We start from the raw sequence: 72,089 nt of genomic DNA, 5'->3' as shown, positions 1-72,089 counted from the left end.
CCCTTGCATGGAAGATAAACGGAAGTTCTAGATAACAATAAAACATTATAAGGATATGAAGGATGGTGTCTCAAGTAGTGAAATAGATGGTATATGAACTGCTAGGGTTGAGTTTGTGAGAATGAGGGCGTGAGAGAGGTTTTTTTCTCTACCTCAAGCAAACTTTACATAACTGTATTTAGCAGTATGGTTAGCTTGCATAAAATCCGCTAATGTTGAAAAATATGTAGCTTATTTAACTTCATGAGCTAATGAGATACTTATAACATCACACACACTGTGCATGTATATATGTTTGAATATACATTGAAAACTAAGGAAATTTTGCATGTTGTATTTTGCATTCCATCTTTTCTGCTGTTGGTACTCAAATCTCAGGTTTTCTTTTTTCTTTGTTTTTTTCGTTTCTCTCTCTCTAGTTTTTTGACAGGCAGAGACTGTTTACAACCATCTTTAATCCAACCCGTCTTGCTAATGGAGAAGGTTCAACTTTGGGGACGCTTGTATTTGATATCGAGCTAGTCAGCCTGAGGCATAATTGAAGTCTTTCTTCCTTTCGGACAGTAATATGGTTCTCGTGCCAAAAGGTAGTGTAAATTGTTGTTGTCATTTGTCCTCCAACAAGGTCCATTCCACTGTTTATATGTCAAAATTTATGTACACCCCAGCAGTAATGTAAAAACTGTTGAAGATGCCCACGTTTTCAGATAAGAGATGGATTGATGTAGAATGTAAAGTTCTGCTCTAATGTGTTATTATTGAAAGGGAAATATGATCTTAGCATAAGCATATCGGTTTTAGCAAACTCAAACACTATAACTTGAATTATATAGCCTTGCCTTCCCTTGCGTTCCTTTTCCCTCATCTTTTCTCCTGTTGTGGGAACCTCCGTAGGTTGTTGAAATCTTATAAATTGTTGAAGAAAAAGCTATGGACTAAATTTCATGTATATATTGTACCATGTAATGCTGATAATTTACGAATGTTTGGAATTCATACTAGTCTTCAGTTGTAACTTATGCCTGTAAGGTTAATGCTATCTTTTTCTTTCCCTTTCCTCTCCACCCCTTGTTATATTTTGGTGATATGGGACATGTTTCGAGTTCAAGCCATATAAGGGTTAACCAAATCTGCAATTTCTGCAATTACTAATCCCAGATGGCCAGATCCTCATCAGAATCCCATGTTCTGAGTTAGTCGCATATTCTAACATTACTATATGCTATTTGTATAGTCGATTGAATGATCCCTTCTTTTTATGATTTGACACTCGTTTTTCTTCAATTCTAGTACCACATACAATAAATAATTAAATACTCCATCGTGTTCTTGGATCACTACATATCTTACTTTCTGGTGTCTGATTTCAAAGCACCCTTTTGGGGAGGGTCGACAGTGTTGCTTCAAATTCAAGTATGGTGAGCTCTACGTTTAGCTCAAGGTCCTTTGAAGCCGACCATAACCAGTATGGAAAAATACCTACTTACGAAAAGTTGACTAAATCTCTTTGCTCATGTGGAAGCAATATTCATATAAAGTGACTGGAGCTAATTTTAGGCTCAACTCCACCATTCCCCTCAGTGCCTCCCAACCCTTCTATATTGTATTTCCTGGATGCCAGCCCTGTATTGGGGAAACTGGTGACGAAAAGACGGAAAACTCCGAGAAACTCCTTCTCTACCAAAATGAAGCACCTCGTGTTCCTTGGACAGAGAGGTAAATTATGACTTGAGCTTTTCCCTAACACCACGTTCTTTAATCCTTGTAGCAGGGAAAGTACAAGTATAGTCTCAATTGCACGAAAATGACAACTGATGCTTTCCCTCTAAGAAAGCTTGTATTTTATTAGTATCACTCTTGCATTGGAAAACTTCATACATTGCAACCCTCAGCTTCAACAACACCGCTCTCCCAGGCTGCAAGAATCAAATCACAATGAAGGCTTCAAGGCCGGACCGGCAACGGTTCATCATTTCTTCCTTCTTCTTCATTTGTTTCCTCTGTGCCTTGGCTTCTCTCAACGAAGTACGGTTTGATGGTCTTCTCAAGTTTGGTCGCTGCGCTCTTGCGAAAATCAACTACTCTCCTTCCGAGATATATAATTCATCATCGACCACCATGGTCGCCACCCAGAATACTTCCTCCGACGATAAAATTCGTATACTCTTCGGCATTCTAACCCTTCCAGATCAATACCAACGCCGACACTTCCTGCGTTTAATCTATGGCACTCAGAATCCGGTTGGGGCAAAAGTGGACGTGAAGTTTGTGTTCTGCAACCTCACAAAGGAAGACCAGAAGGTACTCGTTGCATTAGAAATAATGAGATACGATGACATTATTATACTGAATTGCCAGGAGAATATGAACAAGGGTAAGACTTACACCTACTTTTCAAGCTTGCCGGAGATTTTCAACGATACAGATGGGGTATATCCACCTTACCATTATGTAATGAAAGCCGATGATGACGCCTACTTCCGGCTTCAAAGCTTAGTTGACTCTTTAAAGCCTTTGCCTAGAGAAGACTTGTACTATGGTTATGTCATTCCATGCCCAAGCATGGACCCTTTTGTGCATTACATGTCTGGAATGGGGTACTTGATTTCTTGGGATATAGTTGAGTGGATTAGAGACTCAGATATCCCCAAGAACCAGTTGGAAGGCCCCGAGGATAAAGTTTTTGGTGACTGGATTAGAAATGGGCATCGTGCTAAGAATAGATTCAACGCAAAGTGGAGTATGTACAATTTTCCGGAGCCACCAACAAGATGTACTCATGAGCTTTGGCCAGATACGACTGCAGTTCATTTGTTGAAGAATCAGGAAAAATGGATTCGGACATTGAAGTATTTCAATGTAACTGATAATCTCAAGCCATCCAAATTGTATCATATACCTTAGCTAGGTACTATACTGCCCATTTTTTCCCCAATTCTTTTAGCACTGCTGAATTTCATAATACAATATCATTTTGATAATCTATTCTTGCTCTTTCCTCTATATGTAACGACCCCTAAATTTCGAGCCTAAAAACTCAAAATTTTAAAGTCGTTAAACACAAATAATCTCAAATAAACCGAAATCATTTAAGTGTAACAGCGGATCAATTCTGAGTTCTCAATACAACTCAGACAACCAATTATTACAACCCAAATTATAATCCATACACAAAATGGAAATGTAATAATTCTCACAAATCACTCACAAATCTCACAATTGAAAATACACAAATCCTCACACACGAATCCATGCTAAAATCTCACCACAAGTAGGATCCGAACGACTTCGAGCCTCTGTAATCGTCACTCAACCTCCACTAATCAGCACCTGCAGAGTTATCCCCTACACCATCGAATTGGTGCACCGGGATTGTAAACACAAACCCGGTAAGCTTATAGCTCGTATGAGTAAAATCACAATACAGTTCGCATATCAATATATACGAAAGATCACAAAACAACAAATATAAATGCCCCCATGAGCCAATGGTCAGCCCATCTGGTTGACCCAAAGAAATATGAAATCAAAAGCTCATGAGGAAATTAAGTAACCCTTCTGGTTACCCAATGCATTTATAATATGGGTACCAAGAACGCTGGTACACATCTGTTACCCCTCTCGTAATACACCGTTGATATTGGATAGCCACCCGCTACCCAACATCCAAAATACACCGAGTACCCATGAGCAGATAACCACCCGTTACCTCGCATGCAGTACTAAGGCAGACAGACTAGAGCTCTAACTGTATCGTAACTTTCGCCCGGCCAAAGGCTAGGTTCCGACTTGCCAAACACGTACAATAATCTCACATCATATTGTACCAAAAATCAGGTCCGAAGACAATTCACATTTTAACAATCTCAATGTTAAAAGTCACGTACAATAATCACACATCATATTGTACCACACATCACGTCCGAAGACAAATCACAATTTTTTTTAACATTCTCCGTGATAAAATCATGTACAATAATCACTCATCATATTGTACGTTTTAAAACTTTCACGTTATCACCACAATAAAAATCATAACAGTATATTATATAGCAAACTATATATATTCGTATTTATTACCATTTATACAATATATACATAGTCCACTATATCCTATACATGTCATATTTCATAAACACCTGAAGAATTACGTACAATATTCTCACATCATATTGTACCATTCAAATCACATACTCATGCACAATTTTCCGTCACCGAAATGACTATTGTTAATGAATTAATAACAGTACGTAATTTAATGAACTATATATATATATGTACTTATTACCATTATACTGTATATATGTAGTCCACTAAATTATATACATGTTGTAATTCATTTGATAAACACACTTGCAAAAATGTTGAATCACCACGAGGGTAGATTCGTAATTCAGTGAGATTTTACTCACCTTATTGACTTAAGCGTGAATCCCTCAATTTCTGAAGATAATTTCCTTCCCTCGCTTTATAGATCACCTTGAAAAGATAAGAAAGGAATTTAGGATCGTTTCGTAAACCTTTAAATGCCGAAACAGTAATAATCGATTACTGTTCAGCAATTTTCGGTTTTACGAAGTTACTGTTCACTATTCACGTTTACTGTACAATACTCAATTAATACGTATTTCTGTACGTATAAGTACTATATACGTATTTCTGTACGTATAAGTACTATATACGTATTTCTGTGCGTATAAATAATATATATACGTATTTCTGTACGTATGATTATTATGTACGTATTTCTGTACGTATAAATATTAAATACGTATTTCTGTACGTATAAATAATAATACGTAATTCTGTACGTATAAATATTAATACGTATTTCTGTACGTATAAATATTAATACGTATTTCTGTACGTATAAATATTTAATACGTATTTCTGTACGTATAAATATTAATACGTATTTCTGTACGTATACGTACGATTTAAATGTAAATACAAATTTAGTAAATAAAATTTACTAAATTACCCTTTTACAAAATTACTTTTTACATTTACTGAAAGTAATTTATATTTACATTTACCGAAGGTAAAATTTAATTACATTTACCGTAGTAAATAAAAATTACATTTACATTTACCGTACACAGTAAATTACCAAAATACCCCTTCAGTCAAAACTAATTACACCGCCTCACACGGCGGCGCGTGTGGCACACGCGCCACCTCCGGCCGGCAGCGCGTGGGGCCCACGCGCCGAGCCCAAAACCGGCGCGTGTGATGTCACCACCACCCCAAAACCCTCCTCCTTTCTCCCCTCTTCCTCTCTCCGGTCCTAGGCAGCCCCTATGCCACCCAACACCTCCACACGCGCCGCCTAGGGCGGCGGTATCCCTATCTCTCCTCCTCCTCCGATCCTCCATCAATCCACCTCCGATTCAAATCAATTTCACAACAACAATCAACACAACCAAATAAAAACAAACCCTCACCTAATCGACGTCTTGAGAGTATCGGAGTCGATCGTGCTTGAGTCAAGACGAGGTGGGGTGCGGCGGTGACGCAGCGATGACCTCCGAGCTTGTCGATGCTCGTGGCAGTGAGGCACGGTGTGGGGGAACTCGGGGCTGCTTGCTGCGGAGCTCGCAAGGCCGTAGGAGCGGCGGTGCAAGCCACGAAGGGCAGGGGTGGAGATCGGAGAGGGAGATCGGCTTGGGAGAGGGAGGAACCGAGAGAGTGAGAGAGAGAGAGAGAGAGAGAGAGAGAGAGAGAGAGAGAGAGAACTGAGGGAGAGAGGTCTGAGGGGAGGCGGGTGAGTGAGGAGTGAAAGGGTTTCCAATTATGGGAACCCTAGCTCCAAACATTTCCTTTTATACCCCCTCCCAAAATCGGAAACTAACTTCCGTCGTTAATAACTTTTACGTACGTCGTCCGATTAGAACGCGTCACATACTCTCGAACTCGTATCGACGAGCTCTACAACTTTCGTGAAGAAAGTTTTCGCAACCGAGCGACGGAATAAAAGTCGATAATTCCGTTCGGAAACGTAACGTTTTTCTTAATAAACGTTCCGAAAACGTTTCCGTTTTTCGTTTCAAAACAACGCAAACAATAAGTTTCATTTTATTTGAAATTCCAAAACTTAATAGAATTCAAAACAATTCACATATTGTTTTAAAATCTAGGGTTATTACAATCTATCCCCCTTAAAGGAATTTCGCCCCGAAATTCAAGCTCACTCAACAAATAACTGTGGATATCTGGTCATCATGTCTGACTCTAGCTCCCAAGATGCGTCACCCTCATCATGGTGACTCCACAGCACCTTGACTAGCTCAACTTCTCTCCTCCGAAGCTTCTTTGTGGATCTATCCAGAATACGAACCAGTTCGACAACAAAAGTGGCATTTTCCTTCACTTCAATGGTGCTATGATCGATCACATGTGACTCATCTGGTACATACTTTCTTAATATGGAAATGTGGATGGAGTTGTGAATGTCCAACATGTTAGTAGGCAAGGCTAGTCGATATGCTAGTTCTCCTACCTTCTCGAGACTTTCAAGGGCCCAAGAGATAGGTGATCGACACTGTCTACCATAAAGAGTCCCATAAGGTGCCAAGCCGACGCTAGAATGGTAACGGTTGTTGTAAGCAACTCAATTGATCCTCAAATGATCTTCCCAGTTACCTATAATATCCAGCATATATGCTCTCAGCATGTCCTCCATTGCCTCAACTCTCTTCCAAACACCCAATCCGTCACGTGTTCTAACATTAACAGCCACATGTGATTCACCGAAACATAATGGTGCTTCCGGTAGAGATGTCAACATACCCCCTTTGTCTAATTCACCACTCCCTTGCGGTTATCAGACAATTCTCGCGTCATGAGCTTGCCCACCCACTATGCATGGTCAAGACTCTTAATATCTAACACGAGTCAAAATAAATATTTAACACATACCTACTACTTGCATCACACACATCGGTTTCCAAGGTAATCGTACTTATATCCATAACAGTACCGTTATGATTTCACCTCAACCCATCACTAGAACCAAGAATATACCATTCCTTCCAATCTACAAACAATCTTCGTTCATGATTATCTTTTATAATCATCAAAGGTTGTTGTGCATGTTACTCATCCAGCGCCTCATTTGTAATGGTAACTCGATAAGGGTCTTAGCTCACTGAGTCCACGACCACAACTGAGATAAACTTTACCCCCCTGATTCATACGTGCCTCAAATGCATGACATATGGTCCCACACAAATGCCCCAGTGCATCATCTATGATATTAGTTTCTCCCACCGTTGTAGTACTAATAAGTTTAGTAATTACTTCAACAGAGCCCGATATTAGGTCCGCCATCTCCTCGAAACTAACCCAAAATAATCGCTATACCGCCACTCTAAACAGTTGTTTCCTTACTTTCATTATGCATGGGTTTTCTATAATTTCTACGCTGAAACCTATCCCAATCCTTTGCTGATGAATGAGGTATGACCTAGGAAATCGCTCACATTACTGGTTGTACCGTACAGTCGAAATCATTTGGGGTTTCCGATCAACTGTCATTTCTCTACCATAATACTAAGTTGAGCTATTTTATAGGTCAGACGTGTGACACCGAAATGTCCTTACGGATATAACGATAAGGAAATCTTCTACCTTATGGTGGTAGATGAATATTGGAAAGCATTATGACATAGATATAGGTTATGTTGCATGTCCTTACCGCTATGCATTCACTCTGGGATCCGGTACATGCCTTGCTGGTTGAATCTCTAAGTTTCATGTGATTCACATTGACAAGCGTTTCTTTATCACAGATAGCCCTTTCTGTCTGGGACAATTGATTGAAGTTTTTCTCTGCATCTTGTATGGTTTGATTCAGAGCCACCTACAAGCATGGGGAAATTAAAGTTTGATCATGTCCTTGACATTTCTAATCTCTATGACCAGATTAATTTGAACAATCTATAAACTCATTACGTTTCCAAAAACATATTTCCAACAGGAGAAAATATTCGAATGAATAACCTGAGATGCATAGTCAAGATTCTGAAGCAAACTTCTTGTGGCTCCTGCAAAAAAAGGAAATGACAAGAGTAAAGTCTAACTGGGCATTTGAAATTAATAATGTAAACTAATGCATACGTTTAATTTATCGCCAATATAGTGAATTTGATTCAAAATAATTGTAATATCGATTCGGCTAGATAGAAATTATCATTCATGGAATATATGTTTACTGTACCCCATTCCGAATTCATCATGACCCTAGCAAACGAACAAATTAAGAAGTATACATAGTAACCTAAGTTAAGCAAAATGTAAATTAAAAACAACCAGAAGAAACTTGTTTATATCTTTGTTCTGGTGGTTTTGCAGCCAACAGAAGTTTATACACGATCACACATGCTAATCAATATTCCTGTATTCGCAAGTTTTCACAAAGTTTTATTTATTTGAACTAAAAATCAACCTCCATTAATCAGTTGCAGAAAATAGTCTACATATGGCATGAAAAGTTTACATATTACACCGGCAAAAAAATCCAGACATCCTACCGAAACTGAATAAACCAACTGGAAACCAGATGATCGGTAACTATGCGCAAGCGGCAAGCCTATACCAGAAAATCTAGCCCTCCATGGAAAAATATTCAACTAGTGTTAATTTGTGTGTGAATTACGCTATTGTGGTGCATCTCCAAACACAAGAATGGTCACTAAGAACTAATAAACTTTCTCTTTAACTGGAAAAAAAATTATAAAAGTTGAGAAGCCGTACATAGTGGAACACTGTAACTTGAATACCTGCCAAGACATTGCTCCAACCCGGAGAGCTGGAAGTATCAATGGTTTCAGCAATCCGGTTGAGATCAGTTTGGAGGGTCGCTGCTGAACCTAGTAAACCAACCTAAGAGAATATGAAGGATAAAATAATGGTCACTCCTCACAGTTTTATAAACTCGACAATTTACTCCTTCAAGTTTCAATTTCAACTGGTCACTCCTTATACTTTTAAAATTCGAGCAATCTGATCATTCCGTCATTTTTCCATCCAATTTGTGTGTTAAGTCCATCCAATTTCTATTTGGCCAAAAAACAACTTAACACTCAAATTGAATGGAAAAATGACAGAATAACCAGATTGCTCGAATTTGAAAAGTATAAAGAGTGATCAGTTGAAATTCAAACTTAAAAGAGTAAACTGTCGAGAGTTTGTAATAGTTTGAGAAGTGACTAGTATTTTGTTCGAATCATAATATATTATGAACTTTCCTCGTACAATATAAATAATCACTTTGATATAAATATAATAATAATTAAAAAAACAAAAAACATACAATCATCATAAACATTACTCAAGTACAAAATTTCATATATGTGCAATTATGCATGATGATCTAGTGTGCAAGTTTATCTAACAGTGAACCGTTCGTTTATAAGATCATCATTTATCAATGAAAGAAGTGCTAGATAAAGTTACTAAGTATGAGAGACATAAAAGAATCTCCATACCTGAAGCCTCAAAACACTAGTTGAAAAACTCGAAGATTTTTCTCTCTCTGTTTTTTTGCTAGAGCAAGCTGTTGCAGTATGCACTAGACCAAACATGATAGCTGCACCGATAAATCCGATGATTACCCATATAATTGAGAAGGACAACGAAGACGACTGCGAAGCATTGTTGGAATTGTAGTACAAAGACCCTGATGAAGACGAGGAAGAAGAAGAAGAAGAAGATGATGATGATGATGATGATGATGAGCCGGGGGACGAGAAGGAGCCTCCGCCGATTGCCCCGCCGGATAGGGCCAATGCCCAATTAGGGCCATGCGTCAATAACAAAAACCCTAACTGCACGAAAGCCATTGCCAAATTCCTGTGCAGATCCATCAGATCGATCAAACAACAGAGCTGATGCTGCTGAGCTAGTACAGTAGTTATTTAACTCTGATTGAATGCCCTGATTTAGACATCCAGTTGGACTCGAATTCTACCCTAACAATAACAATATATAGCAAGGTTTCTCTCCAAAAAAGCTTTCAAAATTTTGTTTTTTGTTTTTTAGCAAATAGGCTGCAACGAGTGTGCTTTACTAGATCATATGGTAATGTGCCAAAATTTTGGTTTTAACTACAATCTTTACTATCTTTCTAGCCTGCACGCGCCCTTGGTTTTAATCATAGAGATTTGCACACGGCTCTAAAAGTGTTTTTGTTCTTCTTATACTCTTTCATCCTTTATCTAAATAGATGTATTTGTATAAGTGATTTTATAAATTAAGGCAGTAACGTTAAATGGAGATCGATCGGCGGTTTCATAAAGCAAATTGACTTAATTAATGAAAGATCTAAAAATCACATAACTAGCGTCGATCATATACACCCGGATGATGCATGTGTTACACGTGAATTGAGGAATCACCAACTTCTTTCATTATATTATAGGTATTGATTTTTTATTAATAAGGAGTGATTTAGGATGTCCACATATTGGTGAAACTCTTTTCACTTAATACTAACATAAGGAATGTTATAAGGGAAAAACTTGCGTACAAACTAGTATGTACGCGTGCGTCCGAACTTTCATTTATTTGCACACTTTGGGAATATAAATACATGATTTCAACCGTTCAAAAGTTTAGTTTATTACTAAAGATCATTTCTATAAAAGATAAACATAAACAAAAATCGTTTGCTTTGTCGATTGCATCAAACAAATGAACGGTTATGGTGAAAGTTAGTAGTCTCATGATCAACCGTCAATTTGTTTGATGCAATCGACTATGAAGACGATTTTTGTTTATATCAATTTTTTGCAAACATGATCTTTAGTAATAAACTAAACTTTTGAACGGTTGAAATCATGTATTTATATTCTCAAAGTGTGCAAATAAATGAAAGTTCGGACGCACGCGTACATACTAGTTTGTACGCAAGTTTTTCCCATGTTATAATGTTATGAAATTATAAGACAATTTATATTTGTAACATAAGTTTATTAAAAGACTCATGAGATTTTATGGATACAAAGTTCCAACAGCCATTGGGGTGGGGCACTAGCATTACGATTCATACATAGAGGGTGATATCATCCATGAACTAGGCTCAACAATTGTAAGTGCAGATACAGGCACGATAAGGACCATCACCAGTACATACTCCATGAGCATCCCGAAATGGGTATCTCGCCTGGCAATTCGAATTACAACAGTTGACGTCGCATAGTTGGCTGCATGGACCTATTCCCCCTCTGCATGCGTTCGCTGTTGATTCCAACCTTGGTTCACCCATAACAGCCGAGACTGATTCGTCACCCTTGACCATGTCCAATCCTGCAACTAATATGCAACATTCGAAATGGATGTAATAAAGCTTCTTCTCTTACGAATTGTACGTTATTGATCTGCATGCTAGGAAGTAGATCATGCTAGGAAGATCGACAACAGAATTAGACTATGGTATAGAAGTGCATATATATATATATATATACCTAACATGAGTGCGAGCAGGAGAACAGAAGGAACTGCTGGAGAAATCTTGGACATCTTCGAAACAATACAAGTATTGTTTTTGCGTTACTGAAGTACAATAACTGATAGTCTTGAGTCAACTGACATACTCCTATTTATACAGGGTTGTTGAACCACGCATGAATAGAGAAACTGAGATGGTAAAGGAAATCGGGGAAGATCTCTACAATTAATTACAAAATCTATAGTTCGTATATGAAAATCCAACTTTTCTTAAATATATAGCATGAAAATCAATTGAACCCACCAACTTTGAGTTGAATTGCTTGAGTTTGAATTGATGTTCATATACATATTACAATGGTATATATAGGCTAATTATCCACCTACTCACTCCACTATCTCCACTATACCTACTACATTCCACTCACACTCACACCTACTACATTCCACTTACACTCCCCCTCAAGTTGGCGCATACACATCAACCATGCCCAACTTGCAAAGTGAGTCATAAAAAACATTCTTGGACACTCCTTTGGTGAGTATATCTGCAAGTTGTTCTTCTGTAGGAACAAACGGAAAGCAAATGATCTCAGCGTCTAGCTTCTCTTTTATAAAGTGACGATCAACCTCTACATGTTTTATACGATCATGTTGCACAGGATTCTGTGAAATATTAATAGCTACCTTGTTGTCACAGTACAGTTGTATAGCACTCTTAGGTTTAACACCCAAATCTTGTAGCAAATTCCTAATCCACAACAACTCGCACACTCCCTGAGCCATACCTCTGTATTCTGCTTCAGCACTAGATCGAGCTACCACATTTTGTTTCTTACTCCTCCACGTAACAAGGTTACCTCCAACAAAGGTAAAATACCCTGATGTTGACCTCCGATCTGTAATATTTCCAGCCCAATCTGCATCTGTGAAGCCACAAACATCAACGATATTGTTGTGATTAGAAAACATTACTCCTCTCCCTGGGGCTGACTTCAAGTACCTCAAGATCCTTACAACAGCATCCATGTGGTCCTCACTGGGGTTATGCATGAACTGACTTACTACACTTACTGCATACGCAACATCGGGTCTGGTATGTGATAGATAAATCAGGCGCCCGACTAGCCTCTGATAACGCGGTTTGTCAGTAGGGACTTGATCTGGATACTCTGCTAACCGGTGGTTCTGCTCAATAGGAGTATCAATGGGAGTGCAGTCCAACATACCTGTCTCTGTTAGTAGATCAAGGATGTACTTCCTTTGACACAGATAGATACCTTTGCTTCCCCGGGCTACTTCAATGCCTAAGAAGTACTTGAGTGTACCTAGGTCCTTCATCTCAAACTCTGTGGCAACCTGTTTCTGTAATCTATCCACCTCAACAGTATCATTCCCAGTAACTACCATATCATCAACATATATAATTAGGGCTGTTACCTTCCTTTGTTGATGTTTGAGAAATAACGTGTGGTCTGAATTACTTTGTCTGTAGCCAAGTTTCCTCATGAATTGTGAGAATCTTCCGAACCAAGCACGAGGTGACTGTTTAAGACCATACAAAGACTTTCTCAATCTGCATACGGAGTTACTTGGGGAGGTGGCCACATATCCAGGCGGAAGATCCATGTATACTTCCTCTGTTAGTTCTCCATGAAGGAATGCATTCTTGACATCAAACTGCCTATGTGCAAATGTCTCATCATAGTCTATGCCATATGTCTGGGTGTACCCCTTCGCTACTAGGCGTGCTTTATACCGGCTGACTGACCCATCTGGATTATGTTTTACTGTAAACACCCAACGACATCCTACAGTTTTCTTGCCATATGGTGGAGGTACAAGCTCCCAAGTATTGTTCTTTTGTAATGCTTCCATCTCTTCCTCCATTGCTTTCCTCCATTTTGGATCTCCCAATGCATCCTGCACTTTGTTAGGTACTGATACAGTAGATATTTGATTCACAAATGACTCATATGACTTAGATAATCTTTTGGTAGATATAAAATTTGCCACTGGATACTTGGCTTTAGTCTGAAGGGTAGGCTCATATTTTTTTGTTGGTTGTCCCCGAGTAGACCTATTTGGCAAAACATATTGTCTACTAGTATCCCTAATAGAATGACTAACCTCAGATGAGTGATCTTCTGTACCAGGAGAGCATTGGTCAGGGGTATAAACAGTGATACGGGAGACATGAGGGGCAGTTGTGTTGTCAGCTTCTGGTGTCTCAATCGATTGAGTGACAACCTCTGGTGGCGCCTGTGTGGCTGATACTTTGGTAATCTCAACGGGACCTGTTACCACATCGACTGGCTCACTTGTCTCCCCCTTTCCATGATATAACTCTTCAAAATATGAATTCTCCCCTTGAAGAGTAGTATCAGAAGAGGAAAAATAACTCATATCCTCAAAAAAGGTAACATCCATAGTGACATAGTACTTCCGAGTAGGGGGATGATAGCACCGGTATCCTTTCTGATGTCCTCCGTACCCAACAAACACACATTTAATTGCCCGGGCATCCAACTTAGAACGCTGATGTTGTGGAAGATGAACAAAAGCAACACAACCGAAAACACGGGCAGGAAGATTATGAAAAGAGGGTAAGGAGACGTGAGATGCAAGCACCTCATAGGGAACTTTCCCTTGAAGGACACGAGATGGAAGACGATTAATAAGGTGGCGGAAGTAATGACAGCATCACCCCAAAGGTATTTAGGCATGTGGGCACTAAAGAGAATACACCGAGCCATTTCAAGTAAATGACGATTTTTTCTTTCAGAAACCCCATTTTGCTCAGGTGTGTAAGGACACGTTGTTTGATGAACAATTCCATGTGTGTTAAAGAACTCCTGAAAGACATGATTCACATATTCCCCCCCCCCCCATTATCAGACCGAAGAATGCGAATGGTGGCATTATATTGTGTTTGGACAGAGGTATAGAAGGCACGAAAAGCTGGAAAAACCTCATTTTTATTTTTAAGAAGAACAATCCATGAGAGACGTGTGCAATCATCAATAAATGACACAAAATATCGCATTCCTGATACAGTTGACTCTTTCGAGGGTCCCCAAACATCAGAATGGATTAATTCAAAAGGAAGAAAACTTTTAGTAGAAGTACTAGGGGAATAAGTAGATCGATGACTCTTGCCCAAAACACATGTCTCACAACATAAACAAGACTCGTCCACATTAATAAATAAAGTAGGCATGGATTTTTTCATAACACTAAAGGATGGATGCCCTAAGCGACGATGCCATAACCAAACTTCACTTAGCTTGTCAGAAGTGGAGAGTAAAGCGGTCTGAGACGGTCCCCCTGGTTTTTCCCCTGCGTATGTCAGATCCAGATGAAACAACCGGCCTCTCAGATACCCCCGACCAATTACCCGTCTGGTGAGAAGATCCTGAAAGATCACATACATAGGAAAAAAGGTCACAGAGCACTGAGCGTCAGCGTTCAATTGGGGAACAGAGATCAAATGATGAGATAAAGCAGGAACATAGAGTACATTGTGAAGCTCTATGGTGGGAGTAATACGAACAGACCCTGTCCCTAATACGGGGAATGCCTCACCATTAGCATTAGTAACATAGGGTACGGGTGGAGGGGATAATACGGTAAAATAAGATTTGGCATAAGTCATATGATCAGATGCACCAGAATCAATAATCCAGGTATCAGAACTAACAGAGTGAGAAATATTGAAGGCCATACCAATTTGACCACGGCCAACGATGGATGCGGTAGGTGCTCCTCCAGCAGTATGATGATCCTGCCCAACCACACCATAGATATCGGGTTCCGGGACTAAGTGAAGAGCTGCTGTTGCTTTTGCCTGGGGACGATAATTAGGCCTTTTGGGCCTAAGATGTGGATATAATTTCCAACAGGTCGCACGAGCATGGTTGGTGTCATGGCAATAAGAGCAAGGAGGGCGGGGCTGATTCCCGAAACCTGGTGGTGGTCCTTGTCGATGAAGGGGAGCAGAAGTTGCTTGCGGAAGGGGTGGTGCCGGAGATCGAGCATGAACAGTAAGGCTGGAAATGACAGCCGGTGCCGGAAGAATACTCTCTTGTTGAGACTCATCCTTTCGGATATAGGTGAAAGCGGTGAGTAGGCTAGGTGGTTCGGTCATTCTGAGCAATTCGCCTTTCGCACTGGTATGCTTTGCATCAAGACCTTTCAGAAAATGGTGAACTCGTTCAAGCTCCTTCTCCTTTTGGTACCAAACGATATCCTCTTGATTTTGAATCATGCAAGGACGTTTCACATCAATCTCAGCCCAAATATTCTTTAGTTTGGTGAAATAGTGCGCCATCGGTTGCCCATCCTGGTGTATGGCCAAAGCTGTGCACATTAACTCATGAACCTGTATGAAATCAGAGTCATTAGTAAATAAGCTAGTTAGTGTCTCCCATATTGCCTGTGCGGTGGCACATGCCTCCACCAGATCAACTATCTCATCATTCATAGCTTTCCATAAGATGGACATGACAAGACCGTCGTCGTCGTCCCATTTGTTGTAGGCAACAATATCCTCAGGACTATGGGCCTTAGTGATGCCGGTTACATGTCTCATCTTGTGCATGCCTCGAAGATGAGCAGTCATGAGTCGTTTCCATTTACGGAAATTGGTTCTGTTGAGTTTGGTGCCCCCAAATGATCCACTATCAGAACTTTTGACAGATACTTCGAAGGTCAGGAGCTGAGAACCCTCAGTTTCGTGTCCAGAACCCATTGAAAAGAAACAAGGTATTAAGATAGCAAACAAAAACAAAAAATTGAGAACAATCTGTCGTCGGTGTATTTGCACTGACGGTGAGTATGCACTGAATAATCTGTCGTCGGTGTATTTGCACTGACGGTGAGTATGCACTGACAGAATCTGGCGAACCGGGTCGGATCGGTGGACCGGGTCGAATCTGTTGGCCGGGTCGTGGACCGGGTCGGATCTAGAGCGGGCCGGGTCGGCCGGGGCGGTTTTTGGGCAGGGCCGGGGCGAGCTCTAACCGGGTCGGTGTAGAGAGATCGATCGGGGAAATGCTTCGGCGAGCAGCGGCGACTGAGGACGGACGTCCGGCGGGGAGCGGCGAGGAGCGGCAAGGAGCGACGAGGAGCGGCGAGCAGCGGCGAGCAGCGGCGAAGAGCGGAGAGACTACTTCGGGTCGAGTGCGAACCGTAGGTCGTCGGGTACTGAAGATCACCGGAGATCGTCGGGTTTGCCCGGCGTCGGAGGAGCAGGGAGCCGGATGGGAAGAGCGTCGGAGGGCGCAGGGAAGGAAGCCGGAAAAACGGTGAGGCAGTAGGTGGAACCCGACCGGAAGATGGAGGCAGAACCCACAGAACCTGACCGGAAGAAAAAAAAAGGGGAAAAAATCCCACAAAAAAACAGAGCTCAAGGCTCTGATACCAAGTTGAATTGCTTGAGTTTGAATTGATGTTCATATACATATTACAATGGTATATATAGGCTAATTCATCCACCTACTCACTCCACTATCTCCACTATACCTACTACATTCCACTCACACTCACACCTACTACATTCCACTTACACTTTGAGGCTCTGTTATAGCTCTTCAAATTCGCCAAAGCAATCTACAGATTAGTCTAGACTAGATCAATCCAACTCAACTTTTCAATGATCACAAAAGCCTCGGTTTGTCATTTAAGTGACGAAAAATAGGGCAAGTTCTCGTAAAGGCATACTCTCCGAGAGCCTAACTTCAATTTGATTACGTGTCAATGAATGATTGGTGTATTTTGAAAAGGAATGAGATGGAGATAACTGTCTGGGAAATTCTATGGTGCAACGCTACATACCATACATACCTCTAATCCAACATTCATACACCCCACGGACCCTACGTGCATTTTAAAACACCCTCTATCTACCGTCTGATTCGGGATGTATGGTATGCAGCGCTGCACCATAGACGAATCCATAACTGCCCCGCCGTTAGAGTAAAAAGAAATACTAACCCAGTTTTTCGGTAATTTTCGGTCTGACTTGACCACTCACACGTGACAGGTTCGATGAAATCGCGATTCATCCCACTTTGGACGATGAGAAGCAGAAATTTTCCCAAATAGAGTAGATATGTAACTTCAACTCTGGTATCGATGAGTTAGTTTTAGGTAAACACAATTGGTAGAAAACAAGTGAAGTTTGACATCCCTGAAGCTCCATATCGATGACCTCCTCTTGTGGATTGTAGGAATTTAACTTATCGGTTATTTCAAGTTATCAAGGGTGATGCTTCATATACACTAATTCATTTGCCAACTGACCAATGCGATCATTGTGAAAGAATTAAACGGGGGTTATTTTTAGTGCACTTGTAGAGACTCTATTGTGTAAGTAGCACATATAAATAGGAAATACATCTTCACTCTTAAGACCAACATAACTGAATCAATAGCTTATAGCAATACTCAATTCGAGCTCATATGAAAGTTGTGTACTCACAATGGTATTCAACAAAGGAGTAAGGGAGTGCCCATAACCTGTTCGATCAAATGTCAAAGACAAACTCCACCGCATTAGCACCAAGCATGTTTCCTTTGCAATTGCAAACATTAACATCAATGTACTTTTGAAATTATGATGGAGATGAATATGAACAATGAGTTTTAATGATTGAAGTTCGAGCTTATATGAAAGTTGTGTACCCATAGTGGTATTCAATAGAGTAAAGGGGTGCCAATAACCTGCTTGATCAAATGTCAAAGACAAACTCCACCGCATTAGCACCAAGCATATTTCCTTTGAAAACATGACACAAACTGGTATAAACGATCACCAAGTAATATACTACAGACGACACAAAATGGACCGAACGACAACCAATGAGCAAAGGGGTTGCAGCCTGCAACCATGCCCGCATAGCACTACAGACAAGCAAGATGATTCAATATGTACCAACATAATTCTGATAAGACTTAATTAACAGCATATCTAGCTTGTTCAAGCAAGGAACAAGTAAAAACCAACCAATGAAGGGGTAGAAAAAAGGTTTTCAAGAATCGAACCATACACAGTTGACATTTTAAAATCTCATTGACCAGGGCTTTGCCAAATGTGTTTCGTCGATTTGACCGCACACGCTAGGTGAAAAAAATTAGGTGACTTCAAATAGGAAAACGGCTTTTGTTGTTTCCATTTATGTAATGTGGCCTCCCTTATGGCGTATTAGAGGAGTTCGGTTGATCGAGAATCCCGACGGTGAAACAAGGTCTGAATTGGATGAAATTTTGTCGGGTTCCCTAAATATATATGCCGATCGCATCAGATGGTGTCGATCGATCCCGAGAAATTTCCTTTATGTAGTCACTTTATAATGCGACACTTTTATTTTAAACATGCTATAAAAGGTTATGATACATTAATGGACACTTCGGTGGTCGACGATTCCAGTTCGAAATATGGGCAATCGACACCAGGTGATGAGATTGTTATATATATTTAGGGATCCCGTAAAAATTTCATCCAATTCAGACCTCGTTTCACCGTCGGGATTCCCGATCAACCGAAAAAGACACATTTTGACATTTTAAAACCCCATTGACCGGGGCTTTGTCAAATAGTTTCGTCGATTCGACCACGCATGCTACGTGACTACATATATGCAAACGGCTTTCAACGTTCCTATCTATATAATGGGGCATCCTTTAGGGCGTATTAGAGGAGTTTTCGGTTGACCGGGAATCCAAACGGTGAAACGAGATTCGAATTAGATGAAATACTGTTTGAGTCCCTAAATATATATATATATATACATATCGCATCAAACGGTGTCGATCAACCCCGATAAATTTTCTTCATGTAGTCGCTTCATAATGCGACAATTATTTTAAACATACTATAATAAAAGGTTATAATATATTAGTTGACACTGTTGCGGTCAACGACTCCAGTTCGAAATATGGACGATCGACACCAGCCGATGCGATCAGTATATATATTTCGAAACCCGTAAAAATCTCATATAATTCGGACCTCGTTTCACCGTCGAGATTCCCGGTCAACCGAAAAAGAGGCATTTTGACATTTTAAAACCTCATTGACCGGAGTTTTTCCAAATGGTTTTTGTCGATTTGACCATGCACGCTAAGTGACAAAAATTAGGTGACTTCAGATATGCAAAACGGCTTTTGACGTTCCCATCTATGTAATGCGGTCTCCCTTAGGGCGTATTAGAGGAGTTTTTTGGTTGACCGGGAATTCCGACGGTGAAACGAGGTTCGAATTTGATGAAATTTTATCAGGGTCCCTAAATATATATACTGATCACATCGGACAGTGTTGATCGACCCCGAGAAATGTCATTAATGTAGTCACTTCATAATGCGATTATTTTTATTGTAAACATGTTATAAAAATGTTATGATACAGTAGTATACACTTCAGCAGTCAATGACTGCAATTCAAAATATGGCCGATCGACACCAGCCGATATAATCGGTATATATATTTAGGTACCCCGTAAAAATTTCATTAAATTCGGACCTCGTTTCATCGTCGGAATTCCCGGTCAATCGAAAATGAGTCGTTTTGACATTTTAAAACCCCATTGACATGGGCTTTGCCAAATGGGTTTCGGCTATTTGAATGCGCACACTAGGTGACAAAAATTAGATGATTTCAAATATGCAAACGGTTTTCGACGTTCCTATCTATGTAATAGGGCCTCCCTTAAGGCGTATTAGAGGAGTTTTCGGTTGACCGGGAATTCCAACGGTGAAACGAGATCCGAATTGGATGAAATTTTATCGAGGTCCCTAAAAATATATATACCGATCGCATCAGCTGGTGTCGATCGACCCCGAGAAATTTCGTTCATGTAGTCACTTCATAATGTCAAACATAGAACACCTATAAGTGTTTGAACTTATCTGTGTTTATCTCAAAGTTGAAATAGCAATTTCTAACTTAACTAACATTAGCAATAAACTTCGGTACAAACAAAATTAAAATTAAATCACTGTGTACATCACAGTTTAGACGAAATCGTAGAAATAAAATCACAGCCCATAACATGTTCGACGAAATGTTTGCGAGTTCTAGTAGTTCTAACCCTAAAGTCTAACCCATTAACCCATTTATGTAATTTTAGTTTGAGGTTGTAATATAAATTTTCTAACTCACTGATGGTATTGAGAGCAAAATGAAATTTCCCATAACAGATGAAATGCCTAAGAAGACACTTTCCATCAAAATACCCATGACCATAACCTATTGGACGAAATGCCTAGGAGTTGTTTCTATTTTCATTAAGACCGTTCCCAGCAAAATAACCATGGCCGTAACTTGTATGACGAAATGCCTAATGCCATGCCTAAGAGTCCTTACATTTTAAGCAATACCATTGACATAAAAAAAATAACCATGCCCATCACCTATTCAACGATATGCCTAAGAGTCCTTCAATTTTAGTTTCATAATTTCAACAGTATGTTGCTGTTAATATTTACAATTTTAAAGGAAACATGCTTGGTGATAATACGGTGGAGTTTGTCTTTGACATTTAATCGAACAAGTTATGGGCACCCCTTTACTTATCTGTTGAATACCATTGTGGGTACACAACTTTCATATGAGCTTGAACTAAGTATTGTTGTAAGCTATTGAATAACAAGGGTGATAACTTGAAATAACTAATAAGTTAAATTTCTACAATCCACAAGAGAAGGTCATCGATATGGAGCTTCAGAGATGTCAAACTTCACTTGTTTTCTACCAATTGTGTTTACCTAAAACTAACTCATCGATATCAGAGTTGAAGTTACATAACAGTAGTAATTCAAAGTTTCATTTTCTACCAAATGTGATTACAACCCTAGCTAAAACTTTGAATAACAGAAACAAAGGCAACTCCGATCATTTTCACACAATGACCTGAAATAATCCCAAAATATATTTCAATTGTTTCAATTCTTATACAACCCTAGCTAAAACTTAAAATAACAAAAACAAAAGCATAAATAAGATTATGGGCAACTCAATAAGAAATCTAAAACACCTCAAGAACAACTCAAGAACAATCATTTGCCTGTTGTTGCCAGATCCCCCTCACTTTCATACGAGGTTTCAAGACGGTGTCTCATTTCTTCTTCACTTGGACGGAAAATATCATAATCTCATTTCTTCCTCCACATCTCTCTCCGCACTCCAGATCTGGGAAGGGTTGCGGCTGGGGACAAAGATAAATCAACAAATAGACTCGAATGGGTTGCAAACGATTTTTTGGGTATGCCTGCAGCAGAGTTTCCTTCACACGACGACTCCTACAGATTTCTATGCCTTCCTATCATAACCCCTCTTTCTAATTGGGAAGAAATTGGTTTTACATTTGGAGGCGCATCACAAAACGATTAGAGTTTGGATCCGGAGGACTTATTTCAGGCCGGCACGTGAGACTGATTTCAGAAAGAGATGGTAAATTTTTTAAACACAAAACACTGTTCACACACCCACGTAGACGATGTATGCGAACTAACAACGAGACGCTCGGAGAGTGGGCCTTTAACAAACGTTGCCGAAAAATAGTTCACTTCCAAGTTTTGTCATCATACATCGGCGTTGAATGAGTAGGAAATGTAAAAGTAGAATGACAAACCTGTTCCCAGAAAGTAGAATGCCGAATTTCCTCCATAACAGCCAACCTTGGAACATAACAGTTTCATATTCAGTTTCATGTTCAGTTCCAGGTATTCTGGCATCATATATTGGGCTAACGGAGGAAATTAGGCAAATATGGCATTCAGCAGGGATCTAACCATAGCCAATATCAGAGGAATCATCTCCAGGCAGTCGGATTAATCATGACAAAACCAAACACAGGAATACAGACATCACCTATCACAAAAAGACTAGACTGATGTCGGTGCAGTCTGGCTACGCTGAGATTCATATTTGGTCAATCAGTAGCACTCAACCTTTGAATAAAAGAAAGCATAAAAACAGTCGCCTTAACATGATAGTAAAGAGCAAAACCTTTCAAGCACATACAAGACCGAGTACTTGATATCAAAATTTTAAACTGTTTCCAACGAAATGAAGTTTTCAGAGAATTTAAGCAAAAAGGAAAGATAATTAACAGTCGCCTTATAACATCATAATACTTCTAAGCCTCAGTAATTGGATACTCAAACACAACATCTCGGCCAGACAGCTTCCGGTAAACTGCAGAGAAGCTTTCCAGCTTGTATTCTGTGTTGTTTCGCTCCTTGGGATCCAGAAACACCTGCCCAATATTACCATCAGACATAGTCAACACTTTATAGATGGAATATGTAACTCCAACATAATACAAAGGTTCAACTACAGTATCCACCTCACTAAGCATGCAGTATCTAACTCAACATACAACGTTCTAAGTTTCTGCATCCAAGTGTCCATCTTTTACCATTTTGTAATGATACTAGTAATTGAAGCTTCTTATATGTTTGAGTTACATATTCCTTTGTCATGGAACCTTCTACTAGATATCAGTACTTCTCCATTCACACTTAAAACTATAAAAACTAATATTCTCCTTTCCTAGTGTTCATAACTGAATGTTGGTCTACAACTCTACATAGATCACAAAATAAAGTACTTATTTCCCTTGATTGAGTCATGAAGGTATACCTTCATTATCTTTGATCCATCCAGACGATATCTGGTACGTTTTCCAACAATCTCAGCAGGAGAGACAACATCCTCCAACATAGCTTCGTGGACAGCAGTGAGGGTGCGAGTGCGGGGCCGTTGAGCAGCTGAACCTTTCTTTGGTGGCCTCACAATCCTTCGTGTGGCAATCAGGATCACATCCTGCCAGATAACAAACCAAAATGACACCATAAACATCACAGAGCACAATAATAAACAGATTAATATAAGTGTACAGATGAAAGATGAATCGCCTTAGTCAAAAACAATAAGCTAACGGAAAACAAAACACCTACAGTTAAACAACAAACAGGAAAAACGGAGCAAAGCCAGCAACTATAACAAAAATTAAATGTCCGCGGTCATAAAGGCGCAAACTTTTAACAATGGTACACTACTATCAGATGAAAGCCGCAGTACAAGTTTGCTCAATGAAGGAGAGAACCCAAAAAAACAAAACAAAAACATTAGTTAACAATCACCTTTCCACTGAACTTCTTCTCAAGCTCCCTCACGAGACGAACATGGATCTTGCGGAAAGCCTTCCTCAGTCTGTAGGGTACATGTACAACAACAGCCTTCCTGTTTCCAGCAACATCAACTTGACTGCAACAAAAAAACCATGATTACCACACATACAATACGCCACATATGTTACAAATTAGAAACAGTAAAACCATTCTTACACTGCTGAATTGATATATAAATCCTTTAGCTCACTCTTCATGTCCTGGTTAGTGTTCTCCAAATCGAAAATCGCCTGCACATATATCAACACGTCAGCAAAACAAAACATTACAACCATAGTACGACTCAAAAGCACAACAGAAACAGCGTACCTGCGCAACCACCTCTTCAAACTCGGTCGGCTCGGCGCCCTTATCTTTCGAAATCTTCTTCCTTGAAGTAAACATCTTGACAAGAACCTGACCATTTTAAACAAATGAAGTACAGTTCAGGCTCTAACTCTTTTCTAAACAACCCCACAAGAATCAAACCGTTACGGTTCTGTCGGGAACCAAAAATCACTAATGGCAAATAGAAGACAAAACTAGAAGAACCCTAGTTGGCTCAACAAAGCTTGAACTACTCGGAACCACAAACAGCTGTACAAATCGAAGACGCGTATATGAACTTCCCAATTAGTTTATCACAAATCAAAAGCTTCAATCATGGATATTGAAGTAGAGCTTGTGATGTTTTTATGGAACAGAAAACATAATTGAGATGAATATTCAGAATAGAGAGTGATGTGAAGTGAAGTGAATGGAATGTGAAGAAGATGAGAGGGATTGAGAATTGGAAATACCTGGAGAGGAGTTGAGAGCTGCAGAGAGCGAGAGATGTGGTTAGTCTCAAACGGCGGTGGAAATTTTGTTTCGGCGATAAGTAGGGTTTTTGCACAATAAAAACCTTTTGAGGTTCAAAGAGGACGCGTGGGTCTAATGGATATGGGCCTGGTGGTTCTACCCACTTACCCAGTTTCTGTTCGGGTCAACTGAAGTGAGGATTTAATTTTCTTTTTCTTTTTCCTATTGCACATTTGCACCCATCGCCGACCTAAATCAGCGCAACCTAGTTCCGGCGACGACCCAAATCGGCGAGATCGGCGACTGACTTTGCCGTCAGACTTATCGCGTCTCAACCCATCCACAACGTCACTTCTACTCCATACTGCTAACGAGGTTCAACGATCAATCGCCACTAGCCTTTGTTGCAGCAAATCTTGATCTGATTTCAAGACCAACGTCATCCTTGGAGATTTGTGTCGTCTCTTACTCCAACTCAATTCATTCTGGGCACCCATCGTCCCTTATTTGCCTTCTATCTCCATATCTACAGATTGATACCGACGAAGCACCTCACTGTCGATCGTACAAGGCAGAGCCGTTAGTCCTGACCAAGGCCCAGCGTCGTCGATGTCTTGCGTTAGTCCTGACGAAGCACCTCTGCTCCGATGGAGGACCAGCACTGCACCGAGTGCACTTGACTTGAAAGCTCTGGATCCGACCCGACCCACGAACAAAAAAAAGGCATTTTACCTCTTTCAGTAAAATTCAAAGGTAATTCTAAAACATTACCCTACACTAAATAATTATTACTGCTCACTATTCGCTATTTTACAAAAATTAAATAGCTAATGTAAATCTAATTTACTGGTTTTATAATAAGACTATTTACTATTTGTTACTGAAAAGTAAATTAAATTAGACTTGTATAGTTAAGAGTGACTAATCATTTACATATGGTTATTTTTTGCATGTAATTAATCAATTGTCATCATAATGGAATCGTGAGAGCAACCGTTTCACATGACGATAAAATTCGACGTTTGTAAGAACAATCGTATTATATGCAGTTTATTTTGGCAAACTTACAAAGTAAGATCTAAATTAGTGTTGCCGCTTTCATCAAATTTCATTCATATACATGAAATTATCCATGTTACGTGAGCAAAATAGTCACTGGATATTGTGACATGTTATATGCTATGCATATTTAAATTTTTAGACTTTGGTTGCTTAGCATGTAACTAAATCATAATGCTATGATTTACATTTCAAGCATTATATTTATATATGGTCTTTGGCATGCAATGTGAGTACGATAATTACCTTAGTTTTGTAAATTATTTAATCATATTAAATGTTATGCTCTACTTGTTATACATGTTATGCCTATGTATATTTTATTCAGCATGTTATATGAAATAAGCCTAACCATGATAATGAAATTTCATGAGTATTATATGAAAATTGACAAACATATTATTGTGATGAAGTATTTTTACGAAATATCGAAAAATATGACAATTTTCTTAAAACAAACTTTGCATAATAACGTAGTAATAACCCTAAAGCAAAAGACAATTATTATGAATATGTAATTTCATAAAAACCGATCAATGGTAGTTGATAACAATGTACCATGTGAAAAAAGCCTAGGGGATTTGACAAGAGCAATGTAGCGCTCTGTTACAACAAGAATATAGAATAATGAGAGTATGATGATTTAAAAAGCATGTTCAATATCGAACAACATGACTTAAAAATAATCTCAATAAAAAACAACGATAAAAAAACATTGTTAAACCATTATTAGTCATTCCTTGAGACAATGCATCTAAACCCCTTAAAACGCCATCGAAAAACACTGCCCAAAGTGGCGGCCGACCGCCTCTATTCCAACCATCACCAATGGCCACCAAAATTCACCACCACAACCTAAACTTTCTCAACTACATCAATATCCAATATTTATTCTAAACAGTTCAATCAACGAAAAACACAAAATCGGAACTATTTACAAACCCTAGAAATTGAAATGTTCAATTCGGGTACTTACACTACGAATTGGATTGAATCCTTTGGAACTTACCTTACTTATATAAACGTCATCCTCAAACAATAACTTTCTGTTTCGGGTTTTTCTCCAACAAGATTCCGCTGGCACAACTGCCGCCACTCTCAACACCGCCCAAAGTGGCGGTCGGCCGCCTCTACTCCAACCACCACCAATGGCCACCAAAATTCACCACCACAACCTAAACTTTCTCAACTACATCAACATCCAATAGGTACTCTAAACAGTTCAATCAACGAAGAACACAAAATTAGCACTATTCACAAACCCTAGAAAATTGAAATGTTTAATTCGGGTACTTACACTACGAATTGGATTGATTCCTTTAGAACTTATCTACTTATATAAACGTCCTCCTGAAACAATAACTTTCTGTTTCGGGTTTTTTTTCCAACAAGATTCTGTTACGACAATCAAACGCCAAAATTTAAAAATTTGAATTACTCTATAAGCCGTAACTAGGCTTAACAATATTAAATAACACGATAAAAAGATTTGGGTCGTATTAGATGATGTATTCGCTTATAATGTTATCTTATACAGTATCAATGACGAGCAGCTTGGCCGAAGTGGAAAGAGTTAATGCTGGTTGAGAACCTAGCTTAATTAATGGATTATTTTCAAAAACCATGTTAGTCATTTTCAAATAGACAAAATGTCAAATACATAATAGTTGATAGACAATGCATGGCAAAAAAAAAAACCATTGTCTGAAAGCATTGAGTGAAATACTAGCACGGACAATAGTTTTATAGGTATCATTGTCAAATTTCATGTAAGACGATGTTTTATATCTTGTGACAAAATACATTGTCCATGTTCCAGATAGAGACAACGATATTGTAACTGTATATTGTCTATATCCAAATAGAGGACAATGGTTTTTCTTCTTTTCCAAAACATTGTCTGAATTTCTTCAAACAATATTTGTTATGCAATGGTTGATTGAAAGGTTTAGATGCATTGTCTCAAGGAATGACTAACAATGATTTTTGAAAATAATTCAATTGTCTTAGAGTTAACGCATGTGTGTGTTGTAGATTGATCTCTCATATTGATGATGTATTTGCTTATGATGTTATTCTGTTATATATTATCAATGATGAGCAGCTTGGCCGAAGTGGTATCTCAATCATAAACAACAATAAGAACCTAGCTTAATTAATGAGCTTCTATACTTTGATTACAGTATGTCCTTAATTTTTCAAGATATTACTGTAATGATTGTTATGCCTAAAATTTAATTAGATTTTGGTATGGAAGTGTTTTTGGATTAGAAAAAACCTTGATGCAATCGTTGACATATAACCAAGATTGTGAGTTTTTCTCAATGAATTGAGATTATTCGAATATTAATCAAGATATACGTGGTATGATTTTCAATATTTGTTTTGGTTTCCCAGGAAATCCCTCGCCCTTTGGGAGAGGACTATACTTTTGAGCCGCGTCGGACATCCGGGTTTTGGCGGGGAAGCTCTCCCAACAATTATTGTTCCATTCGTAAGGCTCGAACTCGATACTTTGCTTAAGGGGAACAAGCTCATTTCCACTTGAACCACCAAGTGTTGTTGTTTTTTTTCAATATTTGGATTGTACAAAGTACCGCATAAAGTAAAACAATTTCAAAAAATATTCATACGACATGAATAACTGGATGCAAAGTGATTCCCACAGTAATAGTAATGAATAACAATAGTATTATATTTGTGGATGTAATGAATAATATTAATAAAGATTAGTCATTTCTAATCCTTCGAGATTCATAATGTTCATACCCTTATGGGATGAAAATATCATTTTGTGATTCTATTAAATTACTCTAAATAATTTGTATTTATATTCCATTTTTATGTCTTAACTATATATCTCATTAGCACTTTATGTAACAAGAGTCAACAAGAGACAATCGAACCTTCATACGTTTAAAATATTTATGTCATGATTTTTTCATGTGAATAGAATAAGTGAAATTACAATTAACTTCTTCTGCATTATCTCTAATGATTGTAGATGTAACCAAGCAATAAAGACGTTTTTATGTCTACCTAGTTGTTATATCTGCCTAATGAATCCAACAACGTCAAAAGAAAATGACTTTCAGAATTTAGACATATTTGGGCTTTGACACGATTCACTGAGATACTCAGGTCGTGATATGTGTTTTCATATATTAAATGAATTACACACGGACACTCATATTTTAGATAAATAAAAGCAATAACTAAATAAACAAAGGAATGTAAAAATCTATACAAAAATTATTTCATGGGGGAATTGAAGATGTGATTTCATCCCCATATTTCGTCGCTCCCCTTAGGCAGAACTGTGAAATGATTGATGTACAAGTATATGCATTAACTCTGTATTATGCTTCTTGTGTACATTATGATTACATGGTGTAAAACTAATCATTCAAAGCCTATCACGTAAAGAAATCAGGATTGAGATCATCTTATGCAAATGAAATGCCCTCATTATGTTCAATCATTCAATCCGACAAAAATTATGTAGACTGATTTAACCAACTTACGGACACCTTAAATATTTTATATTGTTGGTTGATGTGTTCACACACTGGTCACATATCATCACACAATTTACTACTAAACTTATGATTCTTATGCCAGTTACAAATCCACTTGGGTCTCACGGAAAACGACTTGTGATAATAGTCTTAATATTGGCAATGCACACTAATATTTTCACTTAGGGTAACGTAATTTTTGCATACACAACTCTTTATTCACTAGTGTATGGCCATCACCATCATCATTGTAAAAAGAATTACAATCTATGACATCTAAGGATTGACATATTTAAGGTCGCCATGATTCACCAAGATCTATAACCCTTGAGCTCAACTAGTTTATCATATGTGCCAAATTGCGTAGTAACAATACACAATGGTGAAACCATTTAATGTGAATGAGTATTTTTATTGGAGACGAGCATCCAACAATAGTTTGCTACATCACAATCTTGACAGACGATCTATTTTTCTACCAAATATGCAGAATGTCACTTAGATAAGACAATCTTCCCGTCATTAGGGGAGATAAGAACAAATAATGTTCAAGTGCAATGACAAGAATCATCGTGATTTGTCCTCACTGTCTCTCATTTTTATCCCCATTATCGCACAAAGTAATAAGATCACACATTTCATCTACAAACATGCTTGCAAGGTTTGATGTCCTAAGAAGATGATATGACGCCACCCAAGAGGAATTAGACAATACATTGCCACCACAAAAGGTGGCATGGTGATGTCATAAAATGGCTAAATGGTGTCACATGTCATGGCTCTCCAAGAAAGAGGGGAGACCACATTAAGTTCGATATATACTCGATCGAGGAAAAAAAGGAGTTTAGCACAAACGGATCCACTGATCTATAATATCAAATTTGTCTTATGAGAATTTCCTAGATTTTGGTTATCACTGGGAGATGAAATATTAGAATAAATCCTTAAAAATATAGAGATCTCTACAAATACAAATCATATGAAGATGTAGGATATTGAGTTTTGATATTGAACCATACTTCGTTGAGAAATACGAACGTAGTAATTTTGACCTAATGGAAAGAAGCGATCCAGCATGAACTAATGTTCACTAATAAAGAGATAGGTATTTGGGTAAGTGAAGCTGACACCACACATGTAAAGCCTATCATATGTTTTTGTTAGGATGCGTAATGAGAAAAAGAGTTTAGACTCAACTTATGACGCAAAGTCTCTCACTAACATACTAGAATCAACTATGAGAAAATATTCATGTGTAATGGACCACAAATAATTTTTTTGTAATGGATGTCATTGCACTCTACTACCTTATCAGTTTTATAGTTTCTGAAAACTTGACAATGACAGCTTATGAATGTGATAATAAGATATCTCTATTGGAATCGAAATTAAGAGATATACATGAAAGTCTTAGAACAAACTTCATCCACCCAAGAAGTGGCTCTAAACCACGACGCACTACAAAAGGAATTGAAACATTCATGAAGTAAATACTTGATTTGGAATAGGGATAAGATGAATTATCTCATGGCGTATTCAATATAAATTTACCCAAACTCTATGAACTGAAGAGTTGCCACTATGTATTGTAAATCCGAAGTTGAGAATAAAATAGATATTTGGAAAGACACAGTCTCGATATGATTGAGGACTATAATGTTAATGATTAAGCATCAATTGGCTTATACACTCTAATGGTTGAAAATGAGGTCTCTATAACTCCCATGATCAGTCGAAGTCTTTAAAGATAGACATGTTCCGTCTAAATGGAAGATGACAAATAAGTGTTGGGAAATGAGATTCCTTATATAAGTTCAAAGACACATTATTGCTATCACGACCCCGAATTTCGAATGATAAAAATTCGAATTCGAAATCATGAAAACTCAAAAACAATCTCAAATATATTGAAATCATCTTATCATAACAATGTATCGAAGCTGAGTCCACATCATGACTCAGTCAACTCGAATAATACACAACCAATGGAAAATGTAAAATTCACTCAATCCTCACCACAAACAGCATAATGAAATCTTCAACAATGTTCAGCGAAAACCCTCTAATTCTGCTAATCCACACCTGCAGAACTATCCCCTACACAATCGAATAGGTGCACCGGGATTGTAAAACACAAACCCGGTAAGCTTTACAGCTCATATGAGTAAATCAATAATACAACTCGTATATAAACACATAAGAAAGTACTGAAAATATTTAATTATAAATGTACTCATGAGTCATTGGACGTCCCATCTCGTTGTCCAATAATATATGAAAATATGCATGCTCATGAGAAATCGGGCAACCCCTATGTTTACCCAAATACATTTATAATACGTGTACTCACGAGCGCTAGTACTCATCTGTTACCACTCATGTAGTACGTCGTCAGACATTGGGCAACCACTTGCTACCCAATATCCAAAAATATGGGTACTCATAAGCTGGTAACCCATCTATTACCCACATAAGAAAATACTGAAAACATTTAATTATAAATGTACTCATGAGTCATTGGACGGCCCATCTGGTTGTCCAATAATATCTAAAAATATGCGTGCTCATGAGAAATCGGGCAACCCCTCTGTTTACCCAAATACATTTATAATATGGGTACTCATGAGTGCTGGTACACCTCTGTTACCCCTCATGTTAGTACGCCGCCCGACATTGGGCAATCACTTGCTATCCAATATCCAAAATATAGGTACTCATAAGCGCTGGTACACCTCTGTTACCCCTCATGTTAGTACCCCGACAGACAGACTAGAGCTCTAACTGTATCGTAACTGTCGCCCGGCCAAGGCTAGGTTCCGACATGTCAACACGTCCGAAGATTGATCCACATACCACAAAACGTTTTAACATAACTCAAGTTAAAACCACGTACAAAAAAAATCATCACATGATATTGTACAAATCAAAGTGACATGCTGAAATAAATAATTATCAACGCTATAATGAACTTATTCGCAAACGGAAATTATGATAGTATATAGTATAACAAACCATATATATGTATCTATTTTACCAATTATACACATACACAATCCACTATATCATATACATATCATGGTTCATTCTTTTTAATTAAGCGTAATTATGAATCTCCGCAAAGGTAGATTCGTCACTGTGAGATTTTACTCACCTTATTTCTTGCGTGCAACTTCCACGACACTGAAAGTAGTTTCCTAACTCGTTTCATCGGTCACCTAATAACATGATAAAATGCTTAGAAAATGATACGTAAAATATCAGGTGACGATTTTAGTACATCTAAATGTTGTTCATAAAACATTGTTCACAGAACACTGTTCATGTTTTACTATTTTACTAAATAATGTTCCAATGTACTATTTTACTAAAACCTTGTTCCAATGCACTGTTTTTACTAAAACAATGTTCACAGTTACTGTTTTACTAAACATTGTTCACAGAGTGATGTTCATTGTTACTGCTCACAATTTCTATTGATGCAGCGCCACTGTTCACCGACTGCCACCAATGACCACCAAATTTCACCACCACAATCTAAATGACATTCCTAACAACTTCGTAGTTCACCACAAAGTCTAATTTCGAGCCTAAATACTTCAATTTAACAAGAACCGAAAAACCCCAATTGAAAAACTTAAAATTTCTTTTCTTCGATTCTCCTAGCATACAACGATTGGGGTTAAATTTTTTGGATGGTTTGTAGTATGGAATGAGACCTTCAAAATAGGACAAGAATCGTACCGATTGGTTGCCGGAGGAGAGAGATCCGACGAGTTGAAGTTCGGTGAAATATGCTTTTTCGGGAGAACTTCCGGGCTTCACCGCTCCTAAACGGCGGCGAGATGGCGGGTGGCGCTACCACCAATCGACAGGGGATGCAGCAACCTTTCAAACCTCCTTATATGAGAATCCTTGTATGAATCTCATACCACATAGTTTATTTTATAAAAATTACAATTAATAGATGATATTATTTTATATTTTTGTTGAAAAAAATGTAATTTCATGTCATTTTCCATATCTAATCTAGTTCATTATATTTGTGTATATCTAAGACTCACATAGTGTGAATAACTTTGTGTCAAATAATGTGTCCAATAATCCAGTCCTCATTTTAGAATGAAAATGAATTTAGATGATGAGAATAGATTCTAAAAGCATGAACGTGTTATTGGAGAACCCTCAGGTTGAGATATATAGTATATCGGGTTTCTAATGTTTATTCGGAATTCTGCGTACGTTTGTTTATGTTAAGTTTTGCCTATTCTTTGTTTGGACTCCATCCTCTTTCTCTAGGTTTCAAAAATTTTGTTGTCTTCGTCTGACGGTGCGTCCATTGAGGCTACTGTCGGACGTAAGGTGTGGTGGGTCAGTTGGTGGCTGGCGCTGATAGTGGTGGATCGAGAGAGAGAGAGAGAGAGGCTGCTTCAAGTTTGGCCGACATTGTTGTGGTGTTCTATGGTTTTTTTAATTTTTTTGCAAAGGTCGCGACTTGGTGGTGATGCTATGATGTTAAATCTGGTTGCTAATATGGATGTCGACGACAGTTTGTGCTGGCCAGTGTGGTTGGGGTGCAGAGGCGTTGAGGCTTACTTGGGTCGGTTCCCCAAACCAGATCGGACCTTGATGTTTTGCTATGGTGCATCTTGATGGGCAACGAGTTGTTTCTTTGATGTGGACATGGGTTGTGGCTTCAAGATTGCGTCGATGTCTGCGTGACGGTTTGCGGTGAGAAGGCAACGACAATTTAATGGTTGATTTCTAGGTTGGTTGGGTCTGAGCTCTTTGGGGCTAGATTTTTTGCTTTCAATTTTTAGCTAGGCTCACTATTGGACTTACGACATTTCACTTGAGGTTTTAGTTTTGTTCCTATAACTAGGGTTTTTGTGCTCCTTGGGCAGCCTCCCCTTGCGTAGGGTGGTCCTGGTAGTGATAAATAAGAGGTTTTGTTAGCTATGCTACCATGATTCTTTACTTCTCATTATTGTTTTAACCCCTAAATTAGAGATTTAGTATTGGGACTGTTGGATTATTAGTTTTAGGAGTAGTTTATTTCACACATTTTGTGACCCGTGGGAGCGGATGTGTTTATGTGTCTTGTACCATATCATCAATATATTCATAATTCATTGCATCCTTAATAAAAAAAAAAGGTTTATTCAGAATTTTGTTCGTCTAAAAATAATCCGTCCGCCCAAGGAATTCACGCAAAAAAGGCGGCGACGAGGCAAATTGGGCAACAAGAAAAAAAATTGGCAAAGCAGCCACCAAATGAGTGGCATAATCGTCATTACACTTCCTTAGCCCTGTTTTTCTGCTAAATCAAAGCAGTCTCCTCCCAGTCAACTCTCAAACTTAAGAGCCCAATCCACCACTCACCATCCGCCACGCAATCTAAACTCGACATCCACCCCACTTACACTACACCCCACCGCAGAAAACCACCCTTCCAATTCATACTCACTCCTCTTTTCTTTCGCACTACACCTCTCGTTGATATTCGGCTGCTCTCCTGAAGCTTTTTAGTTTCAGGGTTTTGTCGCCCAGCCTTCCTCTCTTTCTCTCTCGTAAGTTCGATTCGTTCTTCCTCTATAAGCTAAGGGCTTTATCTGTTTGTGATTCATTTCATACCCAATATGTCGAATCTACACTTTTCTCTTTGATTCTTTATCCGAATGTTTTTTGTTGGAGGATACCAATGTGTGTGTTTTTGTTGTATTGGTTATTTTTTCATTAGTTTTGAGTTGGGTAGTTAGTCAAAGTGGTTCAAAACCCCTTAAAAGGCTCTCTGTCTTGTTTGAATTAATGGCTTTGATATGATTCAATGGCCCCGAATGCGGTTTTTTACTAATTCGGAGTGTGTGCAGTGACGCAGTATTGGTTCAGATTTGGCTTTGGAATATTGGGTAGCTGGATTTAGTGTAAGCTCAGTTGGTCAGTGGGGTTGTGAGAGCTGATTTGAATTGCTGAAAGTAGTATTGGGTGTTGAGATCTCGAATTTTTGTGTTGAACTAATGTGTACTTTTTAGTATTTGTAATAGTCTTTCTATCTATGTTTCCTTCACTTCAATAACAACCCGTGCAAATGTGATATCAGCCTACACTTCTTGATGTTGAGGCATACATACTTGTCACTTATTTTCCTTGGGATTATTTGTCAAGTACACCAACACAGTACAATGACATGTATACACTTTTCGGTGGATTATTTTAGGATCTTGTGTATTTACCTGTTGCAAGGATACCAACATGTGTTTGTACAGTTGCTTTCTGGTGGTGTATGATACATATTTTGGGAGGAATATGCTTTGCATGCAACTGCTATTTGATTTACTCTACGACCTGTTTTATGGCAGAATTCTTTAAACAATTATGGGAGGCAGTCCAGCTCCATTTTCAGACATTGGCAAGAAAGCGAAAGGTATCATGCTTCACTTTTCTGCTTGAAGAGATAGATTTTTAAGAAATCTTGGATGCTGAACCATATATCTATGAAAGAGCTTTTTTAAATGTTGTAATCGCTAAAACTGGAAGCCACATGGTCAAAGAGGCGATTTGTTAGCCACACGCTTGCTGGTCTATATGACTTTCTCATGAAATCCATGTTTTTTTGTGCCGCATGTTTTCTTACAAATTCTAAGTGAAGTTTCTTACAATGTTTCTTGCTATCTGCAGACCTTCTTACCAAGGACTACAACTTCGACCAAAAGTTTACCCTGTCTGTGGTTGGCTCTAGTGGGCTGGTAATATATTGAATTCACTCAAGTCTTAGAGATTTAGGTTCTTTTGCCAAATTTTACTTTAGCTAGTTGGTTTGTGTGGCGGAGACTTAAACATCTATTCTTAAATGTTGAACTGTGGCAGAGTTGTGCAGTCTATAAATTGGTTCAAATAATTGTTATTAGAGCCTCAGCAAAGGAAAAAGTCAGTAAAAGTATAGAGTATCATCTAAAAGTTAATTAAGGCTTTCTCTAACAAACTCTTAAAAGCTATCATTCAACTGTTTTGTTTGTTTGTTTGATGATCTGTGTGTTGCAGTGTCAAAGGGGTTGTGAATGGATAAAATAGGCAAATTTTAGTTGCATTTTACCTGTGTATATATATATATATACACACACACATATATATATATTTCCAAAGATCTGTAGATTTCGGGAGTAGGTCGGCGCTGGAGCTCCGGTCAGCACAGGGAGGAGCGCCGGGAGGAGGGGAGTGCGGCTGTGCTGGTCAGCGCTGTTGTTGCGCGTCGCCGGTGGCCGGAATGGCTGAATCCGGACGGTCCGGACCTCTGTAACCAAGAACGACTATATATATATATGCAAATTTTCTTTTTGATATCATCTTCTAATTAAAAAATATAGATATGGACATTCTGCTCATGTCTTTTTCACCCTATTAAACTTGCAAACACACTTGTTAAAAAGTTTGAATATGAATTTTAGTTTGCAGGAGCTTTACTCTTCACTGTGCCTGAAGCTAGGAAACTATTTGTCTTTCACAGCATTAGTTTCATGTTTATGTTCCTGTGCCCTAAGCTTCACTTGAAACAATAATAAAACTTGTTATGTTAAGCGGTTTATGTGCCTGTGCTTCCTTGTGATGATATAATAGATTAACTTGTTACCTTTTACTGTTTAGTGTATTTGCTTCTTTGCGATGACGAAACATATTACCTGTTTTTTCCCTCCCGCTCCATAATATGAGTAATGACTGGTTGGTATCCTGTTAGTACTTTCTATTTATTTATTCAATCTTATCTGGAGTGTTAATGCCTAGTAGAGGCTGAGGCTCATAAATATTCTGCTTTGTTCTTTGTTTTCTTATAAAAATAGTTGTATTTGTTCTTCCTCTCTTACTTTGTTGTGATGACTAATCATTCTTGGAATCTTTAAAATTTCAGGGACTTACAGCTAATGGTTTGAAGAAAGACCAGATTTTTGTTGGTGATATAAATACCCTATACAAGAGCAGAAACACCACCGTGGATGTTAAAGTTGATACATATTCTAATGTAATGATTTTGTCAAGTGATTAACTATTCCATGTTTCTATTTAGAGGTTAATAAAGCTATGTATATTGCTAATCATCAATTTTTCCTGTTTCTCAGAGTTCTCTATTTCTTCCTCTTTATCTTAATTTGTGTCTTACATATTTTTCATAATTTCTTTGCAGGTGTCTACCAAAATTACTCAAACTGATATCTTGCCAAAGACCAAAGTAGCATGTAGCTTCAAAATCCCTGATCACAAATCTGGCAAGGTCAGTAAAATGTAGCTCAAGGAACCATAAAACATAACGAGTCATGTCCTTCCATTATAAAGTAGTTTAATAGATGTTTTCCGCTATGCACTTATTTTTATTTGTTCCCCGAGATGTTTGGATTCTGTATTTTTTTCACAGTTTAATACCTGCTTTTACTTCAATAATTTCATGGAACAGTCGTTGCATTTGTTTTCTTTTGACATTTTGTAGGAAGATGATGAAAGCAAGTAAAATTGTATATGCATTGAAGTATTTAGTGATTAGGAATTTTTTTAATTATATCTGTATAGTTTACCAACGCTTCACAGATATTACTCTAAAATTTAAGATTCAAGAAGTAAATTGTATTGGTAAATGCAAACTTTAGAGCATGGGTTTTTGTCCAGGATTATAGTGATAATGTTGTCAACTCGATAGACGATATCAGACTTCATCTGAAAAGACTGCTGTGTCTGCTGATAGCAAGTGTCACCATGTATCACACAATTCTTTTAACAGATTGCGGTGAAACAAGTTTTAACTGGAGTAAAATTAGAGTTTCATCAAGTTTTTTATACGTAGCTCACAATAATGGCATATTTTTCACTTAGAACGCTATTTTCCTATATAATTTAGCTTTACTAAGACGTTTCTCATGGTGAAGAGTGATATTCATGTCAAACAGATTTTTTCTGCTAAAAGTCTTAAATCTGTTTCTTTATGTGATTGCAGCTGGATGTGAAGTACCTTCATCCCCATGCAGCTATTGATTCCAGCATAGGCCTTAACCCGGCCCCTCTTTTAGAGTTATCAGCAACGATTGGAAGTAAGGATCTTAGTTTGGGTGGTGAAATTGGATTTGACACAGCATCTTCTTTGTTGACCAAATACAATGCTGGGATCAGCTTCAACAAGCCAGATTACTCTGCGGCCCTTCTGCTGTAAGTGTCGATGAATTTCACGCTTCTTGCTTAAAAAGAGTCATGTATGTTTCCCTTATTTTGTTTGTCTTGCTACAAGAGTGATAATACAGTGGATGCAATGCATCTTCCTTGTCCTGGGTGCTTTTATATTTGGACCCTTAATTCTAGCAGCTTTGAAATGTTGGCTTCAAGTTATGCCATAGACTATGGATCTTCTTGGCCAGATAATTTGAGAATACAATCCCCATAACTCCCTCCTAGATTAGGTTGACAGTTTAATCTCCAGAACAATTGAAAGAGACCACTAGCCTTTAAGCTGGTTGTGTGGACCAAAGCTTCTTTTGTATGCACCAAAACTGGTGTATTTCACCCTACCCCCCAAAATGTCTGTCAAGCAAGATGAGAGAAAGGAAAGAATCCAAGGCTTTGCAACCAATTGGGAAGTTCATGGTTAGGTGTAGATAACCATATCTGCAATCTCAAGTGTTCTTATTTGTGTTGCATGTTTTTGTTTAGTCTTCATTAAGTTTTGATATACATCCATTCGTTGCTATTGAACTATAAATGATACATGTTCTAGGAATCATACATTATGTTCAACAATTTAAAAGTCTCAAATTTCGAGGTATACCCCAGCATCCATGATTTGACAAACTTCATGACTGTGCCCTTTGATTTAGTCATTGTGTTGATTGCCCCTTTGTATTGCTGCAGGACTGACAAGGGCCAGACTTTGAAGGCAACTTACATTCATGCTGTAGATTCTACCAGTGGCACTACAGTTGCTGCCGAACTTACCCATAAATTTTCTACGTTGGAGAATAGCTTAACGTTTGGAAGTTCCCATTCAATTGATCCACATACTGTGGTGAAAACACGCTTCTCTGACAGTGGAAAGACTGCCTTATTATGGCAGCGTGAATGGAGACCGAAGTCACTAATTACTTTCTCGGGAGAGTATGACTCAAAGGCGAGTAGTGCAGCCCCAAAATTTGGTCTTGCCCTTGCGCTCAAGCCTTGATATGTGCAACAACTGGCTTGATAGTGTTCTGCACTTGATACGTTTGATCTTGTTACATTTCCCACCCCAAAGGCGAGGGTATCGGTTTTAGCCAAATTAGTGGAAGAACTAAAATTTGGTGTAGTGATAAATGTTCTACAGCATTGTTGGGTAAATTGGACCCAATTTTGGAAAATTTTATATTCATAACATTCATTGTCTCACAGTTTCACAATAACAATCTGCTTTGCAGTGTATTTTACTTAATAAATTCTATGTTTTTTTATTTCTTCTGTTTTTTCTCGATTCTGTGTGTCCCCTAGTCGGAGGAACCGATCAGACTATTTCATTCCAATTTGAAAAAGATGGCAGCAATCTCAACAGTTAAGTGCAGCCTTAAGCAAGGTTATGAAAATTAATCCCGGTCAGGTCTGTCGGTGTTAATACATGATTCACCTTGAGTCTTTAAGCAGCCTGCCTCAAGGTGGTAAATTTCACTGCATATATCTAAACAAACAAGTAGACATACGAAACGTTAAAAATAGATCTCCAGGGTGGTAAATTTACTGCATACATAAACATAGACCTCGATCTCTACGGGACGTTTTCAAGGTGATAAATGTAAACATGCCATACAATTAGCGTAGACCTCGATCTCTATGAGATGCCTGAAGGTGGTAATTTTTGCATATACGTTTACTAAACTTGAATGAGATTAAGAATGAATGAGAAAGAAAAAAAACGAGAATGAGAGGGAATGAGTGATTCTCATTCAATTATTTACTTGTTATCGGAATTAGAGAATAAAAAGAATCATTCATGTGTTTACTAATGTTTAGGAATCGAAATCATTATTAGGGTAATCACTAAAGTGCCCTCACATAAAATGTGATTTATAAAATATATGGTTATTATCGTAATTGAAAGTTGATTCAACGGCCGTAATCAAATTCACTACCTACTCCTCTTTTTGATATGGAAATGGTGGAATTAATCCGGGTTAGGTCTACTGTTAGGAATATTTTTCATTCGCATTTGAGGTTAGTAAACATCCATTTAAGAGGGAATCAGAATGAAAGAATGGTGAATCATTCCCATTAGGCGCAAGTAAACGGACTATAAGATACAAAACAATTGCAGCAACCGCCTATTGAGGTTGGTCTAGTGTAAACATGTTTGAAAATTCTTCCAGTAATTAGATGTCACTAGTTCGAACCCTAGCTCGTAAAAATTAGTGGCCAAACTCGATCCACAGTGGTAACTCACTTGACCAACACGATACGGGTATAAAAGAAAAGGGTATAGTTTAATTTTCGCGTCAACCTCAAGACGACGACGTTTCACTCAAAATTGAGGTGCCCAGCTTAGTTAGATCTAAACCCCCTTCTACTTCTTCTTCTTCATCTTTGTGCTCTCCACTCTCTCTCTCTCCCTCTCTCTCTCTCTCTCAGAATCAGTCGGATCCAATTTCCCGCGGCGAGAAAAGAAACAAAAATGTCGCACTCGCACTCCCTCTCGGAGAGCGACACCGTCCCTCTCCACCCCTCCTCCCAATCCGACATCGACGAGATCGAAAACCTAATCAACGCCTCCGTCCAATCCGGCCCCACCACCGTCCTCCCCGCCACCACCTCACGCGCCTCCATCCCCGTCTCCTCCTCCCCCTTCCTCCAATCCAACCTCCCCCCTCTCCCCTCCAAACCCAATCCCGTCCCTCCATCTGTCCCCGCCCCTCCTCCCCTCCCCTCCGCCTCCACCACCACCTCCACCTCCGCCACCGGGTTCGGGTCCCCGCCCAATACCCTAACGGAGCCCGTCTGGGACACCGTCAAGAGGGACCTCTCCAGGATCGTCAGCAACCTGAAGCTCGTTGTGTTTCCGAATCCGTATCGTGAGGATCCCGGGAAGGCCTTGAGGGACTGGGATCTGTGGGGGCCCTTCTTCTTCATTGTGTTCTTGGGCCTCACTCTGTCTTGGTCTGCCTCTGTCAAGAAGGTGATGTGTTCATGTTCTTTGTGTGTTTTGGTTTGAGGTTGAGGTTGAGGTTGAGGTGGTGATCTGATTAGGGGAATGCAATTGTTGTTGTTGTTGTTGTTGTTGTTGCAGTCTGAGGTTTTCGCGGTAGCGTTTGCGGTGCTGGCTGCTGGTGCTGTGATTCTGACATTGAATGTACTTCTGCTGGTAATGGCTCACTCTTTTTTCTCTCTTTGTTTTGCATTTATTTATTTATTTATTTATTTTTGTTTGTGTTATGGTTTGGAAATCGAGATTCTAATGCCGGTACGAGGTTGTAGGCTGTGAAATATTGATCATTGTGTTTTATATGCACATTGATGGGCGTATGCATGTGTTAGCCTGTCTAATTGTGGGATTTGATTGGTGAGAGTTGAGCTTAGGATGGAGGTTTGTTATATAAGTGGGATCGTGAGATAGCTAGTTTTGTTCATTGTGGGTCATGAACTATTGTAGGAATTAGAGTTTGTTACAAAATTATGTAGTACATTAAAAACCACAATGTCATCATTTTGTGAAAGGGATCTGGTAAACATATTGGTTAGTGGCGAGAAATGAATATGAAATTAGTGGGAGTTGAGTTTAGGTTGCAGGTAAGTGGATGGAGATAGCTGGGTTGTGTTCTCTGCAAGTGTGGTCTCCAGTGTTAGTATTGCTGTTGTCTATTGTGGGTTTATGACTGTAGCAAAATGATATAATAGGCTACATCACTACCCATGATTTGTATGCTCAATGGATGAGGTCAACAGATTGATGAGTATAAGCATGAGTTGGTTTGTCAAGTTGTGGATTGTGGTTGTCCAGTCATGATTATTCTTTTCTCGGAAATGATGTTGTAGCCTCTAATTAGTCACAGTTGAGTTTTGGCTAATGTAACATAAGTGGATAACAAGTTAGTTGGGTTCCTGAATGGTATTCTAATGGTCCTTCCTGGGGTATGAACTGTAATAGAAACAATTTGTCATCCTCATCAGTTTAGGGTAAAATGGTTTAATTACGTGCAAGAATGTTAGAAACAACAATCTCACATGTTTTGAAAAGGATTTGATAAACAATTTTGTTCAATATTCATGAATACCTAGAGGTGCTTTTTTATTTTTTGCCAGATGTTCTTATATGCGATTGTTCTCCTACAAAACATGAAGCTTAACAATACTATCTTTTCCAGGGAGGACACATAATTTTCTTCCAGAGCCTAAGTCTTCTTGGTTATTGCTTATTCCCTTTGGATGTTGGAGCTTTAATCTGTATGGTGAAGGACAATGTGATATTGAAGGTGGTTGTTGTAAGCATTACACTGGCTTGGAGTTCTTGGTCTGCATATCCTTTCATGAGTTCAGCAGTCAACCCCAGGAGAAAAGCTCTCGCACTTTACCCAGTTTTCTTGATGTATGTATCTGTTGGTTTTCTTATTATCGCCATTGATTAACACATAAGACTAAACATGCATGCTAAGTAGATAGAAATTTTATGTGGTGCTTCCTATTCTGGCTTGTTGCTTGGGATCTGAGCTCCCGCTGCCAATATCATATCTGCTGTATCAAACTTCTTACATGAGTTTAAATGCTATCACGTTCATACCTCTTTGGAAATGTTGTGGTACAAAGAAATATGAATTATTTCAGAACTGAGAACTTAGAAGTTTTAACGAGCATAGTCATTTTAGTGATCGTCTTATAATTCCATATGGCGGTCAAGCTATACCACTGTCATTATTAGTGTCTAGGAAAGTGATGGTTTTGATCTGAACTTTGATCCCTGGCATTGAGGGTATGTCATTTGGGTATATAGGCCATCTCTACTGTGGGAGGAGATAACCTCACAATCACTTGTCATTAGCACTCTAAAACGTCTAACTATAAATCTTTAGTAGGCAGTTGAGGTTTGGGTACTCGGCACTGATTTATTGATCTTTTACGATTACAAACTTTAACCTTTGAATTTCGTCTTCCTTCTACCCGAGCAGTCAGCTGCTTAGCTGAGGTATAGTTCATATCTTCAGTATGTCCATTACTGTTGCACAGTGAGCAATGGATGGATAGGGTTTGAAATTCAATGCCAACTATTACTCTTCTAGAAATTTAGAACCAATAATTCATTCTTCTTTGAATAATTCCAACTATTTATGTAACGACTCCAAAATTTCAAGCTTAAAAACTCAAAATTTCAAAGTCGTTAAACACCAAACAATCTCGATGAAATCGAAATCATTTAAAATGCCACAGCGGATCATCTCTGAGTTCAAAATATAACTCAGTCAAACCGATTATTACAAACCAAATTATAATTCAACATTATAACAAATGGAAATGTATAATCCTCACAACAACCTCACAAGATAGTCACACAAAATCCTCACACAAGATGGAGATAAATAGCTTCAAGTCCTCTGAGCGGTCCGTCAATTCCCGCTAATCCACACCTGCGGAGTTATCCACTACACCATCGAATTGGTGCACCGGGATTGTAAACACAAACCCGGTAAGCTTTACAGTTCGTATGAGTAAAATGAAAATATAACTCGCATATTAAAATATATACGAAAATCCACAAATCAAACAAATATAAATGCACTCATGAGTCAATGGACGGCCCATCTGGTTGTCCCAAAGAAATATGAAAAGAAGTGCTCATGAGAAATTAAGTAACCCTTCTGGTTACCCAAATGCATTTATAATACGGGTACCAAGAACGCTGGTACACATCTGTTACCCCTCTCGTAATACACCGCCGATATTGGGCAACCACCCGCTACCCAATATCCAAAAATATGAGTACTCATGAGCAGATAACCACCCGTTACCTCACATGCAGGACTCTGGCAGACAGACTAGAGCTCTAACTGTATCGTAACTTTCGCCCGGCCAAAGGCTAGGTTCCGACTTGCCAAACACGTACAATAATCTCACATCATATTGTACCAAAAATCATGTAACGACCCCAAAATTTCGAGCTTAAAAACTCAAAATTTTAAAGTCGTTAAACACAAAATAATCTCAATGAAATCGAAATCATTTAAAATGTCACAGCGGATCAATTCTGAGTTCTCAATACAACTCAGACACAAACCAATTATTACAAACAAAATTTATAATCCATACATAAAATGGAAATGTAATAATCCTCACAATCACTCACAAATCTCACAAATAAAACCACACTAATTCTCACACACAAATCCACGCTAAAAACCTCACCACAAGTAGGATTCGAACGACTTCGAGCCTCCGGAGTTGTCACTCAATCCCCACTAATCAACACCTGCGGAATTATCCCCTACACCATCGGATTGGTGCACCGGGATTGTAAACACAAACCCGGTAAGCTTATAGCTCGTATGAGTAAAATGAAAATATAATCGCATATCAATATATACGAAAAATCACAAATCATCAAATATAAATGCACTCATGAGTCAATGGACGGCCCATCTGGTCGTCCCAAAGAAATATGAAATAAAACGCTCATGAGAAATTAAGTAACTTTTCTGGTTACCCAAATGCATTTATATTACGGGTACCAAGAACGCTGGTACAGATCTGTTACCCCTCTCGTAATACACCGCCGATATTGGATAGCCACCCGCTACCCAACATCCAAAACAATCTGAGTACCCATGAGCAGATAACCACCCGTTACCTCACATGCTGTACTAAGGCAGACAGACTAGAGCTCTAACTGTATCGTAACTTTCGCCCGGCCAAAGGCTAGGTTTCGACTTGCCAAACACGTACAATAATCTCACATCATATTGTACCAAACATCAGGTCCGAAGACAATTCACATTTTAACAATCTCAATGTTAAAAATCACGTACAATAATCTCACATCATATTGTACAAATCAAAATCACAATAAAATCATAACAGTATATTATATAGCAAACTATATATATATATACGTATTTATTTACCATTTGTACGATATATATATATATAATCCATTATATCTTATACATGTCATAATTTATAAACACGTCCGAAGACAAAACGTTTAACAATCTCAATATTAAACTCACATGCTTGTCATCGAATTGACCTAACCCAAATGAATTCATAACAGTATATAATATAGCAAATTATATATATATATGTACTTATTACCATTTATACAATATATATAGAATCCATTATATTGTATACATGTCGTATTTCAATATTAAAAACTCTTGCAAATATCTTAGAATCACTGCAAGGCAAGGTTCTAAAAAGCGCTAGGCGGTATGCAGGCGGACAGCCACCTCCTAGCGCCTAGACGGTTAGGCGGCCTCCTAGGCGGCGCCTAGGCGGTTTCGAATTATTAAATATTTATTTATTTTTATACATATATTTAAACTATTTTAATGATTAAAATATTTAATAATGTTTAATATTAATTTTAAAAATACTTAAAATAGTCTAAATTCACATAACTTAAATAGAAAGTCCATAAAAAATATTTGAAGAAAAGATAAATAATGAAACAAATGTAATAATATTAAATTTCAATTTCTTTCTCTCCAAATTGTTTCCTAACTTATTCAGTATCGGACTCAAACTTAATATTCATATTTCTTTCCTCTTCTTTTGTTGATGAGATGATGAGATTCAATTTTCAGAAAATAGACAGAGTGAGAGCTGCAGCATCTTTTAGTTTTTTTTTAATGTCAAGTGATGGTTGACCGCCTATGACTAAATATGCCTGATTAAACCGCCTATGACTGAATAGGGCCGCCTAGACCGCCTAGGACTGAATAGGGCTGCCTAGGACCGCCTAGGCGGCTGCTTAATTCACAAAACGCCACAGATGACCGCCGAGGCAAAAAGCGTGGCGGTGGGTGACCTCCTAGCGCCTAGACGCCGCCTAGGCGGTCTAGGCGGCCGCTTTTTAGAACACTGCTGCAAGGGTAGATTCGTAAATCTGTGAGATTTTACTCACCTTATCGTATAATTACTATTCAAAAATACATTCGGTCTCAGTAAATATTAATTACTGATTTACCCTTCTGAATTTACTTTTTACATTTACTGAATGTAATTTATATTTACAATTACCGTACGTAATAAAATTTACATTTACCGTACGTAAATAAAATTTACTTTTACATTTACCGTATGTAAAAATAAATTACAAAATTACCCTTCTCGGAATCACTGTTCACGCCGCCGCACGTGGCGGCGCGTGGGGTGCACGCGCCACCTTCGGCAGGCCGCGCGTGGCGCTCACGCGCCACTCACTGTGGCAGCGCGTGGGTCCCACGCGCCGAGCCCAAAACCGGCGCCTAGCACGCCACCGCCGCCCTATTTCTCTCCTTTCCTTTCTCCTCCACCACTCCACAGCCCAAAGCTGCCCCTACACCATCTCACGCTCTCACACGCGCCGCCTAAGGCGGCGGTGCTCCATTCTCCATCTACACCTCCGATCCTCCTCCAAAAACTTCCCAATTGATCTAAAATTCTCCCAATCAATCCCAAAACATTGTACAACCACACACAACAATCAATTTCATCAATCCTTACCTAGATTGAACGGTGGAGCTTCGATTCGTTGTCGGTGTGAGATGGGTCACCGATCGTTCCGTCGCGTCTTCTTCCTCGATCGTGGTGTTGCAGGGGTTGAGGAGTGACGGAGGTGCACCTACTCTGCACCCTAGCTTCATCGGAGAACAGATCGAATGGTGGCGATTCGTAGCAGAGGACGGGGTGCGTCGACGTGACGAATGGCGACGGGGAAGGGCACGATCTTCTCAGGGTTTGACGAGGAGGGCCGTGCGAGGCTTTTGAGGAGGGCGGTGTGTGACACGGACCACGGGTCGGCGAGGTCGCCGGTGAGATTTCTGAGGGAGGGAAGAAAATCGGGGAGAGGGCGAGAGAGAAGAGAGAGAAGGTGATGGAGGCGCGGGGTAAGGAGAGAGAAGAGGGTTTCCGAAAATGGAAACCCTACTTCTGATTAGTTTCCTTTTATACCATTTCTATATCGGAAACTAACTTCCATCATTAATAACTTTCACCTCCAACGTCCGATTCGAAAGTGTCACATGTCCACGCTCTCAAATCGACGAGCTCTACAACTTTCGTGAAGAAAGTTTTAGCAACCGAGCGACGGAATAAAAGTCGATAATTTCGTTCGGAAACGTAACGTTTTTCTTATTAAACGTTCCGAGAACGTTTCCGCTTCCGTTCCGTAAAGTTGCAAACAATCAAATTCATTTTAATTGAATTTCATAACTTTATAGAATTCAAATCAAATCAAATATTGTAATTTAGGGTTATTACAAATCAAGTCCAAAGACAATTCACATTTTAACAATCTCCATGTTAAAATCACGTACAATAATCACACATCATATTGTACCAAAAATCACATGCTCGATAAAATCTTGTCATCAAAATGACATCATCACAATAAAATCATAACAGTATATTACATAGCAAACTATATATATATATATGTATTTATTTACCATTTATACAATACATATATATAATCCACTATATCATATACATGTCATAATTTATAAACACGTCCGAAGACAAAACATTTAACAAACTCCATATTAAAATCACATGCTCGTCATCGAAATGACCTATTTCAAATGAATTCATAACAGTATATATTATAACAAACCATATATATATGTACTTATTACCATTTATACAATATATATATAATCCACTATATTGTATACATGTCGTATTTCAATATTTAAAACTCTTGCAAAAATCTTGGAATCACCGCAAGGGTAGATTCGTAAATATGTGAGATTTTACTCACCTTATCGACTCGAGCGTAATTCCACAATTTCTGAAGATAATTCCTTTCCTTGATTTATCGATCACCTTGAAAAGATAAGAAAAGAATTTAGAAACGTTTCGTAAACCTTTAAACGCCGTAACAATAATAAGCGGTTACTGTTCAGAAATTTTTGGTTTTACGAATTACTGTTCACTAAATACTGTTCACTAAATACTGTTCACGTATTTACTATTCATGTATTACTGTACAAATACTCATCCATTACGTATATATACTGCTTATGTATTTCTGTACGTATAAATACTATTCAAATATACATTATGTCTCAGTAAATATTAATTACTGATTTACCATTCTGAAATTACTTTTTACATTTACTGAAAGTAATTTACATTTACATTTACCGTACGTAAATAAAATTTACAATTACTGTACGTAAATCACATTTTACATTCACCATCAGTAAAAATAAATTACAAATTTACCCTTCGAGAACACTGTTCACGCACCGCCGCACGTGGCGGCACGTGGGATGCAGGCGCCACCTCCGGCAGGCCGCGCGTGGGGCACACGTGCCGACGCTAACCACGGCGCGTGTCACGACACCACCGTCCCCAAAACCTCCGTTTTGCTTCCCTCTTCCTTCCCACGGCCTCACGCCGTGCCTAGCCACCTCCACACGCCCACACGCGCCGCCTAAGGCGGCGGCATCTCCCCCAAAATCCTCCTCCTCCGATCTCCTCCAACACGAATCGACAACCACAAAAATCACACCCAAACATCACAACAACCTAATTAAGCTAACCCTCACCTCAATTCGACGATGGAGAGCTCGCCTTGAGCACGGTGGTGGCGAGGAGGATCGGCGCTGCGACTTGCAGAGACTGTGGCGACATCGGGGGTCCTCACGGAGGCGAAGCACGAGCTGGCAGGCTGGAGGGTGGCTGCAGAGGTCCTTGCGACGTCGAAGGGCTGGGCGGTGCACGTCACGGCGGCCTAGGGAGCCAGATCGCACAGAGGCGATTTTCTGAGGTGAGGGAGAGAGTTTTCGGGGGAGAGAAGAGAGGGAGGCGGAGAGAGTGAGGAGAGAGAGAGAGTTTCCAATTTTGGAAACCCTAACTGCTAAAAATCCCTTTATATATACTAGTTTCCAAAATCGGAAACTAACTTCCGACGTTAATAACTTCTACGTCCGACATCCGATTAGAACGCGTCACATACTCACGAACTTGTATCGACGAGCTCTACAACTTTCGTGAAGAAAGTTTTTGTAACCGAGCGACGAAATAAAAGTCGATATATAAATTGCGGAAACGTAACGTTTTTCTAATTAAACGTTCCGAGGACGTATCCGTTACTCGTTTCATAACGTCGCAACCAATCACATTCATTTTAATTAAAATTCGCAATTTTATAGAATTCAAATCAAACTAATATTGTTTGAAATTTTAGGGTTATTACAATTTACTCTATTACTCTTGGTATCAGACCATCAGTAGTTTTAAAGACTCAACCAGAAACATGGATTGAGTGGAAGAAAACTGTAAATGCTTTCTTAACTTGTAATTTGATTTTGCTCAATTTGTTTTTTTTTGTTTTTGGTTTCTCTCTGGGCAATCATCAGTGTGCTTTCACCGATGAAACACAAGTGTTCTACATGTGTATAATTCATTACGTTGTGAAGCCCCAAGCCTAAAATGACTGCTCTTTACCTACATATTGTTTCGTTTAATTTCTGATCACCTTTTATTCCTAGCTGTTCCATGGTTTTCTAGTCACAGATCAAAAAGCCCTTTATAATCATGTCCTTCAATGTTTTTGTAAATCTTGAACTTGGAGTCCGGCCGAGTCATGTGTATCACAACCTCATTGACTTTGTTGCAGGCCTTTCTAACTTTCTAATTACGTAAATTTGACTGGTAATAATTCTGAGGAAAATGAGAACTTGCCCCAAATCATAGAAAGCACTGAGTTCTAGCATAAATGAAGACAGAGACATGATGACTAATGGTCGACTCTTCCGGTACTTGGTGACTTCAAATTATGAGGAAGATGATAACCAGCTTGAATCCAAATCACAGAAACCATGAGTAAATGGCACGTCGGAGACTAGACTTCACACCAGTAATTGTCAGAATAGTCGATTCTTTATCAGAAATTAGTTTGATCATCACTACCCTCCTAAAAGGCCCCCTGAATATATTGAAGTGTTCATATTGAGACCCTGATCACTCTTAATTTTCCATCTTCTTTGTTGTCCGGATCTCTTGACTCATACTAACAATGGAAACGAGGCGATTTTTGTTGCCAATAAGTTTGTTGCTGGTATACTACTGTTGTATTGCTAGCTTTGCTATGGCGATAGCAGAGCAAACCAGCAATATCTTCACAGATCAGTCTGCTCTTCTCTCTCTCAAAGCCAGTATCACCAGTGATCCTCAAAACATGATCTTCAGTAACTGGTTTATCAACACCTCCATTTGCAACTGGACTGGGGTTACTTGTGGTGCAAGTCCCCGCAGAGTCAAGGTCTTAGACCTTGCTTACTTTGGTCTTGCAGGTACCATTCCTGCGGTGCTGGGTAAGCTATCATATCTTGTTGATCTGGACTTCACATATAACAGCTTTCAGGGTTCCTTGCCGGAAGAATTGGCTACACTACATCGGTTAAAATACATTAGCTTTGGATCTAACAACTTTGGAGGAACAATTCCATCATAGTCTGGGTCCTTGTTAAATCTCCAAACCTTGGATTTGCACAGTAATCAATTTTCAGGTTCTGTACCTGCTACTATCTTCAGTTTATCTGCACTGCAAGTGATAAATCTTAGGAACAACCATCTATCAGGTACTTGGCGCTTGGATGTATCTGGGATTATTGGTAATTAAAACTTCATTATGTATGTTTAAGCAGTGTTAATGTTCTTGATCAACAGGTAGCATACCAGCAGAAATTGGAAACTTAAAACTGCTGAAGGCAATATATATTGATGATAATGAATTTGACGGTATGGTGACTACTCTACTGATCAATGCTGCTGTTTAAGTGCATGATTATATGGAAACTAACCCTTCCGGCATTGAGCCCATGAATGCTATAAGATATTATGATTTATCATTCTGCTGACTAATGAGTTTATTGTATGCATTGATCTTTCAGAAATTCCAAACGAGATTGGCTCTTTGGATCAGGTAGAGAAGTTGTCTGTGCAATCCAATGCGCTAAAAGGACATGTTCCTGTAGCTATCTTCAACATGTCTTCTTTGATCATTTTGAATCTACATGGAAACAACTTGACTGGTAGTATTCCAGATAATATCTGCCAGAAACTTCCTAAAATTCAAGAGCTGTATTTTGGTCACAACAAGTTTGATGGTCCACTTCCATCCACACTCTGGCAATGCAAACAGCTTCTTGTATTATCGTTGGAGGCTAACAATTTCAGTGGAACCATATACAAGAGTATCGCGAACTTGACTCGCTTAAAAGAGATCTCTCTTGGCTACAATAATTTCACAGGTAACCACAAATTCTATCAACATTTGATTCTGGTGCTCCTTTTGTAACGACCCCAAAATTTCGAGCTTTAAAACTCAAAATTCTAAAGTCGTTAAACACCAAATAATCTCAAATAACTCGAAATCATTAAAGTATAACAGCGGATCAATTCTGAGTTCCCAATACAACTCAGTCAACCAATTATTACAACCCAAATTTATAATCCATACATAAAATGGAAATGTAATAATCCTCACAAATCACTCACAAATCTCACAAATGAAATTACACAACATCTCACACACAAACCCACGCTAAAACCTCACCACAAGTAGGATAAGAACGACTTCAAGCCTCTGTAGTCGTCACTCAACTCCCACTAATCAGCACCTGCAGAATGATCCCCTACACCATTGAATTGGTGCACCGGGATTGTAAACACAAACCCGGTAAGCTTATAGCTCGTATGAGTAAAATCACAATACAGTTCGCATATCAAAATATACGAAAGATCACAAAACAACAAATATAAATGCCCCCATGAGCCAATGGTCAGCCCATCTGGTTGACCCAAAGAAATATGAAATGAAAAGCTCATGAGGAAATTAAGTAACCCTTCTGGTTACCCAATGCATTTATAATACGGGTACCAAGAACGCTGGTACACATCTGTTACCCCTCTCGTAATACACCGTTGATATTGGATAGCCACCCGCTACCCAACATCCAAATACACCGAGTACCCATGAGCAGATAACCACCCGTTACCTCGCATGCAGTACTAAGGCAGACAGACTAGAGCTCTAACTGTATCGTAACTTTCGCCCGGCCAAAGGCTAGGTTCCGACTTGCCAAACACGTACAATAATCTCACATCATATTGTACCAAATCACGTCCGAAGACAAATCAACATTTTAACAATCTCAATGTTAAAATCACGTACAATAATCTCACATCATATTGTACCACACATCACGTCCGAAGACAAATCACAATTTTTAACATTCTCCGTGATAAAATCATGTACAATAATCACTCATCATATTGTACGTTTTAAAATTTTCACGATATCACTACAATAAAAATCATAACAGTATATTATATAGCAAACTATATATATTCGTATTTATTACCATTTATACAATATATACATAGTTCACTATATCCTATACATGTCATATTTCATAAACACCTGAAGAATTACGTACAATATTCTCACATACTCATGCTCAATTTTCCGTCACCGAAATGACTATTTTTAATGCATTAATAACAGTACGTAATTTAATGAACTATATATATATTATGTACCTATTACCATTATACTATATATATGTAGTCCACTAAATTATATACATGTTATAATTCATTTGATAAACACACTTGCAAAATGTTGAATCACCACGAGGGTAGATTCGTAAATTCAGTGAGATTTTACTCACCTTATTGACTTGAGCGTAATCCCACAATTCCGAATATAATTCCTTTCCTCGATTTAACGATCACCTTGAAAAGATAAGAAAAGAATTTAGAATCGTTTCGTAAACCTTTAAATGCCAAAACAGTAATAAACGGTTACTGTTTAGCAATTTGGTTTATACAAAGTTACTGTTCACTGTTCACTATTCACGGTTACTGTACAATACTCAATTAATACGTATTTCTGTACGTATAAATATTATATAAGTATTTCTGTACGTATAAATATTATATACGTATTTCTGTACGTATAAATATTAATACGTATTTCTGTACGTATAAATATTAATACGTATTTCTGTACGTATACGTACGATTTAAATGTAAATACAAATTCAGTAAATAAAATTTACTAAATTACCCTTTTACAAAATTACTTTTTACATTTACTGAAAGTAATTTATATTTACATTTACCGAAGGTAAAATTTAATTACATTTACCGTAGTAAATAAAAATTACATTTACATTTACCGTACACAGTAAATTACCAAAATAACCCTTCAGTCAAAACTAATTACACCGCCTCACACGGCGGCGCGTGTGGCACACGCGCCACCTCCGGCCGGCCGCGCGTGGGGCCCACGCGCCGAGGCTAACCACGGCGCGTATCGCGCCACCGCCGCCTCTAAAATCACCCTCCTTCCTCCCTTCTTCCTTCCCTCTGTCTCACGCTCCTCCAGGCCACCCCACAACCTCACACGCGCCGCCTCTAGGCGGCGGTAATCCTCCCCTTCCTCCTCCTCCGATTCTTCCACAATTCAATCCAAAAATTCTCCCAAATCAAACCCAAACATCCAACAATCACAAACCACAATTCAAATACACTAATCTTTACCTAATTCGATCGATGGGATTCGATTTGTCGTCGGCGATGCGTGAGAAGTCGGCGACGTCGACTCGAGCAGCGGTGAGCCTGAGGGTCGTTGTGGGGAGGTCGCGCGGTGCCCAGGGTCAGGCGATGAGTGACGAGGCGGCTTGGAAGCGGTGCTCACGGTGCGATGCCGAGGGAGGCTCGGGAAGAGAGGTGGAGGTCTGGGCGGCGTGCCAGCGTCTCGCAAGCTCAAGGGTTGGAGAGGAAGGTCGCGCGATCCTCCTGAGCACGGCGGTGTGGCTCACGGTGCGCCGGAGGGCGAGATCGCCGATCGATCTTTTCGGAGGGGAAGGGAGAACTCGAGAGAAGAGAGAGAGAGGGAGAGCGGCGGGATGAGAGAGAAGAGAGAGAAAGGGTTTCTGATTATGGAAACCCTAATTCCATAATTATCTATTTATACTAGTTTCCAAATCGGAAACTAACTTCCGACGTTAATAACTTTTACCTCCGACGTCCGATTCGAACGCGTCACATATCCACGAACCCGTATCGACGAGCTCTACAACTTCCGTGAAGAAAGTTTTCACAACCGAGCGACGAAATAAAAGTCGATAAATTCGTTCGGAAACGTAACGTTTTCTTATTAAACGTTCTCGGAACGTTTCCGTTCCCGTTTCGTAACGTTTGCCAGTAATCATATTCGGTTTAAATCAAACTTCACAACTTAATAGAATTTAATTAAATCAAATATCGTTTAAAAACGAGGGTTATTACACCTTTCATGAGCTATATTTAATTGCATAATTACATTATATACGATTATATCTATACTGAAACATAGAAGTATTGGTCTAGCTACAATTAAATAAACTGATATGCAATTATGCATGTGTATTGATGCGTTAATGCACCATAAAATTTCAATGCATATTAAGAATATTGCTAAGAACACAAAGCTATAAATTAAGTTGAATTTGGATGCTGATATTCTTTCAGGTACTATACCACATGGCATAGGCGATCTTCCAAATTTAGAGATTTTGTCACTCATGGTTAATAATCTTGATGGCCTCATCCCATCCACAGTCTACAACATGTCCTCTGTAAGACTGATATCCATTTCTAGTAATTATCTGTCTGGCAGGCTTCCAGCAAACGTAGGCCTTGGATTTCCAAAAATACAACGGTTTTATGCATCGGATAATAAACTCAGCGGAGTAATCCCCAAATCCATCTCTAATGCTTCTAAGCTCACAGGCCTGGACCTGAGAAGTAACTCAATTTATGGCTCTATTCCTAGCTCACTTTGTGCCTTACCATTCCTTGAGAGGCTGTTCTTGGAATCAAACAACTTGAAGATTGATACATTTACTCCAGAAGTAAATATGCTCTCTTGCTTAGCCAGTCTTACAAAGTTGAGGAAGTTTTGGGTGTCTCACAATCCATTATATGCCATGCTTCCAGTTTCTCTTGGAAATCTCTCTACATCACTTGAAGATTTAAGATTGAGGAACTGCAACATGTCAGGGAAGATTCCGAATCCTATTGAAAACTTGAGCAGCTTGACCTTCTTAGACTTGGGATCAAATCAATTGAGCGGCTCAATTCCAACTACCATAGGAAGACTACAAAACCTTCAAGTTCTTAACTTGAGTAACAACATATTGAGAGGTTCTATTCCAGATGAACATTGTCAGCTGAAGAACTTAGGTGACTTGCTTCTGCAAGGCAATCAACTCTCTGGTTCTATACCTTCCTGCTTGGGTGATCTGAATGCAGCTCTGAGAAGTCTTTCACTAGGGTCTAATTTGTTTACTTCTACAATGCCATCTACCTTGTGGAAGCTTACTTATCTCCTACACTTGGACTTGTCATCCAATTCTCTAACTGGACCTCTAGAGCTTGGCCATTTGAAAGTTGTCACTGAAGTATATTTGTCGAATAATCATTTGTCAGGTCCAATACCAACTGGTATCGGGAATCTCCTGGACCTGGTAATTCTCAAACTAGCAAACAATAGTTTAGAAGGTGCTATTCCTAGTTCTTTTGGGTATCCACTAAGCTTAGAAATCTTGGATTTATCCAAAAACAATCTGTCAGGGGAGATTCCAAAGTCTCTAGCAACACTTCCACAACTCATATATTTGAATTTGTCCTTCAACAAACTGCAAGGAGAAATTCCAAACGGTGGAGCTTTTGGAAATTTGTCTCATGAATCATTCCTGTCGAATGGTGAACTCTGTGGTTCACCCCACCTGCAGGTTCCACTGTGTCCAAATTTAAAGAGTACTCCACTGAGTCAAACTAGACACATTTGTAATTTGAAGTATATTATTCCAGGGATCACCTTAGTGATATTTGCAGTGGTCTTCATATGGAGATTAATATTGCATAGAAAAAGGAAAGCAAAAGCTGCATTGGTGACTACATTGTTACCACCTCAAACTCTTTGGAGAAGAGTTTCATACCAAGAACTCCGAAGGGCTACTATGGATTTGCTGATACCAACTTACTTGGCACTGGGAGTTTTGGCTCAGTTTATAAAGGGACACTATCAGACGGGATTTTAGTGGCCGTGAATGTAATAACCCCAATTTTTCAAAACGATATTTGATTTGAAGTAAATTCTATAAAGTTTTGAAATTCAATTTATATGAAATTGTTTGTTTGCAAATTTTACGAAACGGAAACGGAAACGGAAACGTTTCGAGAACGTTTAATAAGAAAATATTACGTTTCCGAGCGAATTTATCGACTTTTATTCCGTCACCCGTTTGCGAAAACTTCCTTCATGAAAGTTGTAGAGCTCGTCGATACGAGTTCGTGAGTATGTGACGCGTTCGAATCGGACATCATACGTGAAAGTTATTAATGTCGGAAGTTAGTTTCCGATTTGGAAACTAGTATAAATAGGATAATTGTGTTTAGGGTTTCCATAACAGGAAACCCACACTCTCTCTCTTCTCTCCGCCTCCCTTCCTCTTTCTCTCTCTCTCTCGGTTCTCACTCTCTCTCCCGACTCTCCTTTCCCTCTGAAACGCTCACCGATCCGCCGCCTTCCGAGCAACGTGGCCCTCACCGCCGGCCTAGGAGGCACCGCAGCTACCCCTGCAAGCAACCCCAAGGAGGACGCACCCTCTCGAGTCGCGCCGGAGCTCCACGGACAGCTCCAAGTTCTGCGTTCTTCACCGCCGAGTCAAGCCGAACTCCGGTGGTTTTCGAGCTCCGATCGAGGTGAGGATAGCCTAGGTTTGTTGATGAGATGTTGTTGTTGATTTTTCGTGTGGTGTTGTGATGTTTTGGTGGAGATCGGAGGTTAGAGAGGATGGAGGGGTACCGCCGCCTTAGGCGGCGCGTGTGAGGAAGTAGGAGGGTCTAGGGGCGGCGTGAGGCCGTGGCGGAGAAGAGGGGAGAAAAAGGGAGAGAAATGGGGCGGCGGTGGCGTGTTACGCGCCGTCCCTGGGCTCGGCGCGTGTGCCCCACGCGCGGCCTGCCGGCGGGTGGCGCGTGCACCCCACGCGCCGCCACGTGCGGCGGTGCAACAGTGTTTCCGATAGGGGTATTTTGGTAATTTACTTTAATGTAAATGTAAATTTTATTTACTACGGTAAATGTAATTAAATTTTACCTTCGGTAAATGTAATTATAAATTACTTTCAGTAAATGTAAAAAGTAATTTTGTAAAAGGGTAATTTAGTAAATTTTATTTACTGAATTTGTATTTACATTTAAATAGTACGTATACGTACAAAAATACGTATTAATATTTATACGTACAGAAATACGTATATAATATTTATACGTACAGAAAATACGTATATAATATTTATACGTACAGAAAATACGTATATAATATTTATACGTACAGAAATACGTATATAATATTTATACGTACAGAAATACGTATATAGTATTTATACGTACAGAAATACGTATTAATATTTATACGTACAGAAATACGTATTAATATTTATACGTACAGAAATACGTATATAATATTTATACGTACAGAAATACGTATTAATATTTATACGTACAGAAATACGTATATAATATTTATACGTACAGAAATATGTATATAGTATTTATACGTACAGAAATACGTGTATAATATTTATACGTACAGAAATACGTATTAATTGCATATTGTACAGTATCCGGGAATAGTACAGTAAATAGTACCACTGAACAGTAACTTCGTAAAAACCGAAAATTGCTGAACAGTAACCGATTATTACTGTTTCGGCATTTAAAGGTTACGAAACGATTCTAAATTCTTTTCTTATCTTTTCAAGGTGATCGTTAAACCAAGGAAAGGAATTATCATCGGGAATTGTGGAATTACGCTCGAGTCGTTAAGGTGAGTAAAATCTCACTGAATTACGAATCTATCCTTGTGGTGATTCAACATTTTTGCAAGTGTGTTATCAAATGAATTACAACATGTATATAATTTAGTGAATTGCATATATACAGTATAATGGTAATAAGTACATATATATATATAGTTCATTAAATTACGTACTGTTATTAATTCATTAAAAATAGTCATTTCGGTGACGGAAAATTGTGCATGAGTATGTGATTTAAATGGTACAATATGATGTGAGAATATTGTACGTAATTCTTCAGGTGTTTATGAAATATGACATGTATAGGATATAGTGGACTATGTATATATTGTATAAATGGTAAATAAATACGAATATATATAGTTTGCTATATAATATACTGTCATGATTTGTATTGTGGTGATATCGTGAAAGTTTTAAAACGTACAATATGATGAGTGATCATTGTACATGATTTTATCACGGAGAATGTTAAAAAGTGTGATTTGTCTTCGGACGTGATGTGTGGTACAATATGATGTGAGATTATTGTATGTGATTTTAACATTGAGATTGTTAAAATATTGATTTGTCTTCGGACGTGATTTGGTACAATATGATGTGAGATTATTGTACGTGTTTGGCAAGTCGGAACCTAGCCTTTGGCCGGGCGAAAGTTACGATACAGTTAGAGCTCTAGTCTGTCTGCCTTAGTACTGCATGTGAGGTAACGGGTGGTTATCTGCTCATGGGTACTCAGTTTATTTTGGATGTTGGGTAGCGGGTGGCTATCCAATATCAACTGTGTATTACGAGAGGGGTAACAGATGTGTACCAGCGTTCTTGGTACCCGTATTATAAATGCATTGGGTAACCAGAAGGGTTACTTAATTTCCTCATGAGCGTTTTATTTCATATTTCTTTGGGTCAACCAGATGGGCTGACCATTGGCTCATGAGGGCATTTATATTTGTTGTTTTGTGATCTTTCGTATATTTTGATATGCGAATTATATTTTGATTTTACTCATACGAGCTATAAGCTTACCGGGTTTGTGTTTACAATCCCGGTGCACCAATTCGATGGTGTAGGGGATAATTCCGCAGGTGCTGATTAGTGGAGGTTGAGTGTCGACTACAGAGGCTCGAAGTCGTTCGGATCCTACTTGTGGTGAGGTTTTAGCATGGATTTGTGTGTGAGGATTGGTGTAATTTCATTTGTGAGACTTGTGAGGATTATTACATTTCCATTTGGTGTATGGATTATAAATTTGGGTTGTAATAATTGGTTGTCTGAGTTGTATTGAGAACTCAGAATTGATCCGCTGTTACACTTTAATGATTTCGATTTATTTGAGATTGTTTTGTGTTTAACGACTTTAGAATTTTGAGTTTTTAAGCTCGAAATTTTAGGGTCGTTACAGTTGGTATCAGAGCCTAAGTGCGTATTTGGCGATTATTAATACCATCCGGGAGCGATGATCCGACTGCAGGTGGGCTCCCATCACATGCTCCTCGGTATAGATATGTCGTCGGGTACGCGAGAGTGTTTTAGGAGCCATACCTAATGGTTTGGTCCTCCGAGAAGTATCGTGATGATACTTCGATGATTTATCTTATCCTGAAATTTCATGTTAATACCTATTGAATCTGTTTTAGTTGAATTCGAGATTTCACAAGTATTGACTAAGTGTTTCGTTGTTTGAAGGTGATGAACGCTGATAAGGGCCGAGGACGGGCGAGAGGCCGAGGTCGAGGTAGGACCACAGGCCGAGTCCGCAACGTGGAGAACCTTTATGAGGAGGCTGCTCCACAGGTAGAGCAGGTAGGCCGAGGTCGAGGTAGGGCCACAGGTCGAGTCCGCAACGTGGAGAACCTCTATGAGGAGGCTGCTCCGCAGGACGAGCAGGATGAGCCAGCTCCTGCGATTAGAGATGACGGTCGAGTGTTGAAGCTGATCAAGGATATTAGTGCACTGTCAGCTCCGACCTTTCATGGGGGACTAGATCATATGGTAGCTGACCATTGGATCGAGGGTATGGAGACTTATTTTGAGATGATAGAGTGCACAGAGATTGAGAAGAGAAAGATAGCTACATTCTTTCTCAAGGGTGATGCTCTAGATTGGTGGAAGAGCATGAGACAGACTGTGGATGTGTCTACATTCACATGGGGAGGTTTCACCACCATATTCCGAGAGAAGTATTTTCCAGCCTCAGTACAGGAGGACTTAGAGTTGGAGTTTCTGGCATTGGTACAGGGAGACATGACCATTAGAGAGTATGATGCTCGATTCTCGCAGCTGTATCGTTATGTCAGGCCTATGGGTACGACTGCTTTAGCTCAGAAGTATCTACGTGGGCTGAAACAAGAGTACAAGACCATGATATCAGTCCTTTGCCTGACTTCACGGGAGCAGATATTTGAGAGTGCTATGAGTTTGGAGCAAGCAGAGAAGACTCAAGCAGGTGATGTGGGGAACAGAGATGCAAAGGGGAAAGGCAATGCAGTCTATACAGGCAGCGAGCACTCAGGGCCGAAGGATAGGTCATGGAAGAGGCCAAGACCCCACTATCAGGCCCCGACAAGGGCGCCACCCCTAGCTATCAGAGCAGCACCAGTCAGACCATTAGCAGCAGTGAGGTGTTATAGCTGCAATGAGATGGGACATTACGCCTCAGCATGTCCGAAACCGAAGAGAGCAGGCTGCCACCGGTGTGGGCAAGTGGGACACATAGCTCGAGATTGTACCCGACCACTTCCGGGTAGACAGGAACGGCCGCAGAGACAGCTACCAGCGGGCCAAGCTAGAGTGTTCGCAGTGGGTCAGCGAGACACAGGGGTGGAAGGTACATTATCACTTTTTGACTACCTTGCTAGAGTGTTGTTTGATACGGGAGCATCGCATTCATTCATTGCTAGTTCAGTAGTGGAGATGCTAGGATTGATTCCTACACCTCTCGGGGACGCCTTATGTGTCACTTCACCCCTTGGAGTGTCACTTGAGTTAGAGACAATCTGCAAAGCTTGTCATATATTGATTGGAAGTAGAGAGTTCTCTGCTTCGTTGATTGTGATTCCGGACCACACTCATGATGTGATCTTGGGGATTGATTGGTTGAGACCACAGCATGCTGTGATTGATTGTTTTGACATGGTAGTGTCCTTTCATAGACCTGGAGAACCAGTGTTTCGTTATCGTTGTCTCAAGTCGGATAACGCCATGAGATCAGGAGTTTTGGCACATGTGGAGTCAGTGGATCAGAAAGTATCTATCGCAGACATTGTGGTAGTATCTGGGTTTAGTGAAGTGTTCCAAGAGATACCGGGGCTACCTCCTCGAAGAGTGGTCGATTTCTGCATTGATGTAGTACCCGGTACAGCACCTGTGTCAAAGGCGCCATATAGAATGGGGCAGAATGAACTTAAGGAGCTGAAGGTACAGATCGATGAGCTATTAGACCAAGGGTTCATTAGACCTAGCGTTTCACCTTGGGGAGCACCTGTTTTGTTCGTGAAGAAGAAAGATGGTTCTCTGCGGTTATGTGTGGACTATAGAGAACTGAACAAGGTGACCATCAGGAATATGTATCCCTTACCTAGGATTGATGACTTGTTCGATCAGCTCAAAGGTGCTACAGTGTTCTCTAAGATTGATTTGAGATCCGGTTATCATCAACTCAGAGTGAAGGAAGAAGATATATCGAAGACAGCCTTCAGGACCCGGTATGGACATTATGAGTTTGTCGTCATGCCATTTGGTCTAACGAATGCACCAGCTGTCTTCATGAGTTTGATGAACCAAGTATTTAGTCCATACTTGGATGAGTTCGTAGTGGTGTTTGTGGATGACATTCTGATATACTCCAAGACACAAGAAGAACATGTGGTGCACCTCAGAGCAGTGTTGTAGACCTTGAAGGAGGCGAGACTGTATGCCAAGCTAGAGAAGTGTGAGTTCTGGAAAGAAGAGGTCAAATTCCTTGGTCATGTTGTCTCAAAAGATGGAGTACTAGTGGACCCGGCAAAGGTAGAGGCAGTGAAGAATTGGAGTCGTCCAAAGAACCCTACAGAGATACGTAGTTTCCTCGGTTTGGCAGGTTACTACAGGAGGTTTATCGAGGGGTTTTCTAGTATCGCATCTTCATTGACCAAGTTGACCAAGAAAGATACTCCGTTCGTGTGGACGGATGCATGTGAGGAAGCATTCAGCAAACTAAAGACTAGACTGACCACAGCTCCAGTGTTGACAATTCCCTCTAGTGGTGGTGGCTATGTCATTTACAGTGATGCTTCGCTCCAAGGTTTGGGTTGTGTGTTGATGCAGCATGGAGGAGTTGTTGCATATGGCTCGAGACAGTTGAAGATTCATGAGAAGAATTATCCGACACACGACCTAGAGCTTGCGGCAGTTGTATTTGCCCTGAAGATTTGGAGACATTACTTGTATGGTGAGAAATTTCAACTCTTTTCAGATCATAAGAGTTTGAAGTACTTGTTCTCACAGAAGGAGCTGAATATGAGGCAGAGGAGATGGATGGAACTCCTCAAGGACTATGACTTCACATTAGAGTACCACCCGGGGAAGGCAAATGTGGTGGCTGATGCCTTGAGCAGAAAACCGAGAGGCGTAGTAGCTTCACTTATGGTCCAGGAATGGTTCATGCTAGAAGCTGCATCAGAGTTTGATTTGGTACCATCGGGAGGAGAACCAAGGGTCTTTCTTGGTAGTGTCACAGTGCAACCCACATTGATCACGAGGATCATACAGGGTCAGGCGCAGGATAGACACTCACGAGCGAAGTTGGCGGATCTTGTAGTTGATACGCTTGACGAGTGTCCTTCTGAGTGGAGAGTTGGACCCGATGGAGGGTTGAGGTTTGGGGCAAGATTGTGTGTCCCAGATTGTGATGATCTTCGGGAGGAGGTTCTTCGTACGGCACATCGTTCACGCTATACCGTCCATCCAGGGAACACCAAGATGTATCCCACATACTGGGACGAAATAAACCAAGGTCCAGTAACCAACGACACTTGGTGACCATCGAATCAGAAACTCTCCGATGACATGATAATGGCACTCATCTTGGGCCCATGACAAAGTGACACCCAACTCGGGCCCACGACAGATTGGAGGCGCGATTGGAGAGGGACCCGCTCTGATACCATGTTAAACAGCGACAAGCATGGCCCGTAGACCAACTGTATCGATATTGTCCCAACTTAGCCACCTCACAGGTGTTGGGTTTTAATCACAAAAGGCCTCGGTACAATTGGTTATTATCCACTCACTTATAAGCTTTATTTTCTTTGTCACTTCTTAGATGTGTGATCTCTTCTTTTCAACAAGTCTAAGGGATCTCTACTTTCCAACAAGTCTAAGAGATCAGTTCATTCATGTTCCGTTGATACATTATCTTTACTTTTTAGCCCAACAAATGTGATAAGTTGAGCTTATGCCATAAGCTCAAAACCATGATAGTTTGCGATTATTAGAATGCAATTTTTCTTATCTTAGAAGGACAAGAAAAAGAGGTGAAAGACTGAAAGCATTGGTGTCTAAGAAAAAAAAAAGGTATGGGATTGACACCGCTGTATGTCACTATTACTCGGGTTTCCAATATGTTACGTCCCAACTGTTTTATCTTTGTTGTTGTCACACTTGTTGGGTTGGTCTTTGTAGTTCCCTTGGTATGGGGCATTGCCCAATATAATCTCGAACCTCTTGCATGCAATGCTGCACTTGATGCATGCTTTACCTCATATAATAGATCCATTTGCATGAGCACAAGAAAACAGAAACTAATGCACCCACCATATATATTGCAGACAATGCAGAGTGTACGCAGCAGTGGGCAGAGTGAACAGTGATGGTACATTTTTGTCCGCAGCTACTGTTGTTTTTGGTTTTACGTGGTGTGGTGCATTAGAATTGAAACTGTACGGTCGACCTGTAATCTCAGATTCTAAGATGCTCTCTGCTCTGTCAGCTCTCTCACTCGATCACCGAGTCAGTCACTGTGTACGTCTGCTATGGTAAAATGATAGTCTTCTTTCGTAACTATCATTTTAGATCATGAGACGAGAGAGGAGACGTGTGAATGAACTTGCACAGTGAACTGGGGACGTTCTGGCCTGGGCTGGCAGGCAGCGCGCCATTGCTGAAGCTGAAACAGAAAGAGAGATAATTAGTTGGTTTACGTACCCGGTGAGCTTAACTTGCAAAGTGAGCTCTGCAGCCTGGCAACCTGCCTTCACCTCTGCTATGCTAAGCTTACTAGGGTCTTGATAATATACATGTTTTAGTTTTCTATTTTCTTTTCGAGTTTTGTTGATGAAGACGAAGGTGACGAAAATGGAGTCAGATCGATGAACGAAACCCAAAAGGATTCTCTTCTCTTGCAAATGATATAACATGTCCTGGAAGCAAATGCTTGGGACAGAGAGCCTCAGCTACCACACTTTTTCAGAATTTAAAAGATCCTCTCTCTTTCTATATATCTCTCCCCCCTGAGCCAGACAGAGGCTAAAAGAGCAGACGATTACCCCAATTGCATTTGTTTAAAGCCAGTTATGCTACTGGCCATTTCTCCTATAATTTGATCACAGTAAAAAAGGAGGTAAATCAATTTACTTCCCCAACTGGATTTTCTTGCTTGTTTGATTAATCTCTGTGTTGTTAGAGCAGCTGGTCAAGTTGTTCTCATTCTGGGTTACATATATATTCACGCTCTTCCCGAAGCTTCTATTAATTAATTAATTTTGAATTCTGTTGATGGGTAATACTCATAACAGATCACTTAGTATTAGAGTGGTCCATGCATAAGAGCAAGATTAAGTGGTCCAAATGTCGCATATCAAAATGATCAAGGTTTTTAAATTTTGTCTAGTTAGTTTAATAGTTTTTTTTGTTTGTTAAGATTCGATTTGGTTAGAGTTCGGAACTCTTTTTTTGGGCATAAATTTAGAATTTCAAAACCTCTATAAAACTGTTCGTAGTGTATAGTTAGTTTCCGGAATTTGATGGTGTATAGTTTGTTAGGTTCATGGATCAGCAGGTTGTTGGTCTCATTTCTCTCTTTACTTGCATTCTTTGTTACTTGTAACTTTTCAGCCTAACACTTTATTATGATTATTTAATTATCCATTTAAAAAAAGTAAAATAAAAAAAAGTAAGAAGAAAAATGGTGTTTATTTTTTTGCAAATAAATTTGATCAAAATTTAAATAAAGAACATCAAATGTTGCAAATGAATGTTTAAGAGACTGAGATAGTTGAATTTGCTGAAGTCAAGTAGTGTGTATCACACACTTTCCTTAAGACAATTACGTCGCCTCTATTAATCTATGAGGACTAGTTGACGTTTGTCTCTCATGATACAACGACTTTTTGAGTTCTTGTGGCTACATTGCTACAAAAACACCAACAAACTGCTGGTACATTCTATCTATCACCAGAAAAAATGACGAGAGAGATTTTTGACAGAATTAAGTGTTCCTCGATTTTTTAGATGGTGAAATCAAGCTACTACTTACATTGTCATGAGTTTGGAAATGAATTTCATTTCATAAGCTATAGTCGTTACATGTTGAATTTAGAAATGAATTCAATTTCGTACGTCACAACTGTTACTTGTTATATTTCATTTTAATGATTTTGTTTCAAAAAAGTCATATATGCCCTCACGCTTCGATCAAAATCTTGTGCTTCTCTTGCGCTTCCAAATCTACTTTTGCTATAAGCACGCGTATGGCCCCTTCCTCAAGCTTCTACTTGTGGAGCGCAAAACACACATCCGCTCAAGCTTCCATGCTTCCTCGGTATATTGACATGACAACTTTCTTGATTGTGAAGTATAACTAACATAAACACCACAACTAGTATGATATGTTAATAGAAGGTTTGTTTGCATGGCGAACAAATTAATATTTGACTATTTTTGGTTAAATATTAACTATAATATAACTAGTATAGCTAAAAATACTTTAGGATCTTATCATATCGTTCCACGTAATCAGGGGCGGATCCAGTCCAGGTGAGATTTCAGTTTAGAAAAAAAAATCCAACCCTCTATTAAAAAAATTAATTAAACTAATTGATTGTACGAAGTCTCTCTCACTCTCTCTCATACGTTTTTTTTCTGTTCTTCAACTCTTCCCTCCACTCGACTACTTTTCTTTTAAATCATTGAAGCCCGTCACCACCACGATTCTATTAGAAAAAAGAATTAAACCAATCGATTGGACGAAGTCTCTCTCACTCTCTCTCAGACGTATTTCTTATGTTCTTCAGCTCTTCCCTCTACTCGACTACTTTTCTTTTAAATCATTGAAGCCCGTCACCACCACTCCCTGCCGCCGCGTTGCCGAAGGCCCGACCGCCCGAAGTTCTCTCTGCTCTCATCTACACTTCTACCGTTCTACTGTAGAACGACATGTTTAATTATATGAACTTCATACACTCTATGTTGTAAACTTGAAAAAAAAATTTTAGCCTTCGGCCAAAGTTACAGTTCACTTTATTAAATCCTATGTCCACCCTTGAAATTAGCTCAGGTGACATTTCAATCCTGGATCCGCCACTGCACGTAATATAGACTGATTGACACCATAGTCCACTTGACTATTGATACATTTCATACTAGTAAAAGTCTAGTCTAGCCCTCCTACTAGTATTCTAGATATTCTACAAGTTTCTTGTATTAACATTGCTTGATTCAGTTCAAATATAGCAGTAGTTTTTGAAGTATGAAATGTAGAGATCTCTTTGTTTTTGTTTTTTGAAGGAGATATAGAGATCCCTTAGATGTAGTGTTTGATTCAGACCCCTAGAGGTAGTCCTACTCCTAAGTCCTAACAATACAATCTCTTGTGCAAAGAGCCCATCATGACTAACCGTCTAACCTACATAAATGGGGCAGTACACTCCTCAGGGTGGTCAGACCCTCTAAGACTAAGACACCTGTACCTCGCTAAAAATAAAATAAAATTAAGACACCTGTTCCAATCTACTGTCAGAGTCCAATTTACTTGTAAGATACAGGTCATGAATTTCTTCAATTATGACCTCAAACCAAAATCCTTAATTTCAAAAATTGAAACAAATAGAGAATCTGGTAAGAAAACACTACATATTCATATTCATTCACTTTCCAAAATTTATTGCAGTCTCAACAAATCTGGGCAGAACTAAAAACCAAATCTGGGTAGATTTAAGTAACAACATCAACATCCCATTGGAGGATTGGAAATCTCTAATTTTTCTAACTCAGAAACCATATAAATTTCATTGACATGTGACCAGAAACTTGACTGGGCCATCAATGCCTCCTTATATTCCTTCTGCTTCTCTTTCCTTCCTTTTTCATTTTTTTTCGATATAATTCATTTTTCATTTTTATTGTTTGGCACAATTCTGTTCTCTCCTTCCTTGTGTTATTTGATATAAATGTTGTTGATTTGGTACACCAATTAATGTGAATAATGAATATGAAACTCATGAACTTATGCATTTATATGTACACCACCCTGGCACCCTGCATATCTCACATGCAACAATCACCATCTGCCATCTCTTCTTAAGAGAACCAGAGAGCCAGAGAGAACAGTAAATGATTGAATGAAATCCCAACAATGGTTTAACCTCATTCTCTGTCTTGTTCCATAAATTTTGAAAAATATCATTATCATATCCCCCCTTTCACAGTCACATTTCACAATCCTTGCTCCTTGTTGACAGAACACAGTGAGCATCTCACTCAAACCATCCATAATAGAAAAGCTCCAAACAAAACCCCCCCTGTAATTCACTCATAGACCCCCCAAAAACCCATTAGGTCCCTCTCTTCTGTCTCATTCTTTTTCCCCCAGCCCCAAACTCTTGAAGACCCTTTTTGTTTTCTTCCTCCTCGTCTTTGCTGTTCTCTTTTGTACTTGTTTATATACACATCCCTCCTAACTCTTCCACCATTCCCCTCATCTCTCTTTCTCCCTTTTCTCTACCATTTTTCTTTTCTTTTCGCCTCTTCTTTATTCTCTATCTTACTCCACTCATATTTCAAAACATATAAAAAAAAAAAAAAATCCCAACACCCTCCTTAACTCCCCCTATAAATTCACCAAAAGCGCATATGCCATAAACCCAACATTTCATTTCTTCAAAACCCAAAGTTCATTTCTTGAAAACCCAAGAACATTTTCTTAGAAAAACCAAAGAACATTTCTTGAAAACCAGAGAGAGAGAGAGAGAGAGAGAGAGAGAGAGAGAGAGAGAGATGAACGAGTACTGGACCTCCCTGGCGTCCCTTTTGGGAGTGCTGGCCTTCTGCCAGAGCCTCCTCCAGACGGTTTTCCCGCCGGAGCTCCGTTTCGCTTTCTTAAAGCTCGCCAGCAAAATCTTCCACTGGTTCTCCTCCTACTACTACTTCGACATCACCGAGATCGACGGCGTCAACACCAACGAGCTCTACAACGCCGTCCAGCTCTACCTCTCGGCCACCGTCTCCATCACCGGCACGCGCCTCAGCCTCACGCGCGCCCTCAACTCCTCGGCCATCACCTTCGGCCTCTCCAACAACGACTGCATGGTCGACACCTTCAACGGCGTCACCGTCCTCTGGGAACACGTCGTCACCCAACGTCAGTCCCAGACCTTCTCCTGGCGCCCAATGCCCGAGGAGAAGCGCGGCTTCACTTTAAGGATCAAGAAGAAAGACAAGTACTTGATCCTTAACTCCTACTTGGACTTCATCATGGACAAGGCCAACGACATCCGCCGCAAGAACCAAGATCGCTTGTTGTACACCAACTCACGAGGTGGCTCCCTAGATTCCCGCGGACATCCCTGGGAGTCTGTCCCGTTCAAGCACCCGAGCACCTTCGACACTTTGGCTATGGACCCGAAAGTCAAGCAGGAGATCATGGAGGACTTAACGGACTTTGCTAATGGCCAGAGCTTTTATCAGAGAACAGGCCGGGCTTGGAAACGAGGTTATCTTTTGTATGGCCCACCAGGGACTGGGAAGTCGAGCATGATTGCAGCAATGGCTAACTATCTCGGGTATGATATCTATGATCTTGAGCTCACTGAGGTTCATACCAACTCGGAGCTGAGGAAGCTGCTGATGAAGACTAGTTCCAAGTCTATTATTGTCATTGAGGATATAGATTGTTCTATTAATCTGACTAATAGGAAGAAGAGTGCTGGGAATGGTGGTGCTGGTGGGGGTGCAGCTGTGAGGACTTATTATGATTCGCCGGAAATGAGAGGCGTGTCAGGGGAGGAGGGTGGTGGGAATTCGATTACGCTTTCGGGGTTGTTGAATTTTACTGATGGGTTGTGGTCTTGTTGTGGGAGTGAGAGGATATTCGTGTTTACGACGAATCATATTGAGAAGTTGGACCCTGCATTGCTGAGGAGTGGGAGGATGGATATGCATATATTCATGAGTCACTGCTCGTTTCCTGCATTGAAGATTTTGTTGAAGAATTACTTGGGATATGAGGAGGGTGATTTGGATGAGGAGATGGGGAAGGAGTTTGAGGAGGTTTTGGAGAAAGCTGGGATGACTCCGGCGGATGTGAGTGAGGCTTTGATTAAGAACAGGCGCGATAAGGATAAGGCGGTGAGGGAGTTGTTGGAGGTGTTGAAGGGGAAGGCAGAGAAGAACAAGAAGGGTAATGCAGGTTCAGCTGAGGAAGAAGAAGAGGAGCAGGAGAAGAGGGCATTGGAGAGTCCTAAAGTTGAAGGGTGTGACCTTGAGGAGGAGGACAACAGCTGCAAGAAAGGTGGTGATGAGGATCAGGAACAAGATGATGAGAAAATAGAAAAATGAAGGACCCTTAGGTTTGGTTAGTTTTATTGCTTTTGTATTTTGGTGAAAGTGCACAGAAAAGGAGAAATTCTGTTCTGCGCGGAGGTATGACATGCTGAACCCGAAGATGATCATTGCATTTGGGATGAGGAGAAAAGTTCAAAAAGCATTTCTACAGATCCAATTCTAACATGTTAATGAAATTGAAAACTTTGTCTAGACTCCTAGCTTGTTGTTTGAATAATGAACTCAAAATCCATTAACTTGCAGCCACATGGACATAATGAAATCAAAATGAAATTATACTATATGATCCATGGATAAGAGCCTATCTGCATGTGGTTTGGTTGGCAATATGATATGAATTCTTTTCTGTGTTCCTTTTATCAGTTTATGTATTAAAAATGGGGGTGGATGTTTCCATTCATATCTTAATCTTGTTAAGATGTTATGATTATTATCTATTCCTTGTGCATCTGCTTGGATTAGCAGCCTCTTTGAGGGTTGGTTTTGAGGGTAATTACTCATCAGCCATTGCACTTTTGTTAGCTATAGGTGAGCTGTGTGAGAGAGCAACTGGGGCTGGAATGCACATGTATGGATTTGCCTCTTGATAGAGGTGTTGGCAATTTTTCCATTCTATGATGATAAAGTACCAGTGTTCCCCTAGTGGGAGATGCAAGGGATTGTAAGTTTCACATCTCACACGCAAGTTCAAGTTAAAAGTTTTCAACTTCCCTCTCCCTTTTTCACATCTTCTGTAATAATTGACTCATTAGAATTACAATATATAGCTGTTTATAACTCAAAAGCATAAGAAAATTTTGACACACCATGAGTGAACAATGGCATAATGATGATTGGATGTTAATAATGCAACAGTTTAGAATCAAAATTGAAACTAATACCAACAGTGTTCACATGTGGTTAGGTGTTTTATAATTTTTGGACCATTAACACCTTACAGTTCAGTTCATTTCAGGGGTTTGATTTTTTGTTATCTTCTACCTCATGTCGTAACTCCTCATAGTCAATCTTTGCTCGCATTGTTATCTAGATCCGATTTATTGCTGATATGATCTTGGAGCAAAAATTTCCATCAGTCCTTTTAGCTCTTAAGGATAAGAGAAATTTAGAGAGTAATGTCTGTGTTGGAGGTACCTTGTGATTACAACCAAGCAAAATCCGATCAATGTGGGTTTGTCTAAATGTTTAAATATTGGTTTCTGGAAAAGAAGTGATCTTCTCCTTTTCCCAAAGGATACTGGTGAACTTTATAGATTCCCATTTGGACTGGTGCCATTTTAATCAGAAAATCCTAAACGCTATAGTCCATTGATCACTGGGCAAAAGAAGAAGAATTTCACAGGGCATCTCAGATTTTATTTGAAGAACAGACAAAAAGGGTTTGGTAATCCAATTGAGTGTTGCTTAAAATTTGTTGAGTTTGCTTTGTCTTGTTGTACTTAAAGTTTGATTCCATGATAACACCTAGGGAAGGAGTTTTTGAGTAGTACTAATGGTGGCCTTGAAAAAAAATAGATGTGTAAATGGATAGGAACACAGAAGGGTACCTTAGGAATAGGAGGCAATGAGGCATCAAAAAGTTGAAAACAATTAAACATGCACAAGATTTTGTGTTGCAAAAAGAGGATTTGAGCTTGCAAAAGCAGCAAGAGAAGTCTGGACTTCTAATGAGAAAAAAGTTGACAATTTTCTATTTCTGGTCTTGATTATATTTGAGTTGGAAAGGGCTTTGGCTTGTCAAGACAAGGTCCTGGTGACATGAGTGGGAAACTCTATTAGTAGTTTCATGAAAAAACATGGCTTGAGAGTAACATCAGACCATGAAAGGTGCACCGTTTGAAAGCATTGAACTCTATATATAGAGCTTTCTTTTTGTTTGCGTTTTTTCTTCTTCATATATTGTCAATGTCATTTTTGACTGCTTATTACTGTTTTCTGTTGAAAACTGGGAGTTGATAGAAAGGTAGAATTGATTGAAACTAAAGGAGATTGACATATTTGCATGCAAATTGATGTTTATCCTTCTGCTGAGATTTCAATATAAATATTTGGGTATTGAATCAATTTATTATTGAAGAGGAAATCAGCGAGTTGAAAGAAAAAAGCTGCATACACTTGCACGTTTAAAATTTGAAGAAATTTTGACCATTATTTCCTATATTCTTCAACTATGGACAACATGGTATTATTTGTCTCTCTCTTAAGTCTAAAAGAT

The 72,089-nt window shown here is 39.3% G+C and overlaps 7 protein-coding genes across 8 annotated transcripts in view; 6 read left to right on the top strand and 1 right to left on the bottom strand.

The window, feature by feature from the left end:
• The window catches only part of LOC126792826 (peptidyl-prolyl cis-trans isomerase FKBP17-1, chloroplastic), a 3,816-nt gene extending 3,030 nt beyond the window's left edge, over positions 1-786 (top strand). Inside the window, exon 4 of the mRNA XM_050519305.1 lies at positions 420-786. Coding sequence (XP_050375262.1) covers positions 420-542 — 123 coding nt within the window. The 3' untranslated portion in view covers positions 543-786. The remainder of the gene's footprint in view (positions 1-419) is intronic.
• Positions 787-1,836: 1,050 nt separating this feature from the next.
• LOC126792817 (hydroxyproline O-galactosyltransferase GALT3) lies at positions 1,837-2,944 on the top strand. The gene has a single exon (XM_050519295.1). It carries the CDS (start codon positions 1,936-1,938, stop codon positions 2,902-2,904), a length of 969 nt encoding a protein of 322 aa, XP_050375252.1. The 5' UTR covers positions 1,837-1,935; the 3' UTR covers positions 2,905-2,944.
• Positions 2,945-22,464: 19,520 nt separating this feature from the next.
• On the bottom strand, positions 22,465-24,514 carry LOC126792827 (40S ribosomal protein S7-1-like). Of its 2 annotated transcripts, none has more exons than XM_050519306.1 (6): positions 24,423-24,514; positions 23,953-24,039; positions 23,800-23,873; positions 23,596-23,719; positions 23,093-23,275; positions 22,465-22,706 (listed from the first exon to the last, which is right to left on the bottom strand). In XM_050519306.1, the coding sequence occupies exons 2-6, from the start codon at positions 24,025-24,027 to the stop codon at positions 22,587-22,589; spliced, it is 576 nt and encodes a 191-aa protein (XP_050375263.1). In that variant the 5' UTR covers positions 24,028-24,039; positions 24,423-24,514; the 3' UTR covers positions 22,465-22,586. The 2 variants fall into 2 exon arrangements, with proteins under 2 accessions (XP_050375263.1, XP_050375264.1); XM_050519307.1 differs by having other exon boundaries at positions 23,953-24,028; positions 24,423-24,480.
• A 9,960-nt stretch (positions 24,515-34,474) lies between these two features.
• LOC126792825 (mitochondrial outer membrane protein porin 4) lies at positions 34,475-39,436 on the top strand. The gene is made up of 7 exons (XM_050519304.1): positions 34,475-34,567; positions 35,357-35,421; positions 35,676-35,743; positions 36,901-37,011; positions 37,174-37,260; positions 37,975-38,183; positions 38,880-39,436. The coding sequence occupies exons 2-7, from the start codon at positions 35,373-35,375 to the stop codon at positions 39,184-39,186; spliced, it is 831 nt and encodes a 276-aa protein (XP_050375261.1). The 5' UTR covers positions 34,475-34,567; positions 35,357-35,372; the 3' UTR covers positions 39,187-39,436.
• A 1,157-nt stretch (positions 39,437-40,593) lies between these two features.
• Positions 40,594-42,764, top strand: LOC126792824 (protein YIP4a). The gene is made up of 3 exons (XM_050519302.1): positions 40,594-41,160; positions 41,272-41,346; positions 42,347-42,764. Exons 1-3 carry the CDS (start codon positions 40,660-40,662, stop codon positions 42,605-42,607), a joined length of 837 nt encoding a protein of 278 aa, XP_050375259.1. The 5' UTR covers positions 40,594-40,659; the 3' UTR covers positions 42,608-42,764.
• Positions 42,765-50,268: 7,504 nt separating this feature from the next.
• LOC126792109 (LRR receptor-like serine/threonine-protein kinase GSO2) lies at positions 50,269-56,275 on the top strand. Its single transcript, XM_050518598.1, has 5 exons — positions 50,269-50,487; positions 50,635-50,761; positions 50,850-50,921; positions 51,074-51,433; positions 54,702-56,275. The coding sequence occupies exons 1-5, from the start codon at positions 50,269-50,271 to the stop codon at positions 56,273-56,275; spliced, it is 2,352 nt and encodes a 783-aa protein (XP_050374555.1).
• An 11,902-nt stretch (positions 56,276-68,177) lies between these two features.
• On the top strand, positions 68,178-70,109 carry LOC126792811 (AAA-ATPase At5g57480). Its single transcript, XM_050519292.1, has one exon. It carries the CDS (start codon positions 68,309-68,311, stop codon positions 69,866-69,868), a length of 1,560 nt encoding a protein of 519 aa, XP_050375249.1. The 5' UTR covers positions 68,178-68,308; the 3' UTR covers positions 69,869-70,109.
• The last annotated feature ends 1,980 nt before the right edge of the window (positions 70,110-72,089 follow it).

Source organism: Argentina anserina, chromosome 4, assembly GCF_933775445.1.
Source record: "Argentina anserina chromosome 4, drPotAnse1.1, whole genome shotgun sequence".
Lineage (NCBI taxonomy): Eukaryota > Viridiplantae > Streptophyta > Magnoliopsida > Rosales > Rosaceae > Argentina > Argentina anserina.
This window is presented reverse-complemented; position numbering and strand designations above follow the sequence as displayed.

What these genes read in the sequence shown, in the direction of transcription:
- LOC126792109 (XM_050518598.1), top strand. Translation starts at nt 50,269, where the DNA reads ATGGCGATAGCAGAGCAAACCAGCAATATCTTCACAGATCAGTCTGCT. An exon ending in TTGCAGGTACCATTCCTGCG is followed by an intron (nt 50,488 to 50,634) that starts GTGCTGGGTAAG and finishes ATTCCATCATAG; the next exon opens with TCTGGGTCCTTGTTAAATCT. An exon ending in TAGGAACAACCATCTATCAG is followed by an intron (nt 50,762 to 50,849) that starts GTACTTGGCGCT and finishes CTTGATCAACAG; the next exon opens with GTAGCATACCAGCAGAAATT.
- LOC126792811 (XM_050519292.1), top strand. Translation starts at nt 68,309, where the DNA reads ATGAACGAGTACTGGACCTCCCTGGCGTCCCTTTTGGGAGTGCTGGCC.
- LOC126792824 (XM_050519302.1), top strand. Translation starts at nt 40,660, where the DNA reads ATGTCGCACTCGCACTCCCTCTCGGAGAGCGACACCGTCCCTCTCCAC. An exon ending in GGTCTGCCTCTGTCAAGAAG is followed by an intron (nt 41,161 to 41,271) that starts GTGATGTGTTCA and finishes TTGTTGTTGCAG; the next exon opens with TCTGAGGTTTTCGCGGTAGC. An exon ending in CATTGAATGTACTTCTGCTG is followed by an intron (nt 41,347 to 42,346) that starts GTAATGGCTCAC and finishes TATCTTTTCCAG; the next exon opens with GGAGGACACATAATTTTCTT.
- LOC126792817 (XM_050519295.1), top strand. Translation starts at nt 1,936, where the DNA reads ATGAAGGCTTCAAGGCCGGACCGGCAACGGTTCATCATTTCTTCCTTC.
- LOC126792827 (XM_050519306.1), bottom strand. Translation starts at nt 24,027, where the DNA reads ATGTTTACTTCAAGGAAGAAGATTTCGAAAGATAAGGGCGCCGAGCCG. An exon ending in TTATATATCAATTCAGCAGT is followed by an intron (nt 23,720 to 23,799) that starts GTAAGAATGGTT and finishes TTTTTGTTGCAG; the next exon opens with TCAAGTTGATGTTGCTGGAA. An exon ending in ATGGATCAAAGATAATGAAG is followed by an intron (nt 22,707 to 23,092) that starts GTATACCTTCAT and finishes AATATTGGGCAG; the next exon opens with GTGTTTCTGGATCCCAAGGA.
- LOC126792825 (XM_050519304.1), top strand. Translation starts at nt 35,373, where the DNA reads ATGGGAGGCAGTCCAGCTCCATTTTCAGACATTGGCAAGAAAGCGAAA. An exon ending in TGGTTGGCTCTAGTGGGCTG is followed by an intron (nt 35,744 to 36,900) that starts GTAATATATTGA and finishes TTAAAATTTCAG; the next exon opens with GGACTTACAGCTAATGGTTT. An exon ending in TACTCTGCGGCCCTTCTGCT is followed by an intron (nt 38,184 to 38,879) that starts GTAAGTGTCGAT and finishes GTATTGCTGCAG; the next exon opens with GACTGACAAGGGCCAGACTT.